The 60,948-nt window shown below is 38.7% G+C and overlaps 1 protein-coding gene and 1 non-coding gene across 2 annotated transcripts; both read right to left on the reverse strand.

Moving 5' to 3' along the window:
* Positions 1–15,589: 15,589 nt before the first annotated feature.
* Positions 15,590–48,348, reverse strand: KLHL15 (kelch like family member 15). Its single transcript, XM_063083951.1, has 3 exons — positions 47,926–48,348; positions 33,968–34,679; positions 15,590–16,848 (listed from the first exon to the last, which is right to left on the reverse strand). The coding sequence occupies exons 2-3, from the start codon at positions 34,670–34,672 to the stop codon at positions 15,739–15,741; spliced, it is 1,815 nt and encodes a 604-aa protein (XP_062940021.1). The 5' UTR covers positions 34,673–34,679; positions 47,926–48,348; the 3' UTR covers positions 15,590–15,738.
* Positions 48,349–50,435: 2,087 nt separating this feature from the next.
* Positions 50,436–50,542, reverse strand: LOC134368756 (U6 spliceosomal RNA). Its single transcript, XR_010022466.1, has one exon. It is a non-coding gene; the product is annotated as a U6 spliceosomal RNA (small nuclear RNA).
* Positions 50,543–60,948: the final 10,406 nt, after the last annotated feature.

The raw sequence follows: 60,948 nt of genomic DNA on the forward strand, positions 1-60,948 counted from the left end.
ACAAAATCATTTGAGTTCCCCAATGCAGTCACCAAGGCCAGCACTGCCACTTTATTGGGATGCCCTGAGGTTTAGATGAGAGAATCCGTGTAAAGCCCCAAGTAGCATGCCGAAGGAAAGGATGATTTGTCTTCTCCTGTCTTAATGATTGCGGAATTTTTTTCCCTTGTAGCTAAAAATTGTTGCCAAATGTGTTTATATGTAGGTAATTTTCCCTGAAATGTCGTAAGCTCTTTCAGCCTGCAGATAGAGATCTTTCTTAAGCTTCGGAAAATCTTTTTCTAAGACATCTCTCATTCTTGCATCTCCTGGCTAAGAACAGCAATTGTCTGTGCGCATCACTTCACTCTCCGTGCTCTGCATCTGTCATCTGTCTCGTCATTTTCTCTCTCCTCCACCTCTAATGTGATGGTTCCTCAGGACTGGGCCTTGGGTGAAAGTATTAATCATATTAGCAGTTGACTCCCTGTTCTGCTCCCGACCCTCCGGGGCCATAGAAGGCACAGGGCAGGAATCTAAGCCACTGGCTGCCACCAGCTCAGCCCCTTTCTACAGGCCACCCGAGGGAAAGGGTTTCTGCCATTTCCCAGTCCCTGTTGTCTCTCTAGCAGCGGTGCTGGCAGGTACACGCGATATATGACTTCTCAGTGACACAGACTTGATGCGAAGCCAGCGGGAGAACGACAGGTCTGCAGGGTCCCAGAACCCCCTGCTGTGCAGACCGGCAGCGTCCACGGGAGCTGGCTGCAAATGCAGATGCTCAGGCCGGTCCTGGAGCCGCTGCATCAGTGAGCAGTTTCACAACATCCCCGGGTAACTGGTGTGCGCGTGGAAGTCGGAGAAGCTCTGCTCCAGAGCGTGGGCTCAGTTTAACCCTTTTATTTAAATCCATTTTTTTTCCTACTCATGAAATCATTCCTTACAGTAAAAAATTCCAAATTCCTCACCAGACCGGATCATGTAATACTCTGACTCTCCTTACTGCTTACTTCATCTTCATGTCAGTTTTCCCCTTAATATAATGTTATTACCATAAAGTGGAGCTCCATGGCCAGGGCACCTAGAAGTCTTGTGTGCACAAGTTAGAATTTATTGAAACCTTAATTCTACTTGGTCTCTCTTGCTGAGCCCTTTTCTTGCCTCGCCTTTGCAAGAATTCCAAAACTTGCTGTAGCTGCCAGCAGCTCTGTTTTGTCTTCTGTCCATGGGAATCATTGATTCAAATACTTTTTCCTGAGTTTAGAAACTTAACTCATTTTCCTTCTATTCACTAACCTTGATATATTTTCTTTCTCCAATATTGGATTAATATTGCCCCCCCAACAATCACAAAATATGTCTAATATTGGTTACTACACATCACTGACATGGTTAATCTTGTTTTGTACTCACCATAACTCCATGAGGTAAATTCGAATATTATCATTTTGCAGATGAGGAAACTAAGGCTGGAGTATAAGTGGGAGTTGGGTTCTTTCTCTTTAGGAGACTTTACCATTCTCGTGGCAAAATACCATTCTCATGACAAAATGATGTGTGTATGGAGATACTATTTTGTACATATTTTGTATTTCTGTATTTAGTATAGAGGTACTGTTTTGTCTACTTTTATGTATGTTTTAATATTTCCATACAGATAAAGTACATAAAACCAAAGTAAATGGGTACTACGTGTAATAGTGGATGACTGTCCAATTTATCACCCCTGTTCTGACATCTCTCCTGAGCTTCATCCAGATTTATATATCCAGTAACATTTTTGACCTTCTCACTCTCAAACACTTCACAAGTGTCTGAGGCCTAATGCACCTAAATGCACGCTCCTGCTATTTCTTCCCCATATTGCTCTTCAGTCCACGTTTCCCACCTTAATTAATGGCATTGTCACATACCCTGTGCTCAGCTCATAATCCCAGGAGTTGTTTTGGGCTGTCCTCTCTCCAGCATCTCCTATCCTCAATCCAGTCTTAAGCTCCAGAACATGTCCTGGCTCCGTCTGCTTCTTTCTGCAGTATCAGCCACCCCTATTGCCTAAGGCATCTGTATTAGCCAGTTTTCTGTCACTCATAACAGAATATCTGAAACTTGGTAGTTTATAAAGAAATGGAATTTATTTTTTACAGTTTTGGAGACTGGGAAGTCCAAGTTCCAGGGGGGACATCTGGTGAGGGCCTCCTTCTTGGTGGTGGCTCTCTACAGAGTCCTGTGGCAAGACAGGGTATCACATGGTAAGAATGGCAAGAGCCCTTTTATGTGCTTTCCTTATAAAGCCACTAGTTTACACCCATGATAACCCATTAAACCATTAACCCATAATGGATTAACCCATTCTGAGGGCAGGATCCTCACCATCCAATCACCCCTAAAGGCCCCGTCTTTCAGCACTACAACACTGGGGCTCAACCTTCCACATGAGCTGTGGAGGGGACACACATTCAACCCATAGCAGCATCATTACTCCTCACATTGCCCTGGCCCCTCAGTGAGCTTCCCAGTTCTCTCTCCACCTCCCTTCAGGGACCAGATGACCTTTTAAAATATAAATTGCATCAGTCACCTACTTAGAACCCTCCAATGTTTTCCCAATTCCCTTATAATAAGATACAAACTCCTCATGGTCCTGTAGGTGGCCATGTGTGAACTGGCCTTAGTGCCTCTCCTGGGGCATTTGGCACCACATTCCCTGCCTTCCTCACCTCAACCAGACTCCCTGCTCTTCTTCCAGTCTCTCGGCTGCCCCAAGCCCTTTTCTGCTGCAGTGCTACACACTCCTGCCCACTCTCTTTTCTCTTTCTTGGTCATCTCTTAGCCACATTTATATCCCCAGCTGTATGTTCCTAAGCATCCAATCAGAACTGGTTTCTCCTGGGCAATCTACTTTATAGTACCAGTTTTCATTTGTGGCAACCGTCACAATTTGCAATTATATATTAATTTGTGTTGAAGGGTAGAGTGGCTGCCTCTGCCACACTCTGAGGATAGGGAATGTGAAGGCTTTCTATCCAGCACCTGGCACAGTGACTGGCACATAGTTGGCGTTCAGTGAAGAACTGAATCTCTGCGTCATTTTCATTTCTATTCTGTGCCAGCATCTCAGGAATATCTTTCACATCAATGGGTGAGTTTTCTACATCTTTTCAATTCTTTACTAACTACAACATGGGTTTTAATTCCTTTGCTCTCACATTTTTCTTACAGTCTTCCTTTGAGTTATCTACCTTTTCAACTTTTGCTTTTCATCTGCCTCTGATCTTTTACCTCTCATACACAGAGGTCATGACCGTTTGCAATCTTTTGAAGCTGCCAAATAGTTTGACTTTTTCTTCCTGTTCTGAAAGCAAATAATTTTCAGAAGTACTTCCTTTCTCTGAGTCTTCCAACCATTTCTTTTATTTCATAATCTCTGTTGGTAGACTTGAATTTGTTCTCTTAATTTACACACAAATAAGGGGAGGCCCTTCTAGACTCAGTGTGTCAACAAGACAGAGTGTGTGGGTTGCCTTTACTCCCACCTTCTATCCACTTGGGTAGTGGTCCCACCCCTTGATAAACCTGCAGCCGGAAAGTGGGCAAGATGATGGGTATGGCTTCCAGTCCACATTTCAGTTTCTAATCAGCTTTCCCTTATTACACCTCTTTGTAGTCTGGTGGTATCTCCCTCCTCTCATCCTCTCCTACTCTGGTACTGGAAGCCAGTGGTAGGTGGTGGAACAGTTCTTCGTGTCTCTGTGGTCATCTACAGTGAGTGAGTAATGGGAAGGATATGCTTTATACCATGGCCAGTCTGTCCTTACTTCCTGCCCAGTTGATTACTGAGATCGTTATCTCTGTCTCAATGTAAAAAGACAGTGGAGAGATGGAGCTGGGGCAAGCAGCAAGGGGCAAAACTCAGGAACAAACCTGCTTGCCTCCCACGGTATGTACCTCCTGGGAATCGAGAGGTGAATTTCCAGTTGTCTGCCTAGTAAAGGCCCGAATCTCTGAGTCAGAACACATTTGGAGTAAGAACAATGTACATTTTTTAAAAAAATCTTTTTCAGTTGCTCTCTTTCATAAAGGAGAGAAGCCTGAGTATTCCATAAGGTAAATAGATCTGTTTTTCTCAGTCTAACTACATTTGCCTTAAAATTATTTCTGAGGCTGCTCACAATTTTAGATTATGTTGTCTGTCAATCTCTCGCTCTTTGAATGGGTTCTTCTTCTTTTCCTATAAGGTCATGGGATATTTTAGTAAAAACTTGTGAGGAGTCTCACTGGGGTGGGGGGCTGTAAGATCCAATTTTTCTCTTATCCTCTTTTAACAAAGTAATCTACAGATCCACAGAATATTCATGAATATGATTTTTTTTTTTTTTTTGCTTGACATCTGCTCCCATATCTCTGTCAGTGAGGAATTCATCATTCCCAAAGCACTCCGTATGCTTTTCCACTCTGCATTTACCCATACAATTTACCCTGGCACAAATCCTCTTCATTTTTGGCCTCTAGCATACTCAAGAACAGGATATTTCGATCCTCCCTTTGTTTTGAGCTTGAGGACACTATGACTACATGTTTCTGAGTGTCGGGCCTTAAAAACTAATGCCACCTTAAGTGACATTACTAGTGGCGCCATTATGGGCCCACAAGGGCTTAGTATTAACGTGGCAGCCTAAGATGGCTCCAGGAGGAAGTAGGGTGGGAGTGTCTGCGGGAACCTTGCCTTAGCCCTTATTGGCCAAATACGGGCTTCCGCTCGCGAGGTTGCAATAGCTAGGCGTTGAGACAGCATGCATGCTCTCTTGACCTTTAAGCTGATAAGATTATGTAAAAAACCTCCCCTCTCTATTTGCCTTTAAAAGCAAGTGCTTGTGTGGTAATAAACGGAACTGCTCGACAGAACCCCCGCCGCGTCTGCATGTCTTTTAACTGGGCTGGTTTGGGGCTGGCGGCTGTGCTCACCTCTCTTCACGGCTCTCTTCCCCCGTCTCCTTCCAAAGGGGGCAGGAGGGAAAGAGGAATCCTGGGCCATTCGCTTGCCCACTGAAAGCAACAAGGCTAGGGCTGTTAGGGTCAGCCGGCGGCGGACCCGACATCTGAGCATGAACACTTTAATCTGAATTATACCAACACTAATGAAATTTTAATTTTTTTTTTTTAAAAAGATGACTGGTAAGGGGATCTCAACCCTTGGCTTGGTGTTGTCAGCACCACGCTCAGCCAGTGAGCTAACCAGCCATCCCTATATAGGATCCGAACCTGTGGCCTTGGTGTTGTCACCACCACGCTCAGCCAGTGAGGCAACTGGCCATCCCTAAATAGGATCCAAACCCGTGGCCTTGGTGTTATCAGAACCGCACTCTCCTGAGTGAGCCACGGGCCAGCCCATAATGAAATTTTATGAAGAATGTATTTCCCTGAGCAAACTCAATTTCTTGATTTCAATTTTCTATATAATACAGGTAAAATATTTCTATTTTCATTTGTTTTTATTTTACTGAAATTATTATCATCCAGAAAATTCTTATTCATATAAATGTCACCGTGAAGATTTGTTTTAAAATTTGTCCAGATTAAATTTTAACTTCTTACAAGTGAGTTAGTTTACCATTATGGTAATTTTTTCTACCAATTTCCTGTGGTGCATATTTCACAGGCCTAAATTTTGTCAAGAAGATGTGAATCTTTTTTTTTTTTTTTTGTCCTTTTCGTGACCGGCACCGGCCAGTCCTATATAGGATCCGAACCCGCAGCGGGAGCGTCGCAGCGCTCCCAGCGCCGCACTCTACCAAGTGCGCCACGGGCTCGGCCCGAAGATGTGAATCTTTTGATAGTCCTTAGTCAATAACAAATGCAGCAGACGGTGGTGCGCGACCCACACCCCTTCCGCATGAGAATGGTAGTTGGCTTCTGAGTGCAAACACCTGCAACTCTCCAGCCCAGGCCTAAAGTGCCGGGGAGTTAACGTCCCTGGGAACAACCCTAAGCCAGCGACCAACGGGAGTCAGAGGATAAACACTTCATCCCTCTGGTGGGATGACTCTGAGGTATGTTCTACACTGTCTTCCTGTTCCCTGGGGAGACTGAACCCAGCTGCCCCCAGTGGCAAACTGCTTGATGATGTCCCCTTTATTGACTCCATTCCCATCCCTGTCTTACATTCCTCCTTCCCTGCCGATGCTTCCTGGAATGACCTCTCAAATAATTTACTTCTACTCTCATTCTCATCTCAAGGGAGCCCAACCTAAGACTACAAATGTGCTTGTAGAAAGTTTTTGCCTTTGTCAGTTTTATTGTATTATTTTTATCAAGTCTATTTTTTCCACGGTCAGTGTTTTTTTTTTTTTTTTTATTATTCTTAGTTTTTAAAAAATTTTAATGAGTTAAAATGGTTCTTCAGCCGTTTTTTTCATCCACAACAAATTTTACTAGGCACTGTTTTATGTCGATTATTTCTACGAGTACTAGAATACATGTGAATAGAAGATTGATAGTGTTCATCAATCGTAGAAGAGTAAAGGCATGGATCTGAGTGCATGCCTGGGTCAGAACCTCCGGCCTGGTGTGACCTTCCTGTGCTTTTCTGTACATCCTCTCTTGAAAGCCCTTTTCTATATTCTCCACCTAGAGAAATTCTGCTTAATGTCCATGACCAAGTAGAAAGCCAATTCCTTCATGAAACTTTTCCTGATTCTCATCAATGGCAATTGTAACTTTCTGAGGTCCCACAAGATGCTTTTCCCTCTATTTAGCCCCCTTTCCTGACTTAATTGATTTTTAATTGTTTATACTCCCTCTTTAGATTTTAGATTGAGAGCAGAGTGGATCTTACTTTTTTTTTTACTCCCACCTAACTTCACTCCTGCCAGCACCCACATTAACATTTATTCAATAAAAGTTTGAATGTATGTTTCCATTACAGAAAATGGAACCCTACAAAGAAACTTCTCATACTGCAGGTCTAAGTAGAAGGTTGCTTGTTAGCTTTTGAATGTTTCTTCTTGAATCTGTAATGTATATTATGCTTTTCTCAAATCTTTATCAGCTTCCCCATCTCTCAAATATATTTGATTTTTAATCATTTTGCTATATCAGTATAATTACCATCCCTTTTGTTTTCTATAAATTGTTTTATTTGCTTTGCACATTTAATAAAATTTCATTGTAGGATTTTAAAAAAATTTCTTCAATAATTAAAGATACTAGTCATCATTAGGAATAAGTATACTCAAGTGTAACAAAGCATAAATTGATGAAGAATCCTTAAAAAAATCCATAATGAAACACCCAAATGCCATTGAAAAATGAATAAATGACATTAGCATGAATTTTTCGAGCGTATATGGCAAACGTGAAAAACTACTCAACACTCACTATAATAAAGGAAATGGAAATTAAAATACAGTTTTCACCTATTAGATTGCTAATGATTTCTTTATTTCTTTTTTAAGCATAACACCCAATACTGTTGAGGGTGTGGTGATAAATTCATATTCACTGCTCGTATGGGTATAATATTCTACAACTTTCCTAAGAGGTTAAGTTAGCAATATTTGTCAGAGACTTTAAATAGTTCATTTTTTAAATTCCATTTTTAGAAAACTATATTAAGGAAATAATCAGAAGTGCAGATACTATAGATTAATCAAATGAAAAAAGAACTTTTAAAACATATAATGCCTCACAATGTGGTTATGGTTACAATATGTCTCACATGGTTAGATAAATATCAGTTTAGCCATATTATAGAACACTAATCACTAAAAATATTTTCCAAGAAATTTTAAGGGCTTATTAAATTGTTTCTAATAAAATTGTATGTGAAAATACAGAATACAACACTATAACTTTCACTGATCTCCATTACACTCTCATCCCTCAGAGGTTTTATTGACTCCTTATTTTCCTGTCTATGGGTCACACATTCCTGTCTCTTTGCATGTCCTGTTTCTTTTAGATAATATCTTGCAGCAAATCTGGATCCTGTGTTCCTCCACCCCCAGTCCAGCAGGCCATAGTTTTTACTGTTTTTTTGGTTTGCTGTTTGTTTAGTGATTTGCCTGGACTAATTCTATGACATCTATGCCCCTCCCTCTTCTCCCCCTCCCTAGTATAGCCGCTGATGTCTCTGCTCAGTTGTGGTTTTTTGGGTTTTTTTAATTCATGTTTTTATTTTAAAGCTTGATTCCCAGGGATTGCCCCTGAGTTGGCATAGCTTAGTGGTCAGCCAGTGATTGGTCAGAAGTTGTGCTTAAACACCTTGAGTAAGGCACCAACCCTTTGCTGATGAATGCGTGTGGCCTGGGAAGTACATTCACAATCTGAGCAGTTTCCAAGTCTATTCGAGCTTTTATTTTCTGTGTTTGCAAGGCTTCACATGCAGCCAGGGACAAGTAGCTTGCTGGGGCCCTCTTAGATCTCTCCTTGGGTGCACACAGCCCTGTGCATGAGCACAGCCTTCCAGACCAGCAGGGATAATGTGGGATCTCACCAAGGCCCACTTTGTGTCATTCCCAGGATCTTCCTTTTAAATTGCTGGCTGCTCTGTCTGCCAGTCTACTGCTAGCCCCAATCACTACTGAAACCTCAGGCTAGCTGCAATGTTGTCCACACTGAGATACGAGATTCTCCATACTCTGCTCCAGATAGTCAGGCCCTCCCACAGCCCTGGTAGAACTTCTGTGACACAGATCCTGGGGAGGAGGGGAGATGGGATGGGTGCAGCCCCAGGCTAAAACATCACAGACTCCCATTGTTCTTACTGATGTTCAGTGGATTTTCTTGAATAAATGCTCAATTTATTATATACCTTTGGTCAATTTCCACAGTCTTAAAAAAATTTTTGACAAGTTTGTTCAGTTTTATCATTGCTTTTTAGGTAGAGGATTTGCTGAGCTCCTTACTTGGCCATTCTGGAAGTCCTGCTCCTTAAACCATAAAAATTGTACAAATTAATTACACAAATTCATCCTACTCCTTCAGGGAGAAGGCAGGATCTCCCTTGCAATGTGAAATCCCAAAGGTAATGTCACCTTGGCAAAATGTTGACTTCGGTCTAGAAACTAACTGGACCTGCAGGAGGATGTCCTATTTTGTAGACCAGAGTACCTGAATTAGTGGTCCTCTGTGCTTGTTTTCTTTCAGTTATTCCTTAGCCAGGCTTTTTCAAGAGCATTCATGAATCACATATATTCCATGAAAAAAAAAAAGCTCAGTGGTCAAATGTTTGGTTTACGCTGAGCTAAACAAAATCAAAATGAACAAGCAGCAGGACTTCTCAGAGCCTTTAATAATCTAATGTTTACTGAGATTCTCTGAGAAAAGATACATGGTGTTTCCCAGGATTATTGTGACCACTGAACACTCCCCCACCCTCCACCCCAGAACATTTCAAGGGATTAACATTCTGCAAAACACCCTTTGGTCTGTTTTACTTGATGTTTTCAGCCTGGATCAGGAATACTGAGATGTTAGGGAAGTATTTGTTCACAGCTGTGATAGCTGTATGCACCAACCTTCTAGACATGGGAGTAGTGGTAGTGGAAAGGAATGGAGGGAAATTTCTCAGGGAGGTCAATTGTGGAAGACAATCAAGCTCTCTAATACAGCTACCCCTCTCCTCACCAGGAGTATTTCATTGGTAACATTCCAAGTTTCTGGGTTCTATTTTTATTAAGAAGGACTTACCATGTGCCAGACATTAAGTTAGACTCCTGGAAAATAAAAAGACCCACTATTTGCCCTCAAAGAGTACCATTAAGGGTGGGATGGAGGAGACAGTTATAATTATGTCAGAGGAGGTGGCGTCTATGTATCCAGAAGGTGCTATGGTAAGACCAAGGGGACAGCATTAACCTGGTCCAAGGGGTTAGAGAAGACTTGATAGAGGCCATGATGCCCAAGCTGGCTCTTGGCGACAAAGAACAAGTTAACCAGGAAAGGAAGAGGGGAAACACATGTGCGGAGGCCAAGAGGCTTGAGGAAAACATGCCTATTCAGCAACTCCAATTAGCTTGCATAGCTAGACTATAGGGTATAAAAGGGACTGAGCAGGTCAAAGGGAGCAAAACTTGAAGGGTCTCATGTGGCACACTAGGGAGTTTGAATCTTATTTTCAGGGTGAAGGGGAATTATTAAAGGCTGTTGAATCTTAGGATCAGATTTACCTTTTCAAAGCTCCCTCTGGCAGCAGTATAGAAAAAGGATTATAGAGGTATTCAGAAAGAAAGCTCCAGAAGGAGTCCAGCAAGAATGATGAGGGCCTGAACTAGGGCAGTATGGAGGGAGAGGAGAGGGCAGTTGAGAGTTTAAAGTGATAGAACTTGGATGAACTAAGATGTTGGGGTAAAGAGGGAGAGAGGCATCCCCAGGTTTCTGACTTGAACAATCACAGGCAATGGGAGAGCCACGTAATCATACAAGCAATACAGGACAAGGGGCAGTTTTGGGAGGAGATAATGTATTCAGGTGTGTACTTCCAGTTTGTACTTCAGTTTTAAATTCCAAAACATGTGAGAGATGTTCAGGAGATGGCTGAAACTCTGAGTTGAGAAATACAGATTTGACGTAGCAGAATAAAACTTGTAGGTGAAGCTGAAGGTGTGGATGAGATAGTGCAAGGAGTACGCAGACTGAGAAGAAAATACTGTCAAAAACCCTGGGGAATGTAATATCTCCCCTATCCGAATACCTATAGTATTTGTCTATAACTTATATGGAACTTGTCATATGCTACAATAAACATTTAGCTCAGTGCCTACTGTATATACAAAGTATCATGCTGGCTATGAGAGTACAAAGAAGAATAAAAGAAGTCCTTTTACCCAAGGAGACTATGAGCTAGTTGTGGAGAAAGAATTATACCCAACTATTATGCAAAATGAAGTGAAATAAGAGCAATAAGCATGTTGAGTGTAGAAGAGGCAATTAATTCAATGGAAGAGATAACACAAGTTTCAGGGGAGCATTTGACACGGGCTTTGCAAATAACTGGACTTTAACAAGCAAGGAAGGGGAAAGAAAGGCAGGTAATTTGAAACTGGAAATGAAAACATATAAAGATCACAGCAGAATGGAGTATAGGAGGTGATGGGAGAAAGAGGCTGGAAAGGTGGTTTGAGTATGTAGGTGCTTGGGAATCCTGCTGAGGTTTCTTAGGAGTCCGTTTGATGGAAGGCACACATGTACCTATGTATACCCAAGGCCTCTGCCTATTGCCTAATTTCAGAAATGCCTTTAAGAACAATGAATCAAAAACGCTAAGGGAAATCTAAAACTCACCAAACTAAGGCTTGAGGCTCGCAAATGCTTTTTCTCAGTTCTATATTTCCACTCTGCAAAACTGTAAAACTCTGTTAGTGGAACTATAATTACTTGGCTTCATTATGAAGTTTCCATTGCATATAAGAGTATAAATAATTTCTCTCTAATGCTCTCATTTGAACCTGTGGCTGAAAGCATTGGTAGAAATCACATTTTCATGGCAATTCCTTAGCATGTTGAAGGAAAACAAAATGCATACTGCTAATCAAGTCATTACTGACTTTGAAAGTGATAGATTATATAAAGATAGTAAATAATCAGAGATAAAGAAGTATATTTTAAAGATTAAAAATATTTTATTTTAAACTTTTCTTCATAAACACTTTTAACATTTTTTTCAATTTAAAAACAGAACGGATAGCATAAACATGTTTGAATAGATTACATCCACGGCTTGGGAAAAATTACCTGACAAAAATGTAAAGGCTTTCAAAACAGGTATAAAAGGCAAACATTAAATTATTCTAAGATTTTTATATCGGCCCTAGGATTATTTGACTACTGGCCCAAAATGTACCTAAAGGTCAAAATAGTTTTCTATAGACAAAGTATGCCCAAGAGGTATAGAGCATATACAAGTTAGGTAGAAAATAACCTCTCCGATCACCTCGCTGGAACATTCCTTCAGAAAGCTAACACCTAATCCTTACTGGTATACTGATTAATAAAATTTTTAATGCAGTTGTTCCCGAAGATGTAAAAAGAAAATCCAAGAATATTAAGGGAAACAAAACTGTGGCATTCTCTCAATGTTACTCATGTAATATTGAAATCATACTGGTATACTGAAAGGATATGATTTCCATGAATTTATCTATTCCAGTCTATGCCTACTGAATATTTAACTTTATAAACTCTAATTTTTCATGACTTTCATTTTTAAGATAAATCTTTTTTTTAGAAGATATTCATTCCCAAACCAACTCTAAATGCAGTTGAACAAATGTATGATTCTCTAGAAATGTTCAGAATACAAAAAAAAAAAAATCAAAAATGTATAACAGGCAAACAAGAAAACTGGCACTAGCAGTTTCACTGCCATATAGCCCTCAATTATATCTAATTTACACTATTATCTATGTTGTATTTTACTTCAGTCTAAAACTTTAAATTATGTATTCTCAAAAGAGCTAGTCTCTTCTGAGAGATAGCTTATAAACTGAAATAACAACTTATATTATAAACTGAAATGTTATGACCTACACCCACATATACATATATAAAAATAGTCTCACTGAACGTCTGACATGTTTAGATTATGCAGCTCAAATAATTTGTTATAAAATATTTTAAAGCTTAGTTTCATGTAATTAAGACAAAAGTCTCCATTTTTACCATTTCTCCCTACACAAATGTGCGTCATTTACTATGACTCAAGCAGGCTTCCCAGAATGAGGTGTCCAAATGTGCTGCTTTAGAAAAGATCAGTGAAGGGCTCAGTCAGTATTTCACAAATGATAGTAACACTCACACAGAGCAGAGTTACGAGGACACAGAGAAAGCTGTCTCAAGGAAAGCTAATCATTCTATTAATTAAGCTTTGCTTTTTAAAAACCAGTAGCATTTCTTCCAATAGAAAACCTTCAATGTGGGAATCTTGAATTTTATGAAAAGGTTGTAGTGCAAGGATTTTCTTCAAAACCAAAACTTAGAAGGTCAAAGACATGGAAGAGAACAATCAGTTCTAATTAAGATGCAGTTAATGAAGATCAGCTATTTTTGTGAAGTCTGGCATTTAAAATGTGAAGTGAAAACAACACACATAAAGATCACAACAATTACACTGTATAGTTTCAAATTTCTTACTGAATTTTTTAGAAACTACTATTTTGAGCACAATGTATATAAACAAAAACCGTTTCAAATGAAGCACACACAAAAAAACCATGAAAAAATTCTATGAAAAAATTTTCCATAGGTTTATAGTATAACAAAAATAAATCTCTTGCAGCAATTAAACCATAATTTTAAAAGGGAATGTACGTTAATCATGGTTTTAAAATAACCTAAATTAAAACTACATATAAACAGAAGAGTTTTCTCATACATTCAGAACCCAAGCAATAGCAACTATTCTTAAAGCTCAAAACTGATTACAGCTAACATCAGGTCAGACATGACTTGTGTGAAACTGAACCCAGAGTTAGATCAAGTTAAGATTTCACGAATTTTACAAAAAATGAACTTTGATCTTGACTTAGTGTCTTTAAAATAGAAGGCCAAGAATATTCAATTGTCTGCCTAGATGTTATCTTAATTAGGGCTATGAAGTCATATCTAAGCAATTAAAGAAAACCACCACTGGAGTGTAAAGCCTTTGATATGGGTACCCTGTCTGATGGCTCTTTCCCAGTCTTTTCCAGCAAAAGACATCAATGAGGAAAATAATGAACACATTTTAAAAAAATCAAGACGGCACACACACAAAACCCTAAATGAACTATTGTATTAGAAAAAAATTAAATGGCTAATTAAAAAATATTTTTTAAATGTAGAAAAAGACTTTTACCCATATTACCATGGGAAACAAGATACTGAATTGCATTTTTAGAAACTGTAAGTAAATGATAGAACCACTTAATGAAAATTTAAGTCTCGCATACAAAAGAATATTATTATTAACTTGATTTCTGAAACCAATGCCAATGTTTTTCCTTTTCCAAAAGCTACTTGTGTACCTGTCTCTTAAACTCAAATGCCAACAATTTTGGAGTTCTAGAATCAGATTTTACTTCATACTACGTCTAACTGAACTGCAAAAAAAGAAAACCCAAAAAACAAAGTCTTCACATTTCCACAACTTCATGTTTCCATTTTATGTTCAATGGCAGCAGCAGCAGCAACAACAACAAAAAAAGGTGAAACTACAAGATTTATACAACAGCAGCCATATAGAAGGCATTGCAATATTGCACCAATATCCTAAGATCTGGCAGGTTTTGCCAGTATAGATCTAGTCTGTATCAGATATAGACTACTCATGAGAAAATGGCATCAATTTGAATGATCCACTCCCAGGTTATTCTTGCTTAATTTTGTCAACTATCTTTTTTCCTTTCTATCTAAAGAGTTGAAAGGTGCAGCTAATCCTAAATCACTTACTATAAATGCTCTTAAACAGCTATTCTTCATCCACTCTGAACTTTGTGGTTACTATCCTTCATGCTAGTAGCTTTCAGTAAATCAAACAAAAACTGGGGGCTTACATCCCTAGTGCCGCTGGGTATTTTGCTCAAAATAAACAAATAGATATAACCAGTAACATTATAATTCTATTTCTTACCTCTAAGTCAAAACTGAGCTCAAATTTTCTAAGAGTTGCTACCTTCCATTACAATAACAGATTCAGCAACCTTATTGAATGTAAAGAATGGGAGTTGCACTTACTTTTAAGGGGCCTTTATTTAGGAGTCTGGCATTACCTAAATTCTCTTTAAAAGTGCTTGCACGCTGCAGGGTCAGAGCTTGTCATATACCACTCCGATTCTCACTAAAAACAGGGCAACATTAAACAGACTGCAAAGAAAAACATCTTCGAAAAGATATACACTGATAAGGAACACTAATGTTTACTTTTGAAAATAAAATATAAAATGTTAGTTTTCATAAATCCACACATTTCAGGAATATAAGGAGCTCAAATATTACTGAATCAGTATGGACTGAAGATAGGCTACTTTGATACCAAATGAGGACTCCAGTTATTTTAAACTTTCTAAAAACGTTAATACATGAAAAGACATTACATCTAAAATTCAACAAGTATGGCGAACCGTGTGTGCAAGTGCACTAGCTTAAAAATATAGAATCCTAACCACGCATAAAAGGGATGTGCCTTATATATTTATAGGATGTATGCGAGTATGGATATGCTTTCACTAACACAATGCGGATAAGAGAAGGCAGCTTAGAAATAGTGTTTTGAATATAAAAAGTTAGTTTTATAGAAAATTTATATTTTTGCATTTTCAGCAAAAAGCCATGCAAAAAGGTCAAAAGTTTTAAACTTTTAAATAATAAAACCAAAAAGTATAACAGACTGAAATACACTGAAATAAATGTTCAAAAAGGTTTCAGATAGAGATAGGGACTGAAATCACATCCAGTGACACTTATCTGGTCTTCTCTTAGAAGATGAATGACTCCTACACTAACATCTGAAAGAAATGTTTAAAGCAGAAAATCAACTTCCCAGATAAGTGGAGCATTCCATTAAACTGCTTCTGGAAGTAGTTTCAAGAGCTAGCACTTAGAATTAACTTATTGCATGAATTTGAGGCCACTGAAAAGAAAAAAAAAGAAGATGCTAGCAAAGAATGAAAAATTCTTACAATATTAGACCAATGGCTTTGATAGTAGAACTGGTGAGGTTTTTCTTTAACTACTTTCTTACAAACAAATGATTTGTTTGTTTTTTTTCAGGGGAGAAAGATGTCATTAGTTGCAACGTCTGACCTCGTCCAGTACATAGTCCGGAAAATGCAGGTTGCATACTTGTAAACCATCCAGCTTGCAGGGCATCCGAGGGTACTCATCTTCCTTCCATTTGTTTTCATCCGGATCAAAAGTGAGAATGGAATCGCTGTAATGACCGTTATAACAAAGGCCTCCAAGAACCATTATTTGTTTGTCCAGCACAGTCACACCATGACCACTTCTACCAATCGGCATGGATGCCAAGATGGTCCACTGATCAGTCTCTGGGTTGTACACTTCTGTGGAAGGGCATCCCTGAGATTCAAAAGAAGCCCTCAAAATCACACAGACACCACCGAAGACATAAAGCTTGCCATTGTAAGAGATCATCTTGTGAAAGCATCTCGCGTAATTCATCTTGCTCTTATTCTCCCAACAGTTGGTAACTACTTGAGTTCTCCTGGTTCGTTGTTCTATGGTCCCTTCTTTACTAGGGTCAAACACGCACACTTGTTTGGAGGTGGAAGATGAGGTGATTCCACCAGTGATGAACAATTTGTTATTGAGCACTGTCCCTTCATGTCCGTATTTGTTAACTGGATAAGGATCCACAAATTCCCACTTATCATTGGTAATGTCATATCTCTCTGTTGAATAGAAAGTCTCATCTCTGGTTCTGCCTGCTACAGCATAGATGAACTTCCCAATCACACCAACTGCAAATTCTGAACGTGGTACAGACATGTCTGCCATTCGCAGCCAAGAGTTTTGTCTTGGGTCATACCTGAACACTTTGGAAGAAGCATGGAACTCGCCATCCGGGCCTAGTTCTTCCCCACCTAACAGGAACACAAAGTTATTGACGATAGCAAGGCAGTCTGGCCGTAGAGGTACTTGTGGGCCCTCCAGTTCCCACCAGATTCTTGGTTTCTTTAAGAGAAGTATTTTACTGTTAACCATGCTATGTCCAATCATTCCTCGGAATACTGTAGTTTGAGGTTTGGCAGAACGGATGCGGCTTGATTTCATGTCCAACAAAGGCTGCTGGTGAACGTTCTGAAAGTAATTCAATGCTTGGTCAACTTCGTAGCGCAGCTGTCGGGAGTATCTATAAAATTCTGATGTTTTAACCTAAGAATACAAGTAAAAGAATTTAACCAAAAGAAAAAGCATCAATGGCAAACAAAATATCAAAGCTCACTAAGATAATCAGGACATTATTTTAGGCCCACTTTACTAAAACTGTTTTTTCTGATAGTTTTTTGTTTTCTACAAGGCTTTTTAAAATCATATGTTTTTATAAGCTATATTTGTAATAATCTATGTACATTCCCAAGCTTTTAAGAGTAAGAAAGCTATTTTTCAGGCACAAAGTAATTTCCAGGCAGAAGGAAATTGATCTGATGAAATGTATTAGGCATTTATTATATGTCAGGCCCTGGGCTTCAAGTGGGGACTATGAGGATGAATACAGGGCTTCATGGTGGTGGAAACTATGTCCGCAGTTTTCTTAACCCCAAGTAACACTGTAAAACAGCCCTGACTGAATAATTTGGGGAGTTTAGTGAGTTAGTGAAAATCTAAATACATGCAAAATTCCCAGTAGATTTTTGACATAAAGACTTGGTCTGATATCATCAACTCCTACAGTAATAATTCAGTAGACAAGAATAAATCAAACTTTTTCCTTTTTGCTTTTGAAACTGGAACTACCTAATTATGATGACTACCAAGATCTTATAACGCACTTTTAAGTATTGTGCTAAGCACTATGGGGAGATATAAAAATAAGTATAAGATGTGGTTCATTTCCTCAAAGAACTTAGAATATATTTGGGAAAATAAAAACAAAAACAAATTTACCAATAAGTAAATCAGTCCGCTGACAATTAAGAATGAAGCTGTACGGCACATCTGTTAGTGCTGCAGAACTTAAATTACAGAACATATGAAACTGGCTTGAAACATTCAAAGGATACTTTGTGAGAGGTAGGAAGCTGGAGTCCAAGCAGAAAAAGCCTATATCATAATACGACCAGGATGAGATAAGAGGGTCTTAAATTTGCATAGTAGAAATTAGATATTGTAGAGATAATATCTACAGATGTCCATGACTGATTTGAAGTAGGGATAGGGTGAAAAAGCGAGGACCCAAATGTGATTTGAAGATTTAGACTTGAGGTGATAGAGAGTGGCAATATCAATACAGGAAAACAGGGAAGACGAGCTGGTTTAGGAGAGGTATTCATCTTCACTGGTAGAATGAGTTGCTGGTAGGATGTTGAGAAGGAAATCTCAGGAGCCTGTTGGAAATCTGGGGCGACAGCTTGGGAAGGAGTTAAAACCAGGAGTTATGTATTTATGAGCTTTCTCTCCTTTCTTTTCTTTTTCCTTCCCTCCTTCCCATCTCTTTCTTTATTCATTCATTTATACCACCTTAGTCCAACAGAATATTTGAAACAGAAAGCACCACATATTTGCTTTTAAGTATTTTGATAACCGTATTCAATATACAGTCATGCGCCACATAACGACATTTTGGTCAATGATGGACTGCATATACAACAGTAATCAGAGCCACAGGCTATACCATATAGCCTAGGTGTATAGTAGGCTCTACTATCTAGGATTGTGTAAGTACACTCTATGATATTCACACAACGACAAAATCACCTAACGACACATTTCTCAGAACGTATGCCCTTCATCAAGTGATGCATGACTGTAACCGGTTTCCTTTGTAATCCCAGGCATTTTATTTTATGTATTTAAAATCATTATTTTGAGAAGGGATCCTTCCATGGGCTTTGCCAGACTAGCAAAGGGGTAAATGCCGCAAAAAAGGTTGAGAAACCCTTGTCTAACTATGTAAGAGAGCAAACTAATATTGTTACTGCACTGGGTGCTTTACGTGTGCACCTCATATTAAATTATTCCTCCTGTGAGAGAGCAGTAACCATCCCTGTTTTCTTGATAAGAAAACTGAGGAACTGAGGCTTGTAATGTTAAGTGAGTTGCCCAAATTGTTTACATAACTAGATCTGATAGAGCTGGGATCTGAACCTTGAACCGGGACGATTTTACTCCAAAGCTCATGCAATTTCCAGTATGTTTCAACACAGTTTCCATTAGCCTTTCGAAAAAAATCTTTAAATGACATATTTATTAAAATACTTAACATATTCAGTGAATGAGCCTAATGATCCCCCTCAAGAAAAGATAGTATAATTGTTCTTAAAAAGAATCCTACATATGGGTCACAATGACTGGATATCCAGCCTAATTCTTCCTAGCAAAATAATAACTATGGAAGAAATCACAGCAAACAATGAATAATAGTAAACAAGTAATTTCAATAAAGCAAATAATAATACAGTAAAGGAAAATATGAGGAAGATATGAGGTCTTACCCTTTCTACTTTTATTAATTAATTAATTAATTTATTTATTTATTTTTAAAAGATGACCGGTAAGGGGATCTTAACCCTTGACTTGGTGTTGTCAGCACCACGCTCAGCCAGTGAGCGAACCGGCCATCCCTAGATGGGATCCGAACCCGGGGCCTTGGTGTTATCAGCACCACACTCTCCCGAGTGAGCCACGGGCCGGCCCCCCTTTCTACTTTTATTTCACACATAAAAAGTTAAAGTGATGAACCAGGGAAACAAACTGAGCTTCGATCTCTTATGAGAAACAATGGAATACTATACAGCCATTAAAGATAACATCATCGAGTATTTATTAACATGAAATGATGTTCACAATATATTCAAAAGCAACAGTACTCTGGTATTACCCCAATAAATAAATAAAATTTTGTGTATGCTTGCTTGTGTTAATAGTGATTCTTTCTGGAATTTCACAAACATTTTTGCATTCTTTGTTTTTCATTTATCACTTGTAAACAGAAAAAGAGTTCTTGCCATTTAAAAAATAGGTCTCCTAAAGCCATCAAAAATATATTTCATTCATAAGAATGAGCATCTTTTCATATTTTCATTTTCCATTAACTTCTTCTATGAATTGTCTATTAGTGTGCCTTACCAATTTTTCTCATCTTTTGCTTATTGACTTGTAGGAGCTAAAAGGCAATACCCTGGAAATCAACAAGAATCATAAACCTCAAATTAAATATTTAAGTGCCTACTGTGCACAGCCAGTGGTCTAAGAGCTACACAGGTTTTCAAGTAATGGAATCTTGTCCAGCATAGTAATTAAGCACCATGTCAAGCAGCCCAGTATGGTGATTAAGAAGCCGATTTAGGACATTTCTGACTTTGGCACTCACAAGCTGTGTGATCTTGGGCATGTAACATCCTTAAGCCCATTTCCTCATCTGTATTATTGGGATAACAATAGCACCCATGCCTCCTAACCCTATGATAGGAGACAAGTGAAATAATCTATGTGGAAAGAATTTAGTAGGGTGCCTGTCATGTGGCAGTGTGCAAATATATTAGCTATTAGCTATTATTACTGACCAGGGGACATCTATGAAGTGTCACTCAGCTTAAATCAATGCATCTGATGACATGCTTTTGGTCTGTGTAAAAATTTGGTCTTTTAGAAAGTAGAGGAGAAATGAGACAAACTGTTACTTTGGACCTAATGCTCACTAATAAAACATGATTGGTAATATGCAAGTAGGAGGATGCTTTAGAGAAAGCAGCCGTGTTGTTTGGAGATTAAGAAAGAAAGGAAGGAGAATTCTGCACATATTGGATAGGCAGATTTCAATTTTTTTGAAGGAAAATTAGGATCAATTCCAAGATCAAAAACTGTGTAAGGAAGCTTCAGAAGGCTTAGAGGCTCTCAAAAGCATAACGCGGGCTGCATAATTGCAAAATACACTGATGAGGGGAAGAAAAGGGAAACGTAACTTAAAAATCTGATGTGCTGCAGAGAGCTTTCTGGAATTCAGATGTTAAAAAACCACTAACAGATGGTAAAACAACAACAACAACAACAACGAAAGACAGGCACATAAAACAAGTATTGTAGACTGTGAAATAGAGTTGTAAAAATGCTAAAGCCTCAAAATGAACTGTGACTTTACAAAGTACCAGATATTGAATAAATGGCATTTTAGAGGTTAAAGTAAAGAAGTAGAGGAAAAATTAAGGCACCCTGGATGTAGTGGTTGATGCAATATTAACAAACAACAAAGAGAAACAGCCTTACTCCTATTTTATTTCCATGCTCAGCTAAGAATATCTTATTCTTTCCAATCTGAGGATCAAATACAATTACCAAGAAGAAACTTAAATCCAAGATGGCTGGGGAAAAAAAAGAAAAACCAGCTAGTTATTCTCACAGAGTTCAAGTCATTCGATCTCACAAATCATGTTCTGGGATCCTGAGAGTCTTCACAGATAAGATTGCTTAACTGCTTTCTGTAATCTGCATGGAATCATGAAAAATGGAAAGGACTAAAAGCCCAACAGATTTCCGAACTACATTCTGGTTAGCCTGAGGTGGATCCAGGATTGTTAAAAAAGTTAGCACGTGAAAATAAGAAAGGACTACACACCAGGAGGCAGCATGGACTCACCAACTAATGCCAAGAACTTACTGTTTCCTGTTTAATTTTTGACAATGTAATAGAGAATGAGAGAACTTCAGCAAAGTAATCAACAAAGTCTAATCATAAAGAAAAGAGAAGCACCAGGGACCCATGAACCACCTGAAACTGCAGCAATATTTGTGTGTTAATGCATTTGGGGGGTAGGGTGACGTGGTAGGAAGTTCACGGTTTTTATCAGATGCTTCAGGGATCCAGCAACTCCAAATGAAAAGCTTTAACTGACTGTATCCTCAATATGAACTAACAACATGATATGGCAGCCTTAGGAGCTAATAAAATCATGGACTGAATTAAAAGAATAAACAATCCCACCCTCTCTATTCAGGTAAAACCACAACTAAGAGTGTTCAGTTCTAATGTTACACTTTAAAGTAGACATTGACAAAGTAGACTGTATCTGGAAAACAGTGAAGGGATCCAAAAAAAGAATGGTCAAATGGATGAGGAATGTTTCAACCCAAGAGAAGACTCAGAAGAAAGATGGCAACTGTTTTCAAGACCAATAAGTGGAAGTTAGGAGGAAGATTTCAGGCCAATATTAGAAAAGTTCTGTAATTAGAACTGACAAGATAATGGATGTTCTTATGATTTGTAAGAGCACAAAAACTGGGAACAACTCAAATTATCAATAAGATATTGGACAATCTCTGGTATAAACCATATGCAACCTTTAAGAAGAATGAGGTTAATCCACATGCACTAACATAGATATTCAAAATGTTAAATGAGAAAAACTGCAGAATACACATAATATCCTCAAAAAATAAAAATGGACTGTTTTAGTCAGCAGTATACGTAGCAAAAAAACTGTCTCTCTAGGCCGGCCCGTGGCTCACTCGGTAGAGTGCGGTGCTGATAACACCAAGGCCACGGGTTCGGATCCTATATAGGGATGGCCGGTTTGCTCACTGGCTGAGCGTGGTGCTGACAACACCAAGCCAAGGGTTGAGATCCCCTTACCGGTCATCTTTAAAAAAAAAAAAAAAAAAAAAAAAACCAAAAAAACTGTCTCTATATGCTTACAACATAAGGTTACCAGTGAGCTCTTGGGGTACTTGCCCTTTTTTGATACTATATAGGTATTTGGGGTTTTTACAGGGACCATGTCTCTCATTTGTAATCAGTAAAAAGGTTATGGGTACATATTTCCCACAAGTCAAGGACTGTCGGCCTCAGAGTCAGTGTGCATCCTGCCACTGGAGGCAGTCTAGGTGTGACCACCTATCAAGAGCACTGGAAAGAGATTCCAGTGTCCCAAGGCTTGATGGCCTGCAATGGCCTCTACCTCCCAACCCTAGCCTCTTGCAGATTCCATCAAACAAGTCCAGCTTAACTGCTCTTAGATTCACTTTCTAGCATTTTATTTTACCATCTTCTGGTCCCTTTGTCCTCTCCTCATTCATCCTATTGTGTTCCTTTGAAATCTGGGTTCCAAAGAGTTTACAAGAGTCACTTCAACTGTACATTAAAGTCCAAGTCAAAGCTACATATTGTTATCCAATTTGTTCTACCTCTAAGCCCCCAATAATGGAAGTTGTTGTGCCTTTTGAGATAGCTTCCAACCTAAGAAATTTAGCTCCTATTTCTGTCAAGGCTAGTTCTAGATCTGCCTTGTCCTTTTCCCAGAGCTAACTACTGCTGTGATTTTCCTCTAAAACCACACAATATCAGTAAGCATAACCAGTTACCAGTTACTTCTTTCATTATAGAAACAGGGAATTAATGCTTCTCTGACAAAGTAATAACAAATAAGACTCTGCTTTAAAACAAAAAGCATAGGGCTGAAACCTTCTATGTGAATAGAATTATTTAAAAGACATTAATGAAGGGAACTATCTAAAAAGAAACGTGTGGCTCATCTTTTCATGGAGAAGGTATTTCTCCCATCATTCATTCCTCATGTAACAGTTTAACTATCTGCATATCAGGTGCTCTCAAAAGAAAGAGATACAGAAAGAATGACATTTCTTTCATGTTCTGAATTACTTTCCTTCTCCTTTCATAGGATTAAAAAAGCTGTCCTTTAAAACTTGGAAATCATATATTATCACTTTTCTTGCTTTGATACTTTTAAAAAAATGTATTATGAAAAGCATTTTGTCTTATCCTGAATATAAAATGCCAGAAAATATGTATTACCTCTTAAAAATAGTGGTTTGAAAATTTAGATTAGCCATTTCCTCCTCTAAACTTCTTTTAGTTTAATGTAATTGCATGCCTGCATATTTGTATATAGTTAACAAAGGAGAAAATGTGAGAAATGATTAATTTTAAATGTGGTTCCTATAAATATACGAGAGTACTTCAAAAAGTTTGTAGAAAATGGAATAAAAAGATAATACAAATCTTTCCACGAACTTTTTGAGGACCCCTCTCATATTAAATCAAAGAAATAATAGCCATGGGCCGACCCCATGGCTCACTCGGGAGAGTGCAGCGCTGGGGAGCGCAGCAATGCTCCCGGCTGCAGGTTCGGATCCTAAATAGGGATGGCCGGTGCACTCACTGGCTGAGTGCAGTGCAGACGACACCAAGCCGAGGGTTGCGATCCCCTTACCGGTCACACACACACAAAAAAGAAACAGAAATAATAGCCATTACTACTGGACAAAAATCCTGTGTTTCTCCATTCACTGTCAAAATGTTACATAATCCATATTAAATTCTTAAGTTTTAAAGGTAATTTGTATATACTACCCTTAATTTTGACAGAATTAAAATGGAACTTGCAATATAATTAAAATAGCCATTTCCACAGAGCTTGCTATCTTTATTTGATTAAAAATATGAAATTTAAAAAATCTACTAAAACTGGCTACAGTCTAAAATTATTTTAGGCTTTCGGTCAGCCAATTTAAGATATTATCAGCTGTTTCACTTTTTGAAATGATTTTTTAAATGTCCAATATACTTATACTAAACCAAGGAAACAAAATGCCTTTTATTAGTTTATCCATGGGGGTGGTGGGGGGTGGGTGGGAAACAGACAATCTCTGAACAGAAGATCTCAGGTTTTAGGTTTGACACTTTCCCCAAGTCACTGTGTGACCTTGCACAAGCATCCAGTTTAGATATTTCCCCTTTATAAAAAAGATTAGTTGCATGAACAGATACTTCTCTGGCCCTTCCTATATTCCAAAAAATGCTAACCTAATTCTCAGAATGATAAGTACAGGACGTATCATGTGGAAGACTAAATCCTGGTTGTCAGTTTTTTCCATCTCTTCTCCACCACGATCCAGTCTTCTCAAGAGAAATATCCAGAAAGAAAGCACTTACTATCATGGGGCTTTAATACTAAAACAAATCATATCTTTGGGAACCACAGCTACATTTGATATAATTTTGATTCTCACTAAAATGTGGAGCAGTCTTTTCGTTATATTGCAGATCTACCCTGGTATGGGACATCTTTATTCATAAAATCATGCTCAGAACTAAAGCTTATATTGATTTATGTGAAAGAAAATCATCACAAAAAAGCTAGGTGCAAAAATACCTTTAATCAATCCCTTTGTCCTGAAAAACTGAGTTAATGATCAGGGATAGGACTACGAAAAATCAGTTCCTGCTAAGCACAAATCCTTTCAGTAACACTATAATTACAGTTAAATACTAATTGGTAAAGGCAAACTTTAATAAGACTTTACCCATCCTCACCCTCCTCTCCAAGTAGGCAAGAGTCTAAAGTATTGAACTGAACTTCATTTTTTTTTTTTTTTTTTTTTAAAAGATGACCGGTAAGGGGATCTTAACCCTTGACTTGGTGTTGTCAGCACCACGCTCAGCCAGTGAGCGAACCGGCCATCCGTATATGGGATCCGAACCCGGGGCCTTGGTGTTATTAGCACCGCACTCTCCCGAGTGAGCCACGGGCCGGCCCTTGAACTGAACTTCAGAAGTCAGTCAAGTGACCAGGGTAAATGGGGGCAAAGGAGGGGCTCCCTAAGGATAAGATTCTAAGAGTTTCAGCACAATTTAGTAAGTTCTCTTTCTCTTCAACTCTCTTGCAGAGTAAAAATTATGTAATTCAAAAACAAGTGTTTAGGGCCGAGCCCATGGCGCACTTGGTAGAGTGCTGCGCTGGGAGCGCGGCGACGCTCCCGCCGCGGGTTCGGATCCTATATAGGACTGACCGGTGCACTCACTGGCTGAGTGCCGGTCACGAAAAAACGACAAAAAAAAAAAAAAAAAAAAAAAAAAAAAACAAACAAACAAGTGTTTAATTATCTTCCAATTTCAGTGCAATAACAATAGAGCACTATTTGAAACTAAATAACAGTGTACAAGCCTAAAAGATAGAAAATAATATATATTTTTAAAAAGACTTAAGACAATTTCTTATTTTCTGATTCTACTATTACCTGATTATGCTAATATTGAGACAGTACAACTAAGTTCTAGAATTCACAACTTACGAGAGATTTTTTTCCTATTTATGGAAATACTCTCAACTATGTAAATATTTTATTTATAAACATGGTAGAGCAGGAAAGCCCAATAAAACGTTTAATCCGAAAACTAACTTCTGAATGTGCAATGCTTACCTATGACACACACAGCAGTTTTTGGATAAATAATAAGTTTGAAAATTAAAACTTTAAAGCCTAAAATATTAATATTTCGTCTTGTTCCTTTCCCGCTCCTAACCGTTTCTCCAGTCATTTCCAGACTTCTCTGATTCTATTCGATTTCTGCTTATCATTTGGTTTCTTTTCCCCCCACTTTATTAAAAAAGGTTTTCTCCTTTTACATGTCAATATAGCTGTCCCCATTCCATGTCTTCTTTTTAATTTCTAATTCTATGCTTCTGTCTTCATCTTTTATTTAAAAGGGAAATCAGCAAGTAAGATTGAATTTTTTTTTTAAAAAGATGACCGATAAGGGGATCTTAACCCTTGACTTGGTGTTGTCAGCACCACACTCTCCCAAGTGAGCAAACCGGCCATCCCTATATAGGGATCCAAACCCGTGGCCTTGGTGTTATTAGCACCACACTCTCCCAAGTGAGCCACGGCCCTAAGATTGAATTTTTAAACTCCCATTTTCAATAGGTTCCTATCTGCTTAATACACCTCCTAAGATGCTCTTTCCCAGAGCTCTAACAGCAGACAACCACCTAGATTACTGGCACTTTTCAGGAACTTGTGAGCCTGGAGTCCACGCAAGTCAAAGGTAGAAAATAAGAGCACTCTACATCTATACATAAAAGGTAGAGAACTTCAGAGGAGAAAAATACCTAGGTTGACTTTTAAAGAACTGCACAGGTGTTAATTACAATCATCCCAGTCCGTGGCGTTGGGGAGGAGGGGTCAGCAAAAAAGGAGACTGCTGTAGAAAAAGACATTAACTGAGAAAGTACACTTAACCCATTCACCTAGTTTCCAATAGAAAACCTGCTCTTCGCTGTGCTTTTACTTCAAGGACAAGTGAGCTGATTGTTAATTTAAGCAACTTCAAGTTCTAGTAGTGTAAGTTACTATTTAATACCGGAAGTGAATTTAAAACTTAAAAACAACTCAAGGTTATTACAAATTCTAATCAAATTTCACATTTGAAACACAGGTTACTGTCTTTTAAAAAAATATTTTTACTGTCAAATACAGCACTGCTTATGTTTCTCATGGGCTTCTAAAACCGTGAGGGTTAGAGGGAAATTTCCACTTATTCCTCTAGATTTATCTGGCTCTAGCTGAAGTTATTAGATATAAATAAACTTTTTTCAAGAGTTTGTGGCTAAACTGTGGTAACACTGCAGTTAATAGTTTGGTTGCTGGATAGAAATTTCGTTCTGGTCAAGTGCCAGATTAGTCAAAACATGTTTCAGTGCCCAAGTGAAAAAATTCTGGAAGGACATACAGCACCTACACATTACATAGATGCAGACTTGCCCAGGCAATTTCATTACCACATAGGTTGTGCCTCAATTAATCAGAATATCACACCACCCAAGCATGAGATCGTGTTAATAATAAATGTCCTTATGTGTTAACGCTATATAGATCAACTATGCTGACAGAAAAAACATTTGGAAGATTATCAGCGTTTTGTGAAGACCAATTCTGAGTACTACATTCTAAGTAAGGTATACCTTGGATACTTAATTTGCCATCTTTGAATTCTATCAGTTTCAAGGTGAGTCCAAGGACATCTTATCCCCATTTTAAAATATAGCTTTTAAAACCACCAATTCTGCTCCTTAAGTAAAAGACATTTTTTAAAAAGTGTCAGAACAAGGGGTATAAAGAATAATTACGATTTGTAATATATATACTAGTAATATTGATTTGATCAACATATCTCAATGTTGAACCCCCAAAATATGTATAATCTATTTTGATTCGATAAAAATTAAAAGAAAAAAAAGTGTTATAAAGCTTTCCTAAATATTTTTATTCTGATCCTTGGATTAATTTTCACTAATAATGAAGTTATCTTTTTCAAAATTATCTCAAAGTTGTAAATATTCTTATAGTAGACTTTTATAAAATGCAGATATGATATGTTATGTCCAAATATACTGTACTCTCAGCGAAAAAGAATTAACATTCTATTATAAATGTAATAAACACAAAGGCTACATATTGTAGCCTTTTCTAATCAAAACATTAGCTTTGTTCTTTATTTTTTTAGTTACATAAACCCAATTTGGGGGGACATAGTGAATTACATTGAACAGATTAGGAAAAAAAACACATTAGTCTGAATATCATGAGCTAGTTTATGAAACAAAGTATTTGGAATAAGCATGATGGGTTTACTTAAAGCAGAATACACCTACATAACCTGCTTCCTTAATAGCCAACGAAAAACCAACTATAAAATCCTAAATACAAAGCAAAACTAATGTGCGTTTTATAGGATTTAATAAATTTCTTTCCCTTTGAAAAACTGATTTTATAGGGGCCAGCCCGTGGCTCACTCGGGAGAGTGTGGTGCTGATAACACCAAGGCCATGGGTTCAGATCCCTAGATAGGGATGGCTGGTTGCTCACTTGGGAGAGCATAGTGCTGACAACACCAAGTCAAGGGATAAGATACCCTTACCAGTCATCTTAAAAAAAAAAAGAAAAGAAAAGAAAAGAAAAACTGATTTTATGATTATAATTTTGAAGATACTTTACATATTATTATAATTTCTAAGGGGATCACTGGCATGCTGAGTATTACCTTTTGCATATTTATGACACTGAAGATGCCTTGAGTTAAAAAATATTAAAATGTCACTGTACTAAAGAATCAACATGTGGGTGTTTGAATCAATAATTTAACTACTTTGCTGAAAAGATCTTTTATGTACAAAAAAGTATAATATGCATTTTGCCAAACATACATTTACTTGATAAAATGTTTTCAATAAAGCAATAGTTTTTTTGCCTTAGATGCCACAGTGCACAATAAATGTTTTTTAAAAATCAAAAGATCAAAGAGAACATAGTTAAACTATTTAAATGTTCATATCACTGAAATTCAGAATGACAAACATCAGGCCTTATCTCTATTAACAGATGCAAACACCATCAGAGCTAGAAAAAAATGCATGCCACAGACATGTGCATGAGTAAAAACTGAAATTGTAGTCTAGTTTGAAAACTGAGAATCCACTATAGCTAAATGAATAAGAACTCTTAAACAACTATGTTAATAGGACAAGATCCTTCAATTTTCAGATTTATTTGATTACACAGTGAAAACCCCAGAACTGTGCTTTCACATTTTAAAGTTTTCCTACACCTTTTATTTCTTCAGTGCCATTAAATTTTTAGGTTGTTTTGTTCGTGCAAACGTGTTAGAATTTTCATAACTATAACAACTTTTAATGACCCAGGCTGTGCTACAGGCTAACAGCATGCTTTCTGCACCTTAGGGTCTTCTCCCTATGCTAGCAGCTGTAACAGGAAGTCCCTGGACTGGGAGGAGAGCAGATCCATGTTCCAGTCTGGGCAGTGCCACTTGTTCTGGAATAAAATTCCTAACCTTTCTGAGCTTGTTTTCTTATCTATAAATGGGGATAACATGTAGACTCTACCTATGTGTAGAGAGAGCACTCAGTGTACAACCTGGCATATATATGAGGGTACTTCACAAAGTTCATGGAAAGATTCGTATCATCTTTTAATCCTACTTTCCCATGAACTTTTTCAAGTACCCTCGTATATACGGTGTTCATATAAACTGTATCACTACCTCTAACGAACTCAGTGAAGAAATTTGAAAGCCTGGGCCTCTTTGGTGATGATCACACAGAGTACTTAGTACAAAAGTTAAAACAGTCTGTTTTCAGCTGAGGAGAAAATCCAGTAGAGGATTACGGGAAAAGATACTGCAGAAGAATAAACCCAAAGATTTCAGCACAGATAGAGGGGTGCCTGGAATCAGGGAGGGCTCTTCCTTGGGAAGAGACTGAATGCCCCTTCCCCTCACAATGAAGCTACTGCCCAGATCTGATCATTACCACCAAGGGAAGAATTAAAATCTCTATGGGTTCCTTCCCCAAGCTTTGTACAGTCGCTTTTTATTTTCCTGAAGCCAGGAAAAGGATCCAGACAAAGAGATGCTATACTCAGTTATCTTCATCAGCCACTCCACAGAGTCATCAGGTAGGTAAGTTCATTTAACAATAATTGTATGTAACATTTCTAAAGGCTGGGAATCTGGGAGGGGTCAAATACGTGAAAAAGGCTGTTTACTGTATTCATATTCAGAGCTTCTATTGAATAACTCACTTACTCAAATTCTAGAGCAGCACTGTGCAAGAGAAATATAATCTGAGGCACAAATGTGAGCCAAAGATATAATTTTACATTTTGTAGTAGCCACATTTAAAAAAGTAGAAAGGTGAAATTGGCTTTAATAATATATTTTATTTAACTTGATATATCTAAAATACCATTTCAACCCATAATCAATATAAAAATTATCAAGGTAATTTACATCCTTTTTGTCCTCTCAGTCTTTGAAATCTCAATTCAGACTAACCACATTTCAAGTGTTTAACAGAAATGTGTGGTGACTGTACTGAACAGCGCAGTTCTAGAATAATAGATATGCACTAATTTTTTATAATGAGGAATAATCTTTCAATTTTGACACTTTGGCTAGTTTTAATCTCAAGAGATTCAATGAAAAGTGTTCTAAATCAAAAAATGGGGAGGGAAATTTAATAAATCTAAGAGAAACCTAACTGAATAGTGTGAATAAAATTCTTGATGATTTTAGTCATAGAATTGGGCTACTTAGCTTCATAATACAAAAAAGAATGGTGATTTCTAAGTTTGATCAAAGTTAGTAAATGATTTTCCAAGTTTTTCTCTGGCACTACAATATTTTCCTATAATTATTCCTAAAAAACATGATATTAAAAAGTAGATGTGTTAAAAGGGAATAAAGGAAACAGAGGAACCCAGTTAACACCAACACAAGAAAATAATGATATATCTCCAAAATGTGGGACACACTGAGACAACCGAAGTTCTGGTCTTTCTCCAAAAAAAAAAAAAAAAAAAAAGTGGGGTACTGTTCTAGATTAAGAAAGATTAGATAGACATGATAGACAAAAGCAATTCATAAACCTTGACCGGATTCTAGTGGATTTGAGACACAATGGGTAAATTTGAATATGGGTAAGATGTTAGATGATATTAGAGTCTAGCTTAATTTTCCTAGATGGAACAGTATTGTACTTAGGTAGGAAAAAGTCCTTATTCTTAGGAGAAGCAAGGTTAAGTATTTAGGAATGAGTTGTCTTGATGTTTACAACTTATTTTCAAAGGTTCAATAAAGGAAAAAATCTATACATATAATGCAAATGTGACAAATGTTAACAGTTCTTGAATCTAGAATGATCAATATACAGGTGTTCATTACACTATTCAATTTTTTGTATGTCTGAACATCCTCATAATAAAAGGGAAAAAGAAGAGACAATTCTAGATTAAAAGAGAGACACAATGACCAAATGTGCTGTGTGAAACTTGATGAAATTCTGGTTCACGAAAAACAGCTAAAAAAAGACATTTTGGGGACAACTGAGAAAAGCAGGAAATGGACTAGATAGAATGTGACATTAAAGAATTACCATTAATTTCCTTATGTATGACAATGGTATTATGATTATGTAGGATAATATCCTTACTCCTGGGAGATGAGATACTTGCTGAAGTAGTTAGGGATGAAATGTCATAATGCCTACAAGCTTTCTTCGACATGTTTTGGCAAAAAACAAAACAAATTATACATAAAGGCTATAACCCTCTATCTAGCTAGCTAGCTAAAGCAAATATGGCAAAATGTTAACAACTATTAATCGACATGATATTTCATTCTACTACTCTTTCAGATTTTTTGTATGTTTAGAAAGTCTCATAATGGAATGTTTAAAACATTTTAAAGCTAAAAATAAAAAGCGCATATCAACATTCTATTTTTCTAAATTTCAGCAAGTAGGATAAAACCACAGATCAAAACTGCCTGTACTTTTCCCCATGTAGATTCTCATACTAAAAAAGGACCAGCACGATGTAACGTATCTTTATTTGTGTCCTCTCTGAGGCAGTGCACATATGATGAAAGTTTGAATAACCTTGTTGGAGACCTGCAGTGTGCTGACCACAGGAAAAATAGTTGGGCCCTATTTTTAAGGAGCTCAAAATAATATGGTGCAAAATAGTCTAAAGTTTTAATTTCTCAACCAAATTTTCCATTTTAGTTTGGTTTCTGAAGTTTTATTTCTAGCGATAAGGTCTCAAATTTGCCTAACTTAATGTTTCTCAACATTTAAAAAGCCATTCCTTCGATAAACATTAAATCTCACACATTACTAAGGCAAGAATCACTGACTACTTCCCATTTATCTTATCAGCATTATTAAAGTAAAATGGAAAGATTTATTATTTAAAAAAACTGAAAGATTTCTCTTTGGCTGTGTCCTTATTAAGCTCTTCTAAGAAATTAATTCCAGAAGGAAGTCTTAACAACATTTTTATTTTGATAATTCCCAATACCTGGCCAATGGGTAATAACCACCTCCTATGCTACAGATGCCAAAGGAATCCATCAGCAGGTACGAATGATGTTTTCCACAATTTACAAAATTACTGACAGTATTAACTTTCAACCACTGTCACTACTGTCTACCTTGAACTGATAACTGGAATATTAAAAAGGCTCTGCAGCTCAGTACTTAAAAATCATTTACTCCTGTCAATTATCCATCATGTTGTCCCACAAGAGGGGAAATTGTATTTTCTATTTCACAAGTACTTTCATCTAGACTGAAGTTGGAGAGGTTTTGTTTTAGTAGTGGGAAAGCATTTGCATTTAATGTATAAAGACAAAACAGGATTCCCCAGGGAAAGAGAGCAATAAAAACAATAGTAAAGAAAAAAATAAAAACATCACAGACAAATGATTTACATAGTTGATGTGGGGCTGCTTATTATCACTGAACAAAAAATAAAGAAATATATTCTTTAGTTTCAATTATTTCTGCCATATCAATACATTCTGAGAATAAAGATAAAATCCCATGAAATTGAATTTTCTATTAAAAGTATAAGTTAATGAAATTTCACAGCATTTCAGAGAGGAAAAAAAACAAAACATGCCAGGCTGCTGAGTGTTATTCAAAGGCATAAACTGTTTATTTTTCAAATGGTGTAAACAACCCTCTTTTGCAGATATTATATTTTTATCACCAGGTCCGGTAACTAAAGCTAGGAACTGTTTAAACACAAAAGGTGTCAGCCAAGCTTTCCGTGTGCTTTCTAGAAAGAAGAAAAGATACAAGAGGTAAACAGAGCCCCAGAGGTAACCATGTGATTAGAAACCAATTAAGTTAAGCAATTACTGAAACTGCTCTCTCTCCTTTGGGCAAGAAAGGATCACAAGCGAAACACCGATATAAAGATGAAAATGCTTACATACAAAAAGGCCAAGACTGTTTTGGAGAAAGACTGTTTTTTAAGAGCAAACTATTTATATGGCCAAACGTGCACAGGGATGTTTGATCAACGTAGATGGAAGATTTATAGTCTACTTGTTTAGAAATGCCAAAATGATGTTTTTAGACATATAACATATGTTTTCACGGTCAAATTTAGTTAGTATTAACAGTGAAACAGGGAAAAACAGAACTAGGTGAGAGTAGAGAAGAAAATCACCACTAGGGCCTATTGGTTTTCAAGAGCTATTTTATGTGTCCTTACTACATTTTAGAGGAATAAGAAACGGTATTAATGTATACCATGTAAAACTACAACACTCCTCTCAACCCTAATTTCAGCATGTATTATTTAAATTAATTTTAAAAAGTGCTTGTCTAAACCCAGTTCATATCGAATTACTTTGTGAAAATAAAAGCTAAAACAAACTTGTACTATTTTGCATCAAATAATTGTGCTTCAATTTTAAAAGTACTTTAAAAATTAAACTATTCTACTACCTACCTGGTTCATCTTTTACCCACAAAATATATTCTTAAAAACCTAAATGCACAAGCTACAACATATCAGGCTTCTTATACATAAACTATTCTTATAAACTATTTATTCCTTTTTTGGCTCCTGACCAAGTCTGGGAATCTTATCTATGAGAATAAAGACATATTGCCTTAACTAAATGATGAATCTATTGCTCATATTGTCTACTGCTTTCAAATGCACCAACCTTCTCAAAAACACTGGATGGGGTCATCAAACAAAACCTGATGTTCTGAATGATGGTATCGGTATGTCTCCAGCGTCTTCTATCATGCCGCAGCCAAGACTGCACAGCCTCGTACAGTTCTATCTCTGGGAACCTGCTCAGATGATCATTATCCAAATAAGACATGAGCTTCTCAAAGCTCAGATAGGACAGGAAGTCAGGCCTGGACATGAGTGGCACAAAGTTGTCTAGCAGAAAGGCGTCCAACTTCTCCCTCACTCCCTCGATGTTTACACCAAAATCATCTAAGAGTCTCATAATTTCTGCACAATTTTCTAAGCAGATTTTTGCTAATAGAAAAGAGCAGCAGAACTTCACCACTTCTATAAGTTGAACATACATGGCAGCCTGAAGAATCTCATGAACAGTATTCATACTCAGTTCTATAGTTCCATAGTACATAAATTGAAGGACGTGGCTGAAACCAGTAGCAGTAAGACCTTTTAAATGAATTTTGTCCTGATCTCGTTCCCTCATGTCTGCAGTAAACATAATTCTGAAGTAATCACTCTGGGTGGCCAAGAGTGCTTTATGGGCCTGGAACTGATGGTCTTCAATAACCAGAGTGACATCAAGAAGCAATCCCTCCTCATACAGTGCTCTGAACCCAGCAGAGACACTTGTGTCATGGATGGAGGAACAGAATCCTTCCACGTCCCCTGCCATGAATCACCTGGAAAAAAAGTAATCAAAGAAAACAGTGTTAACCATGTCCATGCATTCAGAAGACATTATTAAGTTAGAGTTTTAACAATTTTTATAATTATATCAATTCTACTGTCTACATCCTAAATGTACAAGCCCTTTGGGAGAAAACAACCTAAAGGTTTGCAACCTAATGTTTTTGGCTTCCCTACCTGGGGAAAAGAATCTATTAAAGACGTATCAAACAATGGTAAATTGTTAACTTACAACCAATATGTCTATCCCGTTGATATCACAATGTTCATCAAATATATATAAACATGTTCCAAAATTAGCAACATAAAAAAGATTTTACAACCAAATACTAAATTATGAGAAAAACAGAAAAAATGAAATTACACCAAAACTTACACTTGAAAGCTTCTAGAAATTTACCAAAAATGATGCCAGCAATCTACCTATTCTGACAAAGGATATTTATTAGATAACAGTATGTAAAAAAAACCCAAGCAACTGCAATATACTGAGTGTACCTTCAAAAATTAAATATACATGTATTTGCTTAGATGAAGAGAAAGTCTGGAGGAATATAAACCAAAAAAAAAAAAAAAAAGATGTCCCTAGGTAGTGGGATTTCAAGAGAGGTTTATCTTCTCCTTTTTACTTACCTCATTAATCTTATTTTTAAAAATAATGATGACATATTGCTTACATATTTTAAATATAAATACATAACTTCAAAGGAATTTTAACCATATCTTTGCATATCTGAGAAATGAAGCTAAGAAAGTGGAATTGTAATTGGATTACTTAAGTAAAACAGAAAAAAATGAGTTCAGTGTATTAGACTGTTTATGAAGCAAAGTAATTTTCTCCTTTTCACACGACCCCTGTCCCCACGCCATCTATCCTCTTAACTCTCATTCTTACACAGCTCTCAGCTTCTTCCCCAATGACCCATTCTCCATTCCTGAATTCCCTACCAACCCTTTCCACTGTGCCTGTGGAACTTTGCTTCAATGTAAACAAACTCCCCCACATGCTCATGTTGGTCACAGAAAATTCCCTTCTCAATCTGACTTAAATAAGACACAGTCTTCCTCAAATTCACAGCTTCCAGGCCTCCTGCCTCCTACCCCTGTCCTTGACCCCACCCACCTTAGAAAAAAATACTCTTCTAGAGTTTACAGACCACCTTTTAAGCCTTCTCTTGGCTTTCTACTTTCCTTTTTGTAAAATCTGGCCTTTGGCTCAGATAAAAATCCATCTTCTATTGCCCCTATTCACTTATCATATGCACACCACACCACCTGATCAATCAAATCACTCTCCCACATTCGCAGGTGACTTTGGCACCTGGCTGAGTCGTCGTCGTCTTCACCTCTTCAGAGTTCACAAAAAATCACCTATCTAAAAACCAAGTGTCAAAGGTCCCTGACCACCTCAATTCCTACAACCTCCCCCCTTACTCCATTGCAAACCCTACTCCTAAACCCTTTGGATCTGGCCCCAATCCAGAACTGGTCCACATCTGAAATCTTAACAGTCACCTTCCCACTTAACCTTCCTCCTCTCTTTTCACTTGGTCTAACATCTAACTTTACTTCTGTCCTTCTCTAGCTTAGACCTTCCCATATCAGAGCAACCACTCTCTTGCCAGTGTCTTCATTTCCCTTACCCCTCTGCCTGTCCTCCATATCCTGCTAAACCAAAACTATGCTGATTGGTCCTTTAATCTGGGGTAGACCTTCAATGCTCCAGGGCAGTTCTGTCCTTTGAACAGTTGCGAGGGTTGGTGTACACTGATGCACAATGAAAGATGTTCCCAAACTAAGGACAACTGATATGGACAAATCTCTGGGATGCTACAGCCATTATTAAAGCACTGTCTAGAAGACCTCATGACTTGGAACCATATGTTTGAGTTATTTGCTGAATCACTATCCACAGACCATGTCAGTCTAGAAGAGCACAAATTTAGTGACAGCCAACATCTATTGCTCTGAATTCCTGCCAGTTACAATGCTGGGAACCAATCTCCCAAATTCTTTCCATCCCCTGGTTGGGTGTTTGGATGGACCATAAGCCCTCCAGTGAAGGAACTGGCACCGCAGTCAACTGCTGTCATCTGCTCCACCTCCTTCTTCAGGGAGGCCCTCACTGCCAATCTTACCACTCTATTACCACTACCTCTCCCTTTACTTACTGAAAGGAAGAGCACCTCTGCGTGCCAGGTGCTATATTAATTATGGAGGTATGTTCAGGAATCCCCTCTGTACCCTGGATTTGGCTGAGCCCCCAGTTGCTGAGAGGGAAAAGCAGCTTCCATGGACATGCTAAAGGCACCACTTCTCCACTCTCATGAGTAGGCCATCACTAGCTTTACTACATTGTTTCATCAATATGTTGTCTATGAAACCCTATATTTAAGTTCTTGAGATATTAATCCACTGATTAAACAGTTATCCCAGCCCGAGTTCATTTCAACAAAAGAACTTGTTAATAAATAAGAAGAAAGTCTGAAAGGATAATATACCAAAAATATTTTAAATGGTTATCTTGGGATGGTAGAGTAACAGGCAGTTTTACTTTTTTTCCCCTTCCTATTTGCTAATCTGTGTTTTCTAATCTATCTGCAATGAAAGTGTATTCCTGTTTAAAAAAAAAAAAAAAGTTCATTAAAAAAAAATCTTAAAAAGCCCCTAATTGCCAAATCTAATAATTGCATCCTCGTCCCTATTTCCCTGGATCCTTCTGTAGCATGGCTTATGCCCTCAGTTCATCACTGTCTCAACGCCATGACACTGTTGTTATTCTCTTCCTATTCTTGGGCTGCTCATTTCTCAATATCCTTCATGGACTCATTTTTCTTGAGTTGCCCCTTAAACATTGATTCTGTTCTTGCCCCTTTTCTCTTCTCATCTAAATGCTGTGTCTCCCTAAATGATGTCACCTAAACCAATGGTTTCTACTAAGACCTACTTTCACCAATACCTTGAAAATCTTAATCTCTATCCTTACTCCAGTCCTATAAAGGTTGAGCATCCCTAATCTGAAAACCTGAAATGCTCCAAAATCCAAAACTTTTTGAGTGCAAAGGAAAACTTTCTGAGCAAAAGGAAATGCTCACTGGAGCATTTTGGGTTTCGGATTTTTGGATTAGGGATGCTCGACCAGTAAGTATAATCCAAATATTCCAAAATCCAAAACATTTCTGGTCCCAAGCATTTTGGATAAGGGATACTCAACCTGTATATGTTAAATTGATTGCCTAGTAGATACTTCTGGGTGCCCCATTTTGAGATCTCAAAACCAACACATCTAATAAACAGAATCATATCTATCCTCCCTGGAACAGTTTGTTCTTTTGTATTCTCCACCTTATCAAGAGGCATTCTAGGTGCCTCTTTCTTCCTATTTGTCCCTTAACTTACCTTTAAGTCCTACTGATTCTACCACATTAACTGCCCACTTATCTAAGACAGTAAAGTATGCACAAGATGAAATTAATATCAAATTTTATTAGTATTCCATAAATCAAAAGCTATATAATTTCATTTTGGAAAGATAGAACACAAGAGGGCTGTCTATAATTTGGAAAAACAAATATAAAATATATTTAAGACACAGTAATCAATGCTTGGAAGAACTACTTTACGAACACATTCAGGATTAAAGTAAGCTATCAGTTCGGTCTTGTTTATCTGAATTATTTTTAAAGGTAAAATTAATGAGCTTGGAATTCTCTAAGTGATATAAGGCCTATGTACACAAATGTGTACTGGGAACAAAAGGAACCTCACACAGTATAGTGTCTGAATAACCAAACATTCTGGTTAATAGAGGGCTATTGACATCACACTAATTACCAATTTTCAAAATAATTAGAAAAAAACATAACCAATGAAACTGGATAAAAATGTAATATTTCATTACCTTTCTCAGAATCATTATGGTCACCAATTACTACTCTGGCTTGTCAAGACGTATTGGTCACATTTAATGAAGATTTAATGAAGAAGGCAGGATTAGGGTTCATGTACTTAAGAGTACACTGCTTTGTATTTCATTAATCTGTTATTTTGACAGTGTCTAAAATACCATATACTTTGCTACATGTCAAAGTAATCCTCTTTATTCAACAGTTATTGCTATCTGAAAAGGTCTCAAACAGCTAATATTCACCTTTCTGAAAAACACTCCGTCTAAAGGAAATTTTTAAAAGGTGATACTATACTTTCTCAAAAAATGGTGGAAATATCATAGGGCAAAAAAGAGGAGGAGGAGGAGAAGGACTGATAAACTGTGAGACAAAGACCCCAAATATCTAAGGACAGCACCTGCTTGAGTGCCCAGTACTCTCCTCTGGGCACCCAGCCGTTGAGGGGGATTCCTAGCAGGTAGGCTCCCACTCTGTGATCCTGGCCCCAGATGCAGGTCAGACCGGGGTGGGAAATATGAATCAAGATGAACAGCGTTAAGATCCCCTTACCAGTCATCTCTAAAAAAAAAAAAAAAAAAAGATGAACAGCCTTTCATCAAGAATTTAGAGAACGGAAAGGAAAAGGAGAGAGAAAGAAAGGGAAAAAGAGAGACACGTGCACTGACTGTGTATGACTAGAACTGGAACATGTCAAAGAGCAGCTGTGGGCACCCACTTCTGCCTGCCATGTGGGCTGAGTATCAGAGAAAAGCAGTCAACTGAGAAAGAAGAATAAAGCCAAGATAAGAGGACAGAGAGTGCTCCTTACGCCTCTATTTTCCCAGTCTCTAGCTCTATGCTTGTCCCTGGGTTCTGAGAGAAAACCTTACATTCTCAGAATAAATCCTCACTTTTTACTACCTTGGGTTGATTTGTCCTACTTATAACCAAGGGTCCTAACTACTAGTTTTAGGACGGAAATATCTATACTTTGATTAAGTTACTCAAACTTTCTTGGCCTTCTCTCCGCATCTGTAAAAATGAAGAGCATTAGACACGATGATCTCTAAAATTTCTTTTAGTCATAGAATTCTCATTTATTCTACTTTTTATATGATTTTATGGCTATATAACGCACTTACACAGATATGCAAAGTAAATAAACATCTACTTTTAAAGCTTTAGCAATGCATTTGTGAAGTTTACCTCATCTAAATCAATTCCTAAAACTAACTTGTGATAGCTGTGACATATGCAGTAACTTCCTTTCTACCTAAAAAAGCTTTCTACCTGAAAAAAGCATCTATCAATAGACGAACAGCTTCATAGCAGCAGCAATATTTTACACATTTTGGGGAAGTGTGTGTGTAAGTAGAAAACAATGAAATACTCAGCGATTAACTGACCAACATGATAGTCTCTAGATAGAAGTAGTAAGTTACAGAACAGGTCTGGAGTCTGATGCCTAGGTTCGAATCCTGGTTCTGCCTCTTACTAGCTCTGTGACCTTGGGGCTAGCTACTTAACCTCTCTGTAATCTAATGTTCATGTCCTCATCTGTAAAATGGGGGTACAGGTTGAGTATCCTTTATCCAAAATGCTTGGGACCAGAACTGTTTCACGTTCCAAATTTTTTCAGATTTTGGAATATTTACACTACACTTACAGGTTGACCATCCCTAATCCAAAAATCTGAAATGCTCCAATAAGCATTTCCTTTGAGCGTCATGTTAATGCTGAAAAAGTTTCAGATTTTGAAAAATTTTAGATTTCTGGATTAGGAATGCTCAATCTGCACTAATATTAACAGAATCTATACCATAGGTTGCTGTGAGGATTAAATGAGTTAATATCCGTAAAGCACTTGGAACGGTGCATGGCCCTTAAGTACACCATAATGTTAGAGCTTATTATTACGCCCCTTCACTTGGTGCTGCGGGAGCCAAAATAATAAACTCAAGTTAAATAATAAACCTGACCCAGTTAACTTCAAAGAAACTCTTCTCCCTAGCAACAGCACTTCTAACCCCAGCCAGCCTTCTCAGGAAAGTCTCTCAGGACACAGGCCAACTCTAACTCAATAGATGAAGACACTAAGGTCCACAGGTGAACTGACTTTTTATTAAAGATTATACAACTAGTTAGAAATAGAGTTATGACTAGAATGTGATTTGCAAAAAATACAACAGTGTGATTAGAAAGAGCAAAACCTTTGAATTCAGAGTTCTAACTAGTACTTAACACCTGTGTGACCTGGAGAAACACTGTTAACTTCCTGATCTTGGTTTCCATCCATATATTAGGATTAATAAAATACTAATCTTATTATTGAGTTGGGCTGATGATTAAATGAATTAACGTAAGTTAAATATCTAGCTCAGAGCAAGGACCCCACCTGAGGTCAATCAGTGCTGGCTTCCCTCATCCAACTCTCGCCTAATGCTCTTTACCAACCACGAGACCACAGGGACTTGAGACTGCTCAATCTCTTCTCTACAGACCCCATGTGTCCCTAGGTTTTATCACAATTCACGTTTATAGAAGATCAAAAGACATAATGGTTGTCAAAAACACTGGACCTCATTTTGCAATAGCACTGTTTTCCATTTTTTTCTCATCATGCAAGTACAATTTTCTAACTTTACTAATGGGCTCTTTATGCTTTTTGGCCCTAACCACAGTACACAGTTATTCTCCATATTTGTGCTGTTCAATATGGAAGCCACCAGCCATGGGGCTACTGAGCACTTTAAATGGAGCTAGTCCAAACTGAAATGTGCTTTAAGCGTCCAGAAAAAAAAAAAAAGAAAGTAAAATAAGTCATGTAAATTTTTATACCGATTTACATGTTGAAATAATATTCTGGATACTAGGGTAAATAAAATATATTAAAATTAATCTTACCTGTTTCTTTTTACTTTTTTTTAAACTGTGTCTATAAAAAAATTTAAAATTACATATATGCCTTGCATATATTCTATCAGACAGCATGGATCTTTAATATCAATGTTTAAGGCATCAAACAACCAAACTTACAAATGAACACGTGAAACAAAACTAACTTGTTCACAATCCATACCCTGGACGCTATGAAGAAAAAAAAAAAAAAAAAGACAGAATGAGTGAGGCTTAAATTAAAACAAAATGAAAACAACTACAACACAAAACACACATACAATAAAAAATAACCAGAAAAAAGGAAATTATATGAAGAATACAAAAAGAAAAACACAAAAGATCTTATGCATAAGAATTCTCCAAACACAGAATTATATCAATTTTAGGAAGAAACTAATAATTACAGGAACTAATCATTGTAAAACTAACACAAAACTCAAATAAGAACTCTATAAATCAATGAGGATTGGGGAAAAAAAAATCCATTTAGGGGCTCTGAGAAAAGATATTTACTGACATACAAAATGTTCAACATATAGAAATTCTGTATCCTCACTTTCCAAAACAGATTATGAGATTTATAAACCTGTACATGTATATACTCTACACTTGCCCTTCAGAATTTCAAATGGTAGGTTTTTTCCCAAAGGGGAACCAACCTAAATTAGTCTAAATGACAAGGCATATACCTATACTACTAAGAGAGAAAGACTAAAGAGTGTCTTGTTTCATAAACTTGGCTGTGACTAAAGAAAAAGAGAAAGCCTCACATTTTTGTGGATAATGAGTAGTATAGCAATTTTCAAAGTATAGTCCAGGGACAACTGGGGTCTCAGTCCCCTAAAAGGGCTTGCCAAGGTCAAAATTATTTTCAAAGTAATATTAAAAAGTTATTTGCCTTTTTCACTTTAATTCTCTCCGTGTTTTCCAGAGGTTTTCCCATGATGTGTGATATTGCAACAGACAGAATGCAGAAGCCAATGAGAAGTCCATTGTCTCTGGGGCCGGCCCGTGGCTCACTCGGGAGAGTGCGGTGCTGATAACACCAAGGCCCCGGGTTCGGATCCCATATAGGGATGGCCGGTTCGCTCACTGGCTGAGCGTGGTGCAGACAACACCAAGCCAAGGGTGAAGATCCCCTTACCGGTCATCTTTAAAAAAAATAAATAAAAATAAATAAATAAATAAATAATAAAAAAAAAGAAGTCCATTGTCTCTTATCAAGACAGATAAAGAGATTTGTAAAAATGTAAAATGATGCAGCTCTTCTCACTAAGTTCTTAATTGTTTTGGAAAATAGTTATTTTTCACAAAAAATGTTATTTAGGTTACCATGTAAGGAGGTTACTTTTTAAAATGAATTACAGATAAGCATTTTTTTTTATATTTCCCAATTTTAATTTCTATTACAGCAAATATAAATCAACTCAACCCACATAAACCAAAGCTCTTTGGGATACCAGAAATTTTTAAGAGCATGAAGAGGTCCTGAGACCAAAAGGCCTGATATACCACTGAAGGTGTGATAAGAGATAAGTGACAACCCCCCACCCCCAACTCTTCCTACCTCTGCACTGGAAGACTATTACTGCTATTTATATCACAGAAATTTCTGACAGTTCAAACTCTCCACTGACCAGTGAAGAAAGAATTCTGGTGGGGGTAAGACTGGACGGGAAATTAAATGCAAAGAAACTAAATGCTTCCTTTTCAGTTAGAAGGCTGCCATTCTGATTTGAAGGCAAAATTCTAGGCAATTATATAGAAGATGTTTCAAAATTAACTAACCTCCATGTTTATGCCATAAGCAATAATTTATTGCTTTCACATTCCTCCCACAGCTGCTTGAAAATTCATACAAAACCCAACCCTAAGCTATTCAGTATAAAAACTAGATACTCAGAGGTTGATTTAATAATACACTTATCTTCAATGAAATATTTAAATGATTCCATACTACCTTCATCTTCAAACTGTTCTCCTACCAAAATTGATGCTTATGCAGAAAATGCCATACTTGCATATTAAGAAGAGAATGCAAGGCTTACTATGGATAAAAATAGAATTAATTTGAGTCATAACATTTCTTATAATTTCTGTAATCCATAAAGTAAAAATTTTAAATTCAATTTCAAAGCAGCCAACTTCTCAATGTACCAATCTAAAAGGAAAGAAAATTTTGAAAACAGACTTGCTTAGTTCTATTAGCAATCATTTTGCGCTCAGATACACTACTAAATTGAGAAACAACTCAATTCAATATGGGAGGAAAGGCTGCAAAAGTTAACTTTAATTAATACTGAAAATTCTTTCTTGTCATCAACATATTTTTATAACTCACTACCAAATTGCAAATGACCATTTCACTAAGCTATTAGTAAAGCTCTGGGTCTTCTAGCCTCCAGGCTGGTACCTATTATCCACATTACTTCTCTTTTCAGGTATGTTTAGCATTTAGTCATCCTATCATACAAGAAACCTTATAAGAGTGCCAGCCCGTGGCTCACTTGGGAGAGTGTGGTGCTGATAACACCAAGTCAAGGGTTCAGATCCCTATATAGGGATGGCCGGTTTGCTCACTTGGGAGAGTGTGGTGCTGACAACACCAAGTCAAGGGTTAAGATCCCCTTACTGGTCATCTTTAAAAAAAAACAAAAAAAACCCCACCCCTCCTTTAATGCTATTTTTCATCAGAAGACTCTAATGCTCCTGCTTATTCCTCACTACAAATAGAAGTAGTCCAAGAGTGATGTCATGGAAAACAGTTTCCCTAGCCTTTAGAGATTGGATCCAGTGAGAATTCTAGGAAAAGCCTCTATTGGGGAATAAAACCCCAAATCTTCTAGGTTACACCCTAACATTAAATCACAAATACTGTAATGTTAGCATTTTTGCTATCCACAAGAATCATACAACTAACCTAAATCTTTTGGAAAATCTTGATGGTATGATAGATTTCCTGCAAATCTTTAAAGTACGTGATGCAGAGTCATTAACTAATTCAAACATTTTATCAGAGACAAAGGATAATTTTTCTATCCATTCTTATCTGCTTCAGTGATTCAGCCAGATAAGCTTTAAGGATCTTACATTAAAAAAGGAAAATCTGAGAACATGGTTTCTTTATTCCAAAGTTTAAATTTCTAATTCTGAAAAGGTCTTCCACTTTTGGACCAACAGCAATACAACACCTTGGCAGAGATGAACTATGAAAGCGTTTCCAATGACTCCTAAAATGGCAATAACAATTATCTCCTATTACTCTCCCCCTTGCTGTTCCTTGAAAACCAGCCACACTCCCACCGTTAAGCCTTTCTATTTGCTGCTCCCTCTGCCTGGATCACTCTATGCCCAGATACATATGGCTCCCTTCAGGTCTTTACTCCAGTGTCATCTCATCTCTTTTAAAACTGTAGCATCCCACCTGTCCCATCAACCAGACAATCCCCATCTTCCTTCTCTACTTTATTTGTCTCCATAGTACGTTAAATGGTGATATGAGCTATCTACTTCACTTATTTAGTTTGCTTTCTGCTTCATATTTTTGTTTTGTTTCGTTGACTGTTGTATCTCCAGCACCTAGAACAGTGCTTGGCACACAGTAAGTGCTTAATAAGTATTTGCTGGATGAATGGATAAATTTAATCCTCACAACCTTCTATGTTCTGTAACCATCCTTGATTTAAAGATGAGAAAATCAAAGCTCATAGAGATTAAGTAATGTGCCCAAGGCTATGATTACAAATAAGTCGTGGATCCAGGGTTTGCTTGACTTCAGATCCTTCACCATTAACCACTGCTTATCTACAAGGCCTCACCAATGACTCCCTTTCATTTCTTTTCAATTAAAAAATCCCACACGTGGGCTGGCCCCGCGGCTCACTCGCAAGAGTGCGGCGCTGGTAGCGCCGAGGCTACGGGTTCGGATCCTATATAGGGATGGCGGATGCCTCACTGGCTGAGCGTGGTGCGGAAGACGCCAAGCCAAGGGTTGCGATCCCCTTACCGGTCAAAAACAAAACAAACAAACAAATCTCACATGAGCTACAGCGCTCTAATTCAGAGGAAATACATGCTAATACATTAATCCTCCACCACCACCACCACCACCACCACCACCACCACCTCCCCAGCTGAAAATTTATTCTTCTCACAATTAATGTCATTCACTCTCAAAACATTTGCACTAGTTAAGGTCAAGCTTGACAGCAGGTCAGCAACATCATTTGTAGAGCAAAAAGGGCTGGCCAGTTAGCTCAGCTGGTTAGAGCATGGTGTTTCAACATCAAGGTCAAGGGTTCGGATCCCCATACCTGCCAGTTGCCAAACAAACAAACAAAAATCAGGGAAAAAAGCCATTAAAGATACTAAAATGCAAAGTTTTTCCCTTTCTTCTGTTGCTTTTGACTTGTCATATGTTTTTTATTTGCTGTTTAGTGTCGTTCTAAGTAAAGAAAAATTTTAAATTTAAATTATTAGCATGAATTTTACTGTTCACCTTTATATTGTACAATGCCAGTTTTCTGGTTTTTTTTTTTTTTTTTTTGACCGGTAAGGGGATCGTAACCCCTGGCTCCGTGTTGTCTGCATCACGCTCAGCCAGTGAGCGCACCGGCCAACCCTATATAGGATCCGAACCCGCCGCCTTCAGCGCTACCAGCGCCGCACTCTCCTGAGTGAGCCACGGGGCCGGCCCATATAATGCCAGTTTTACACACAGACCATTAAACCAAGTGTGGGACCCTTCTGAATACCCATGAACCCAAGCCAGCCTTGGTTCCAAAACTTTAGTCCCAAATAATCCAAATCAAGGCAGAGAGAAGGTCAAACCTTAAAATTCCCAATAAAGCAGTGATTTGCCAAAATTTTATCATCAGGACAAGCGATAAATCCAGTGTATAAAAGCAGCCACTTTAAAAGTGGGCTCTTCCTTTTGCTGTTTTAATCCTGTCTGCCTTATATTATTCTACCTTTCTACAAAACACAAAAGCATACTCTGAAAAACAACTAGTATTGGGCTAGAGGATTATATATATACTAAAACACCTAACTACTCAGAAAAACATTTGTTAGCTAAAAATAATATACCAAAAAGAAAAAAAAAGCTTCTCTTTCACTTTTTGTGGACCTTTTTCTGAAACCAAACCATACTACATTTTTGATGTGCCAAGTAAGAATGACTCCATACTGATCTGTTACAAATATAAATTCTGGCAAATAAATTCAATTTTCAAACAACAAATATTTACTATCCTATTATTTCCCCCAATTAATCAGCAATAATGAATGCAGATGAACATCCTTTACCACTGATAAACTGTGACCCTAAGCACCTACTAAGTGTTGTGACGATTAAAGTGAGAAGTAAATTACATAAATATTACATTAAGTGCCAAAAAGTTGAAATTTTCTATACATTTCTAGATCTATTAAAAATTACAGAAACATGAATGCATTTATAAGCTCTTCAAAAACAATTTTCAAATTAGTAGAGGTATTCAGGCATCCTGTTCCCTAAATATGAAAAACGGACATTAAAATTAGAGGATATATGTCTAAAAAAAAGCATTTTCTAAATTACAATTTAATCAAATTAACAAAGAAAAACAAATTCAGAAAATACAAAAGACTAAACAAATGTAAGGTGTTAAATAAATATTCTGAGTAAGAAAAAGGCCCTAAGCGGCCTAGAAAGATGAAAAGCAAAGCCCTACAGTAAGGTTAAATTCGAATTAAAGAATACCGTTATTTAAATAAGCAGTTAACATTTCGTAGGAGGAAGGCCAAGCAACGTGACTATTATATATCTACCAATTCACAGCACTGCTTTGCTATTCCATACTTATTTGCTTATACTTATAATACAGAAATAAAGAGGCAGCAACAGTTAGCCACTACAACATTAACCACTCTGGCAGAGCTTACTTTAAAAATGGCCTTGCATTTTTACAACACTTTACAGCTACAGATTATTTTCATATATATGACCTCATAAAGTCCTCGCTACCCTGTGATGTGGGTATTAACGACTAGATTTCATAGATAAGAAACCGAGGCTTGGTAACGCGATTTTCTCAGTCACCCAGTCAAACCCAGACCTTACGATTCCACGTTTTGTGTCTCGAATTCCGCATAGTTCTATTTCAGGCATAAATTGAATTTTTAAAGGGAAGGAACGGGTTAGGGAAAAAATAATCATGGTACCTGCAGCTGTGTGCTGCAAAAAATGGCTGAATTATGCTTCTTCCTTTTTTTTTTGTTTTTTTTCCTCTCTCCCTCTGAAAAAAAATTAGATTGCAAACAATTTAAGTAAACTCAAAGACAAATTAGGTCCCAGCGTCTACCAAATGTTCGACTCAGGTCGGTGCAGACAGGGCCACCGAAGCCGTGCCTAGCTCGGGGCCCCGGGCGAAGCCTGGGCTCGGCAGGCCGGCGGCCAGGGGCGGCTACTCACCTCGGGGGTCCTGTCCAGCCTCTAGTGGACGGCAGTCTGCATCAGGAAGAAGCGGGCCGGCGGGCCTATCGGTGGGCGGTCGGGCGCCGGGACGGCACTCGGCAGGCTCCTCGAACGTCTACAAGAGGCCGCTCCCTGGCCCGGCCGGGGCGCTCCAGCGGGGGACGAGACTGCGCGCCTGCGGGCCCCTCGGAACCAGTCCTGGGAAAGAAGACAGCGCAGAGTCGCGAGTCTAGACAGTCGGGCTCGGCGAAAGGCGGCGCGGCGTCGGGGCCGCGACCGGCCTTGCAACGCCGGGGGCCTTGCAGCGCCCGGTGGAGCTCGGCGGGAGGGTCGACTAACGGCCGCGGGCGGGTGAAGGGGTTAGGGGGCCGCGAGCAGCGGCAGAAACGCCGGCTCTGGCGGCGTCGACGACAGCGTCTCCGGGTTTCTGCCCCGAAGCGCGCCGAGCCTCAGGATCACCCACGCCGGGGGTGGAGGAAGGCGGGAAAGGGGCGGGGAAAGGGGCGGGGCGCACGGGGCCACGAGCCAGGGGCCGCTCCGGGCCGCGCGCCCCCTGCGGGCAGCGGGAGCCGCCCGGGGCCCGCCCAGGGAGGCGGGGCCCGCCGGCAGGGGGCCTCGTGTGCCGTCGTCTCGACACGGAAGCCCGCCACGCTGGGAGAGAGGGTGGAGGGTGGGAAGCCAAGGGGTGGGGAGCCGGTCCGGGAGGCTCCCCAGGCCCCTGGTGGAGCCCCGAGGGGGCCCTCCCGCGACCTGGCGGGTGTTTACCTTCCCCCTGGTCGAGAGCCAATGCCGCCATCTTTCAGCCCGGCGCGTCACTTCCGGCGCCACGGGAGCGAGAGCGGGTGTGGGAACCGGGTGGGGGGAGGGCCGTCCCGCTCCCTCAGCTCCCCGCGTCCCGACCGCCGACCCGCTACGCCGGTGGGGCCCCACCGAGGAAAAGGGGTGGCACGGCGCTGCAGCCGCGGGCTTGGCCCTACGCTGCTTCTCCCGCCGTGCAGCCGTCGGGGCTGGGGACGCTTGGCTGTGCTCGTCCCCTCGCGGCCGATCCTCTCCGCCTGCACGAGCCGTGGGCCTCGAGCCACCACGGTGCGCCCACCCGGACAAGTTGAGGGTTAGGAAGCCAGGAAAATGTCTTTCTGCATTGTGCACACGGTGAGGGGTGAGGGAATAGGGGACAACGTGGAGGGAGCTTTGCCGTAGCTACCTGTTATAAAAGTGACTAGATGTGCGCCAAATGACATCATTTTTGTAAGAAAACTTGCAGTAGGTCATTGCGTCACAGTTCCGCTTGGCTTATTTCACAACAGTTTCAGGTTTCAGAAATAAATTTCCCAGAGGTAGGAAAATGCATAGAAAATGGCATGTCTGCACCACACGGAGAAATGCGGGATCTAAAAAAGCCGTTTTGTTTCTATTTGCGTCAAAATAAGCAAGAACGAACATTCAGAGGGCAGTGATTTTTTCGATGTTCGTTTTTAACAAATCAGCTATAGAGTTATGCTTTTTAAATATCACCTTTTATTGATTTAAGAGTGTAAAGCTACACTACAGAACTGCTTTGTAAATTTATGAAATCTGTGTAGATGACAGAAATACACAGTTGGAGGCCAGTGGTTCTACAACTAACCTTAAATTAGAGCATCTACTGCCCATTTCTGATCCTAAACTGAGCTATTTCTGCTTCCCCCACCCCACCCCCGCCGCCATTTTCTCTCTAGACCAATATCCCCATGAACTTTCAGTGAGATGTGTGGCTAAAAGTGATCATTATCTCTTTCTAGCAAACTTGAACATGCCGTGTTTCCCAAGAGCTCGAAATAGCACATGGTGTACTGTTTTGCTGAGGTAGACTACTTCGTGGGAAAAATAGAAAATCACCGTAATTTTGGGCCGGCCGTGGCTCACTCAGGAGAGTGCGGTGCTGATAACACCAAGGCCACAGGTTCGGATCCTATATAGGGATGGCCGGTTGGCTCACTAGCTGAGCGTGGTGCTGACAACACCAAGCCAAGAGTTGAGGTCCCCTTACCGGTCATCTTTAAAAAAAAAAGAAAAAGAAAGAAAAGAAATCACCGTAGTTTGTCGGAAACGGGGAAACAAGCTTCTCTTTTCTGATTTAAACTAAAAAACAAGCTTTAAAAAATTATAAACCACTAAAATCTTAAAGTTGTTCACACATTCTTTCCATCTTTTCCAAAAGATATTTTAACATGTTTGTGTTATTTTAAAATCCTTGCTTGCTATATTTGTATCTATTACTGCATGACAAATTACCCCAGAATTTATCACCTTAAAACAATGAATTTTTAAAAATTTTAAGACATAAAATAAACAAAATTAGCATATTCTACTTTTGAACATTTAAAATTTTTCATTATTCCTGGACATCTAAAGCGCTGAATTTTTATTTTTTGTCATAGCTAACAGACATACTTTTTTTGCATAGTACTTTTTTATTGGTTATGAATATTCGTGAGATACAAAGCTGATTGTCACCCCCTGTGCCCAAAAATATGGAACGCTTCATGAATTTGCATGTCATCCTTGCTCAGGGGCCATGCTAATCTTCTCTGTATCGTTCCAATTTTAGTATACGTGCTGCCAAAGCGAGCACCAGACGTACATTTGAGCTATCAGTGACTGTGGCACTGACGTGTCCAGAGAGAGACTTCTCTATTTTTGATTCAGCCAGGAACTGAAATGTTTCTGTGTTTTGTGTAGCAGGTATGAATGTACAATGAGTGATGTCATAAGACATTGTGATCAGTGGACACACCTTATTATTACATTATGTCATATGGTGGCATTTCGTTATGTCCAAACTGGGCTGTGTCTTTCAATCAATCTGTATATTTACTATGTAGAACACCCCTCTGTAGTTATCTCTAATCGATGATGCTTCTTTAACGCTCGCTTAAAAAAAAAAAAAATTAGTGTGTTATATATAGAAGGGTGTAGTACCTTAAGAAGACATTCTGCTCCTCCAATACCCAGGAAAGTAAAGTCAACTTTATTCAAATAAACAACTCCAGGTAATTCTTGTCTTCAATTACTTTCCCCACCAATTGATGGAAAGTAATTGGAGTTCCTAAATACCTTGAGGGCATCCTTTCAAGCTGGTAAAGCCCCACAAGGCAGATGAAAGCTGTCCTCTCCTAGACCTCTAACCTAAGTATTTGAGAATACACATCCTTCAATTGCTGTCTAACAGCCACCTTGTCTGAAGTCTGATGTTAGAGGCAAGCTGGAGGCTTGAGCCTGGGAATGGTGGTGGAGTTAAAAGAAAGTTCCTCCCCAGGGGTTCTGAGGATTTAGGATACTGTATCCCCTCCTCCTCCCTCATTTTTTGTTTTGTTTTGGTTTGGTTTGGTTTTTGAGAAGTTGAGGCAAATAAAATAAAGAAGTTGAGGATTTTTGGAAATCCAGAATCTGAGGTAGTTGTCTCGGTAATCATTTTTCATGTAACTAGCCCCCACACAATCTTTGGGAATCAGAGTAATGTCTTCAGCAAACTCTAATAAAGCTGCATATGCATTCACTATCTTCTTAAAAACTGTTTTGCCAAGCGCTCTATAGCTGTGCAGAATTTTTTTTTTTTTCTTAAAAGATGACCGGTAAGGGGATCTTAACCCTTGACTTGGTGTTGTCAGCACCACGCTCTCCCAAGTGAGCTAACCAGCCATCCCTATATAGGGATCCAAACCTGTGGCCTTAGTGTTACCAGCACCACATTCTCTCAAGTGAGCCACAGGCCGGCCCCACTGTGCAGAATTTTCAAGGCATTTTGTGGGATCCAGTCTATCTCAATTCCTCGGGGTCTACTGGAATTCCCCAAATTAGTACCAGCTTCTGTGGGTCCACACCAAGCTCTATACACCAACCTGTTCCAACGGGATGGTGGCTGTCATCCTATGCATTACATCCTGGTTCCTATCCCAGGTAGAACCTTCAAAATACAACCTGGGGGGTCCCCAAATTCTCCCGCCCCTTAAGTTAATTGTTTTTAACAGCCAAATAGAATAACTTTAGCTCTTATGTTGCATAACTAATGGAAAATCGGTGTCTTCATGAAGTTGGAGTATCCCTGGTTAGTGCTTACACATCTTGTCATCACTGGTCACCTCTCACTTGGACTGGCTCCTCTTAGCTTCTCTCCTATTAACTCTGGCCTTCTGGTATAGCACTAGCTCTCCATAGTTCTCCAGCTCTCTTTGTCTACTTCTTAACTCATGAACATGAATTCTCCCTTCACTTCCCTAGGCAAAGCTAAACCTAAATCTATTAAACAAAACAAAACAAAACAAAAACAAACTTCAATCTATTTAAACAAGTCATGGCTTCTAGAGATCTCTACAAAGAGCTTTCCTCAGTGATCATCTCTAAGTCAGATCTGTAGTCATTTAATGGAAACCCTTTTTTAAGCATATTATATTAGTCAGGGTTCTCCAGAGAGACAGAATCAATAGGATAAGTTATAAATATATGAGAGGGGATTTATTAGGGGAATTAGCTCATGCAATTGTGAACAAAAGTCCCACGATAGGCAAATGCAAAATGGATGCTGGTAACGTGGCTCAGTCCAAGTCTGAAGGCCTCAAAACCAGGGAAGTCAATGGTGTCCTTGGTGTAATTTGTGGAACCCAAAAGGTGAAGAGTCTTGAGCTCTGATGTCCACAGACAGGAGAGAAGAGTGTATCCCAGCTCCAGCAGACAGAGAGAGAGCTTCATCTTTTTCCTCTGTTTTTTGTTCTCTCTCGGCACCCAGTGGATTGGATGGTGCCTGCCCACATTGAGGCCAGGTCTTTCCCACCCAGTTCAACTCAGGCTGTCATACTAATCTCTGCTGGAAACACCCTCATGGACACACCCGAAAAGATAGCTTTACCAGGTTTCTTTGCATTCCTTAATCTAATCAAGTTGGCACCTAGAATTAACCTTCACACATACCAATTGTTTTTCCCATCTCTTCTCTTCCCCAATCTCATGATCCCCAAATCCATCTCCAGGCCCAGCTGAGGGATACCAAAGCCCTAAACATCCAACAGGGATGTGGGTACAAAACAAAAACAACAACAACCTTCAAAGGGTGCCCTCCCCCTATGGAACAGAAGGTGTCTGAAGTATTTACATTGGTATTATTTCACCAATGTGGGGAGCTACCTGAGGAAAATGAATAGATAACCTCACTTACATCTACACAGCCAAGAGGATTCAATGTGATCTGTTCTGGAACCAAGTGCTTCTTCACTACTTCACTTCCACCCTTAAAGCTCTAGCAAGCAAATATCTGCTGACAGTTGTTAGAGTAACTGCTTGGCCCCTGCAGCCAGCTACCAAGGGTCAGAAACATTAAGGCTTGGTCTCAGAGTCCCCAACACATTGTGACAGGTTTAGGAAACATGGGGTGTTATGATGTAAGCCAGGCTTGAGAGGGTCAAGCAAGGCTTCTCAGAGGTGGTGATCTGTAAGTTCAGTCCAAAAGGAAGAAGGAGAGGGAGATAGGGAGGGAGTAACAGACATCCACAGGGCAGTGCATTCCAGGCCTGGGAGAGGTAGCGTCACCTTTAGTGAACCACTTTAAAGTCACCTTTAGTAATTTAGTAGGGTTACAGTGTAGGACTAAAGGAGGTGAGAGGGGAAAGAAGCAAAAAATCAGGCAGGCCACCAAGTCTAGACATGGCAGTCAAGGCTTCCGCCCTCCTTTGTTGCCTCTCACCCCATGTTCTTTCCACTGTACCATGAGATTATACTGATTAAGATATTAAGTAAGAATATAATCTTCACAATGCTGTACTTCTTATTCCTACTTAATTCCATAAATTATTAGTTTGCAATCTACTAAACTAATTTATTTATTTATTCCATAAGTATTTATAACCTAACACCTACTACATGTGAAGTCCTGTTCTACGCACTGGGGATTTATCAGTGAATAAAATGTACGAAAATCCTTGCTCTCTTATGGATCACATAAGTCGGGTAATAAAAAAAATAAATAAGCAAATTATGTGGCCTGTTAGAATGTGGCAAATGCTATGGGAAATAATAGAGCAGGGGGAGGGGTGTTCCAATTGAAGGAGTTGAGGGACCAGACGTATAAAGGCTTGTAGGCCATTGTAAGTTCTTTGGCCTTTGAGAAATTGGGAACCATTGGAAGGCTTTGAGAAGAGGAGCAATATGATTTGACACTCAGCCTGCTTTGTAAATAATAGAATTTAGGTGGACAAGCGTGGAAGCAGGGAGATGGGTTAGGAGACTGTTCCAACAATGGAATGAAATGGAGGCTACAGAGGAGATGGTGAGAAGTGGCCAGTCTCTGCAAATATTCTGAAGATAGAGCCGACAGGATTTCCTGGATGTAGAAATAAAGGAAAGAGAGGAGTTAAGGATGATGCCAAGATTTCCAGCCTGAGCAACTGGAAGGATGGAGTTGTCATTTCCTCAGATCAGGAAGAGCCTAAAGAAGAGCAGGTTAGAAGGGAGTGGGGAGGAAGGAGAAGGTGTAAGGACTGGGCCCAGGGATATGCCAAGGGTAGGAAGCCATCCAGGAGAACACAGGGAACTGGTTTAGGAGATCAGAAAGTGTAGTATGCTACAAGCTGGAGAGAAAGGTACTATAAGTTGCTAAACATGCACAATCAATAAAAGATGCAAAAAACATCGCCATTTTAACTGAATATATTTACCTTGAAATATGTTGTAGATAATGCCCCATGTAAATGAAAACCTCAAAAAGATCAAATTTTAAAAAGAAGTTAATTATTTTTGTGCTCCTTATGGGCAAATGAAAAATTATGCTTCAGTTTCAAAAGCCTCAAGATTCGAGCCACATATTCAAGAGGTGTTTATGAGGTTACCAAAGGCTGAGTGTCAGTAGAGCAACATCTGGGCCCCGGCGCACACCAATGTGAGGGAGTCATCGTGGAGAAGACAGAGAACTATCAAGGAGACAAAGAAGGAGTAGCCAGTGAGATAAGAGACAAAGAGTGTGCTGTGCTAAGCTGGACAGAAAAGTACTGTAATTGCTAAACATCTACTATCAATAAAAGATGAAACGAATGTCACCATTTTAACTGAATACATTTACTTTGAAACACCATGTAGACAATGCCCTCTTGCAAATGAATATGTTAAAAAGAGCAACCTTCCACAAAAATTAATAATTTTAAGCTCCAACAAACCAATGAAAAGTAACATTATACTTTAGAAGCCTCAAGGTACAAGCCACATTTTCATTAAGTACTGCATTTCTGTAGATGTGGATTCAAACACACACACATCCCAAGTGTGAGTGCCAGAGTTGAGTTGAGTAGCAGCAATGAGAGCTGCTATTTGGTGTCGCACGATGAAAGAAAGAAAAAAAAAAGCCTCCAGTAATTGCTGTTGCCAGCAGCACAACCTCAGGGTTTGGGAAATGTGGTTAAGGATAGAGACAGGATTGAATGCAAGCGCTGGTATTATTTTTTGGTTCTAAAACTTCTTTAAAAAACAGTGGTCACAAGGCCTGCCCATGGCTCACTCGGTAGAGTGCGGTGCTGATAACACCAAGGCCACGGGTTCGGATCCTATATAGGGATGGCCGTTTTGCTCACTGGCTGAGCGTGGTGCTGACAACACCAGGCCAAGGGTTGAGATCCCCTTACCGGTCATCTTTTAAAAAAAAAAAAAAAAAACAGTGGTCACATAACTATCTCAAGATAAGATTTCTCTGTAGATACAGTGCAGAGAGGGACTTTAGGTAAGTCAGTTCTGGCCTCCTCAGCTTTGGGGTGTGAGGGAGAGCTGAATGGAAAGCAGGGGTATAGCTTCACACATGGACATCCATCAGGGCCCAGGTCTGGCCGAGAGGAGGGCTATGTTTCATGCCATCTGGGGACTTGGGAGAAGAGGCAGCAGTGTTTTGGATGTAAGTAAGCACAGGTGAGGCAGTATGGCCCTCTGGGATTGGAAATCTTGATATTGTCAAGATGGCAAATTTTCCGAAATTAATCTACAGATTCAAAACAATCCCTATTAAAAACGCAGTAGGAACGAGTATAGAGTTTCAGTTTTGCAAGATGAAAAAGTTGTAGTTTCTCTTCACCGTCTTTCCTCTTCCCTGGGAGTTGCCATTGAGAAGGTCGAACTGTGCAATTTCAGGGGTACAAGATCTATCTGCCATGCCAGGACCGACAGGAAGGTTTTTCTTTCTTTTTTTTGTTTTTAAGATGACCGGTAAGGGGATCTTAACCCTTGACTTGGTGTTGTTAGCACCACGCTCTCCCAAGTGAGCTAACTGGCCATCCCTATATAGGGATCCGAATCCACGGCCTTGGTGTTATCAGCACCACACTCTCCCAAGTGAGCCACGGGCCAGCCCAGGTTTTTCTTTTTTTTTGACCAGTAAGGGGATTGCAACCCTTGGCACGGTGTGGTCTGCACCATGCTCAGCCAGTGAGCATACCGGCCATCCCTATATAGGATCCGAACCTGCGGCCTCGGCGCTACCAGCGCCGCACTCTCCCGAGTGAGCCACAGGGCCAGCCCCAGGTTTTTCATTTTTTAATGCAAAATGCAAGTTGACGCTCCTTTGCAAGAGGAATCCTGAGCAGATTAACTGGATCATCCTCTACAGAAGAAAGCACAAAAAGGGGCAGATGGAAGAAATTCAAAAGAAAAGAACCCTCCATGCAGTCAATTCCAGAGGGCCATCACTGGTGCATCTTTTGCTGGTATAATGGCCAAGAGGAATCAGAAACCTGAAGTCAGAAAGGTTCTATGAGAACAAGCCATCAGGACTGCCAAGGAAGCAAAGAAGGTTAGCCGAGCATTTTACTCTTTTGAGGCTGGCCAGTTCGAGGATCCAAACCTCTAGAACTTGGTATTATCAACACCACACTCTAACTGAGTGAGCTAACCAGCCAGCCCATAAGCACACACTTAAAAAAACTCCAATGGCTGATACTAAGGCTCCCACAAGGCAGCACCTAAGCAAAAGATTGTTAAGCCTGTGAGGATTTCTGCTCCCTGAGTTGGTAGGACAAAATGCTAAGTTGGCAGATCAGATTTTTAAATAAAGATCTGGCTATTTAAAAAAAAAAAAGTTGAAGGGCTGGCTGGTTAGCTCAGTTGGTCATATCATGGTGTTGATAACACTAAGGTCCAGGGTTAGGTCCCCATACCCACCAGCCACCAAAACAAACAAACAAAAACAAAAACAAAAAACTAGAGATCTGTTGCACAATGTGCATATAGTTAACACTACTATACACTTAAAAATGGTTAAGATGGTAAGTTTTAAGCTATGTGTTTTTTTTACCACACACACACACACACACACACACACACACACACACACACACACACACACCCAATAGGCTTTCTTTTTTGCAGAAATTGACAAGCTGGGGGCCAGCCCATGGCTCACTTGGGAGAGTGCGGTGCTGATAACACCAAGGCCACGGGTTTGGATCCCTATATAGGGATGGCCGGTTTGCTCATTTGGGAGAGCATGGTGCTGACAACACCAAGTCAAGGGTTAAGATCCCCTTACCAGTCATCTTTAAAAAAAAAAGAAAAGAAGAAGAATAGCCAAAATGATTTTGAAACAGAACATCGTTAAAGGACTTCACTCCCCAATTTCAAAATGTAGTATAAAACTACAAAAATCAACCACAGTGTGGTACTAGTATAAGGATAGATATATAGATCAATGGATCAATGGAACAGAACTGAGAGTCCAGAAATAAACCCTTTTTTTTATGGTCAATTTATTTTGACAAATGTGCAAAGGCAATTCAATAGGGAAAGAATAGTTTTTTCAACAAATAGTGCTGGGACGACAGGATATCCTCCTGCAAAAAGAGTTAAACCTTCACCTCAAACCAGCTCAAAAATTAACTCAAAATGGATCACAGACCTAAATGTAAAAGTGAAAACTATAAACTTTTAAGAAGAAAACATAGGAGTAAATCTTTGTGAACTTGGGTTAGGTAAAGTGTTCTTACATATGACACCAAAAGCATGATCCAAAAAAGAAAAATTAATACATAAATTGGACTTCATTAAAGTTAAAAACCTTTGCTCTTCAAAGATGCCAATAAGAAAATGAAAAGACAAACTACAGACTGGGAGAAAACATTTGCAAATCATACATCTGATAAAGGACTTGTATCCAGAATATAGAAAGAATTTTTTCAACTCAATAATAAGACAAACAACCCAATTTAAAAATGGTCAAAAACTTTGAATAGACATTTTACCAAAGAAGAGATACAAATGGCTAATAAGTACATGGAAAGATTCTCAACATCCATTAGTCATTAGGGAAATGCAAATTAAAACCACACCCACTAGAATAGCTATTATAAAAAAAGACAGACCATTACAAGAGTTGGTGAGGATATGGAGAAACTGGAGCCCTCATACAATGCTGGTGGGAATGTAAAATGGTGCAGCCATTTTGGGTAACAGTTTAAATGTTTCTCAAAATGTTAAACATGGATTTCCAAAGGACTCTGCAACTGTACAACTAGGTATTTACCAAGAGAAATAAAAATATATCATAAAAACTTGTACACAAATGTTCATTAGCAGCATTGTTCACAATAACGAAAAAGAGGAAACAATCCAAATATCTACCGACTGGTAAATGGATCAACAAAATGTGATATGGAGTTGTATTTAACAATAAAAAGGAATGAACTGATGATACATGCTACAACCTGGATGGACCTCAAAGCCATTGTGCTAAGTGAAAGAAGCCAGATGCAAAAGACCACATATTGTATGATTCCATTTAAATGAAATGTCCAGAAAAGGCAAATCTTTAGAGACAGAAGGTCCATTAGTAGTTACCTGGGGCTGGAGGTGGGAACAGGGATTGACTGAAAATAGACATAAAGGATCTTTTTGGGGTGATGAAATGTTCAAAACCTGGATCGTAGTGATGGTTGCACAACTCCATAAATCTGTTAAAAATCATTGAATTGTGTACTTAAAATGGGTGACTTTTATGGTATGTAAATTTAACCTCAACAAAGCTGACTTTTTTAAAAAAAGAGTATACCTATGGCAGGGATGTTAGATGTTTTCTGGCTATATGAGTATATAACCACCGAACTCAAGTGCATGTAAACAAACTGGAGGTTATAGAACAGAGATTCCTCAATAAGTAAAGCAGAAAAATTCTATTTTATAATTATTATTTTAACTTTTTTCCTCACTGTACTGAAACAAATTGCTATTTCTGTAGCTAGATACTAGATAAAATATAGGGGTAATCTTGCATGTAGTGGTTCTGCTATATGGAAGTAAATAGAAGTAAATAAATAGTTAAATAAATTACATTCTTATCTTTAAATGCTAAAGTAACATGGGATGAATGAGATTGCCCCACTCTGGATAATAGACAACGTGGCAAAATGTCTGCTAGGACTGAGCAGATCAATTCTCTGATCCTATGTTCACTGGAGCACCTTTTCCTGAGTGGAGTGGCCTGCTGAATCACCTCTTCTCCTTTTTTTTTCCTTTTTTTTTTTGGTGGGGGCAGCTGATCGGTACAGGTATCCAACCCTGGACCTTGGTGTTATCAGCACCATGCTCTAACCAACTGAACTGGCCAGCCCTCACCTCCACTTTTTTTTTTTAAGGATCTGAACCCGTGGCCTTGGTATTATCAGCACCGCACTCTCCCGAGTGAGCCATGGGCCGGCCCTCTCACCTCTACTTTTTAAATTGACATATTTCTCTCTGTCTCTCTATCAAAGCTGATTTTATGAAAGTTAGGTATAAAGAACAGAGGCAATATGACAAATAAAATGGAGGATTTTGAGACTTTTTCTTTCACTGTATACCCTTCTATGATAATTTTTTAGTCATAGGCAAGACATTTAGAATATGTATTGTAATGTAAAAATTTTATTTTAGGGGTTTAAACAGAAATTAGTAAGTTGCAAGTCTTATCTTGCTAATTTATATGATTTAATATATAAACTAAATGCTAATGTTTTATTGTTTACATATATGGAACATTTATTCTACTCTCTGGCTTTGTTTAAACTTTATGATTGTTCCTTTTGTTGTTTTTTGGCAGCTGACTGATACAGGGGTCGAACCCTGGACCTTGGTATTACCAGCACCACACTCTCCCAAGTGAGCTAACCAGCCAGTGCCCCTCTTCTACTATATTCTTTAATAAAAGTTTTAAACTTTGGGGAAAAAAGGGTATACTCATATTTGGCTATGAATCCAGTTCAGCTACTTACTAGCTGTGGACTCTTGGGCATGTTATTGTCTTTCTAGGACTCAGTTTCCTCACCCATAAAATGGGCATAATAGTATCTACCTCATTGAATTATTGTGAGGATTAAATTAATACTCGTTCAGTCGGTGCCAATAATTAACTATATTGTTTTAATTAATAAACTATTATTTCCTGTGTCATTTCTATTTCCAATAAATTTCTGACAATGATGCATATTATGTTCTATTTATTGTCAATAGATTTTATTTTTTTTATGACATCTGTCTTCTACCCGATGCTAAATTCACTCCGAACGCAGTGTAGCGTCACCATGGGCCACCGGTAAGGGGATCTCACCCCTTGGCTTGGTGTTGTCTGCACCAAGCTCAGCCAGTGAGCTAAACCGGCCATCCCTATATAGGATCCGAACCCGTGGCCTTGGTGTTATCAGCACCGCACTCTCCCGAGTGAGCCATGGGCCGGCCCTTATTTTTTTGAGAAATAACTCACATATCCTAAGATTCACAACTGACTGGGTTTTAGTATTTTTACAAAGATGTGCAACCATCACCACTCTCTAATTCAAGAGCATTTTCATCACCTCAATGGGTTTTCTTAACTGGCTGGTATAACTATTTAGAATGTAAGAGACAAGGGAATTAAATACCTCCACCCAAGTACGTTATATCGTAGTGCCCACCATCACTTAACCAATGAATGCTTTTACTGAAACATAACTTCCTATTTTAGGTAAATTGTTGTACCTAAAATTTGTGATATAAAACACGTACTCACTT

Source organism: Cynocephalus volans, chromosome X, assembly GCF_027409185.1.
Source record: "Cynocephalus volans isolate mCynVol1 chromosome X, mCynVol1.pri, whole genome shotgun sequence".
In the NCBI taxonomy this organism is placed as follows: domain Eukaryota; kingdom Metazoa; phylum Chordata; class Mammalia; order Dermoptera; family Cynocephalidae; genus Cynocephalus; species Cynocephalus volans.

Bases quoted from the DNA above. Each gene is read 5' to 3' on its own strand.
- KLHL15 (XM_063083951.1), bottom strand. From the start codon at position 34,672: ATGGCAGGGGACGTGGAAGGATTCTGTTCCTCCATCCATGACACAAGT. The intron at 16,849-33,967 runs GTTGGTGCATTT...TTGTATTCTTAG, and splicing joins CATCCAGTGTTTTTGAGAAG to GTTAAAACATCAGAATTTTA.